This window comes from Mesoplodon densirostris, chromosome 7 (assembly GCF_025265405.1).
Source record: "Mesoplodon densirostris isolate mMesDen1 chromosome 7, mMesDen1 primary haplotype, whole genome shotgun sequence".
NCBI lineage: Eukaryota > Metazoa > Chordata > Mammalia > Artiodactyla > Ziphiidae > Mesoplodon > Mesoplodon densirostris.
Genome location: NC_082667.1, coordinates 31,621,003 through 31,693,091, shown reverse-complemented (window position 1 = coordinate 31,693,091; position 72,089 = coordinate 31,621,003). Strand labels below are relative to the sequence as shown.

Sequence of the window (72,089 nt, the reverse complement as noted above, 5' to 3'; positions counted from 1 at the left end):
TCTGTATTAATAGCACGTTGGAAAGCACATGTCCTCTGAATTTATATAAGGTTCTGCTATGTGCTCACTGAGAGATGTTTGGCAAATCACCCAGCCTCTCTTAGCCTCCGTTCCTTGAGAAATGGGCATAATTAGGTCTTCATCCTGCACTTCTCATCAGGATTACACACTGTCATACAATTGCTGAGCGGACAAGGCCATCTTGAATGACTTCTTGAGAACTTTTTTAAAGGTGCCAATACTGAGTGTACCAACTGATACCCTTGTTACCCTAAAACATTCCACTCAGTCTGTCTGTTTCATCCTTTTGCAAAAGCACTGGACTTTATCCCTGTGTCCTTACCAGTGAGTAAGGACAGCATCCCTGTCTCCTGCCAAGTCAGTTGATGGGCGGTGCCATTTGTATACTGTGTTACAATGCATTTTCACATGATTTCTATCGAATCTTCAGGGAGATCCTTCTGCTATCATGAGAGGATAGACTGTGGTGGGGGTAACAGATTGGAGGTAGAGAACCCACCAGAAGACTATCATGAGAGTCCAGGCAAGAAGTAACGAAGACCTGAACTAGAGTAGTGGAAAGAGTGAGCTGAAAATGGAAGGAATGGATGAGAAAAAATGCCACACAAATAAAAACAAAGGGATGTTCTGACACAGGTATTTGCTCTCTAACATTGCTTCCATTTCCTCTAGGGACATGTCCCGGATAAGGGTGAAACCGGATATTCTTTGGCAGTTTCAGATGACACCACCCCTAACTTTCCACTGGATGAGAGAAGGCTCAAAATAGCTTCTGGTCCCACAGGCTAGTGATTCCAGGGACTCAGATTCCTGTTCTGAAAAACACGGGGAAGAAGCCAGGCAGTTGCCCACTTTTACCCTCTCATCAGCTGACCCTGCTGCCTGCTGACACACAGCATTCGCCAGTTCCAATGAGCCCCGTGGCCTGGGTAAGCTGGGCATCACCTGCACTGCTGCTCAAAGAAGCCCTCCAGGAAGGGGTCAAGAGACATAGAGATGTTTTTCCTACTAAGTGTCAATCCAACTGACTGCTTGGCAGTTTGAGGTAGGGGTGGGGGGAGACAGAAAAATTAGAAGGGGCAAAAGACAAAGCCAAATGTTAACCTAATGGTCACTCTGAAAACAGAGAAGACATTCCAAACAATCAAATCTTCTTTTTGCTTGAACTTTATAAAGTCCTTTGGAGTCCAGCAGAATAAGACAAGCTTTACTGAAATGACGTGTGCAGGTTTGTCTCTGGCTCAGAGCAGCCTGCTCAGAGGTGGGACAGATGATGACCTGCCTGCCTTCTGGCCGGTGGAGCTTTTTTCTCTGCACTGCTGCCACTTGACCCTCACCTACAGGCTCAGCCCTCCTGTAGAGTTTGTGCCTCTCCTGTTCTTGATCACAGTGAATCTGAAGGAGTTTGAGGACCCTAGTTCAGGATTCAGTGTTTAACTGAGCTATCGGGTCATCCCATCCTGACTCTGAATGTTGATTTTCATACCTAGAATTGTTTTTTTTCCATGGTAAGTCTTCTACTCTATTTGATTTCCCCTAGGTCCAGGGTCTAGTTGGTTAATCCCCAGACATTAAACTACAATGCCCAAGTCCTAGCCACTGGGTTAGGACCAGAATTCTCTGATATTTCTGACTCATGCTTACCCAGAGGAAGAGGAGTCTAGGGTAGTGGTTCTACCCTGGATGGTCAACAGAACCACTGGGGAATTTTAATACAGATGCCTGGGTCCCGCTCCCAGAGATTCTGATTTAACTCATCTGGGGTGGGGCCTGGGCATATGTATTTTTAAAACATTCCCTAAGTGATTCAGATATATAGATCATGATCAAGAGCCACTGGTCTGGTGATTAAGATTGGGGGCCTTGGCATTTGCAACAATGTGGATGGACCATGAGGGTATTATGCTAAGTGAAATAAGTCAGAGAAAGACAAATGCTGTATGATCTCATTTATATGTAGAATCTAAAAAAGCTGAACCTTAAGTTATACCAATGTTTTCTTACATCAGTCTCCCAAGGCAATAGAAACAAAAACAAAAATAAACAAATGGGACCTAATCAAACTTACAAGCTTTTGCACAGCAAAAGAAACCATAAACCAAACAAAAAGACAACCTATAGAATGGGAGAAAATATTTGCAAATGATGCAACCCACAAGGGCTTAATTTCCAAAATATACAAACAGCTTGTACAACTCAACAACAAAAAAACAAACAACAATGGAAAAATGGGCAGAAAACCTAAAGAGACATTTCTCCAAAGAAGACATACAGATGGCCAACAGGCACAAGAAAAGTTGCTCAACAGCTCTAATTATTAGAGAAATGAAAACCAAAACTACAATGAGGTACCACCTCACACCAGTCAGAATGTCCTTCATTAAACAGTCTACAAATAACAAATGCTGGAGAGGGTGTGGAGAAAAGAGAACCCTCCTACACTGTTGGTGGGAATGTAAGTTGATGCAGCCACTATGGAAACAGTATGGAGGTTCCTCAGAAAACTAAAAATAGAATTACCATATGATCCAGCAATCCCACTCCTGGGCATAAATCCAGACGAAATTATAATTCAAAAAGATACATGCATCCCTATGTTCACAGCAGCACCATTTACAATAGCCAAGACATGGAAGCAACCTAAATGTCCATCGACAGATGAATGGATAAAGAAGGTGTGGTACATATACACAATGGAATACTACTTAGCCATAAAAAAGAATGAAATAATGCCATTTGCAGCAACATGGATGCAAGTAGAGATTATCATACTAAGTGATGTAAGTCAGAAAGAGAAAGACAAATACCATATGATATCTCTTATATGTGGAGTCCAAAATATGACAGAAATGAACCTATCTAGGAAACAGAAACAGACTCTGTTTCGGACATAGAGAACAGACTTGTGGTTGCCAAGGGGGAGGGGGTTGGGGGAGGGATGGAGTGGGAGGTTGGGATTAGCAGATGTAAGCCTTTATATATAGAATGGATAAAAAACAAGGTCCTACTGTATAGCACGGGGAACTATATTCAATATCCTATGATAAACCATAATAGAAAAGAATATTAAAGAATATATATATATATATATCTTTCTATATATATATAACTGAATCACTTTTCTGTACAGCAGAAATTAGCACAACACTGTAAATCAACTATACTTCAATAAAAAAATAAAAATAAAAAAAGTGAACTTATAGAAATAGAGACTAGAATGATGGCTATCAGGGGCTGGGGGTGGGGCAAATGGGGAGATTTTGGTCAAAGGATACAAACTTCAGCTATAACACGAATACGTTCTGGGAACTCTAATGTACAGCATGGTGCTTATAGTTAACAATACTGTATTGTACACTTGAAAGTTACTAAGAGAATAGATCTTTAATGGTCTCACCACAAAAAAGAACAGTAATTATGTGATGTGATGCAGGTGTTAGTTAGCATTATGGTGGTAATCATTTTGCAATATATAAGTATATCAAATCAACACATTGTACTTAAACTTACACAACGATATATGTCAATTATATCTTAATAAAGCTGCGGGGGTGGGGGGGAGAAAAATGCCAGGGTTATAGTGAGCATGCCAAGAGAATATTAACAGAGGCAACAGCAAACTTATGAAGAATTGTAGGTAACATATGAACAATGAAAGGAAATGAAACAATGCTGATTTGAAAACAGTTGGGGATCTTGTGATTTTATAGATGTGGCTTCAAATCTGACTTTTTCATTTATTAACTGTGTGACCTTGGGGCAAGATATTTAGGCTGTCTGTTGTCAGTTTCCTTGTCTCTAAAGTTATATGTATCACAGAGTTGACATGTATTTTAAGTAGCATGCAAAGGATCTAGCATGGCATATGGTACGTGGCATCTGGTACAAAATAGGTACAATAGCATGGCATCTGGTACTAATATTATTGCCTATGTCAAACTCTTCCCATGTTCAATCAGGTCCTAGGGTAATCATTCCTTACTGGGCTTCTCACAGTGGATCATCTGTCTGAAGCCCATGGAATTCACTCTCATGTTCACATGTCTGTAGAACATACTTTGCCCTTTCACACCCAAATTCTGCTCCAACCTGATGGGCATATCCAGTCCTCAGCACCTTGACTTTGCTGCCAGATCGATCCCATCACCTATAGGATCTGTTCTTGAGAAACTGGGGGAATCAGGACAGCAAACTGAGTTCGTCTCCTGGGTCAGTCCTATTCCACTGGCAGTTACTACACAGAGCACAGCCTTAAAGACGGTTCTGAGACTGCAACTAAGCTCAGCTAGGACTTGTTAGCAATGTCTGCCCTACATGGAAGAGTAGGGGAGAGATGGCACATGTGCTGCTGTGCTCCTGATGCCAACCCAGCAGGGCCAGGATCACTGCACTTTCTCTCTTCCACCAAGCCCAAACACAAAACAACTGTACGATTTTGACCTAGGGAGGATTGGGCATTCCTGAGTTTAGCAAGTGGTTCCAGAACACTCTGCCTGTCTAGCCAATCCTGGCTGCTCACAGGAAGCCCTTCCAAGCTGCTATGAGGTAGACTGGGTGACAGCTGCCTCCTTTCCAGGTATTGGAGACAAAGCTCTAGAAACCCTGCCCTCAGATTGCCCAGCACAGAGCAGAGTTGTGTCCACTTTGGGAAGGGCCCGCACACAAGATGAGCCTCTTGGCACGTTAACCCTTAAAAGAGCAAGCCAGCGTTCTCTCGAAAGCTAAAAACTATAAGCACCCCTAGTGCTCTACCTTCTTGATGGAGGCCCAACTCTTCTTAGATACGTAGCTCCCTTCATTTTTTTTGTTTCCATATTTTCCCAATGCTCTTACACTGTTTCTATTTTGCAGGGGTTAACAGAGTGGCCCCAGATCCAGGCTGCCTGGACTACAGGTCGTGCTCTGCTACTCACTAGTGATCTTTGGCAACTTAATTGAACTCTCTGTGCCCTAGTGTCCTCATCTCTAAAATGGGAGTCCTAATCCTACCACCTAGTCTATGGACTCTTGTGAGAATTAAGTGAGCATGTCTGCACGATGTGCCTCGAACACTGCCTGCTCACAGTAAGCACTAGTCTTCTTACTGTGTGAAGGGCTGGATGGCATGCAGCTCGGTGGTGAGGTGGGATCTTCCTGACGGGCCACAGCTATTTTTAGAAGTATGGCTGTGGCGCCTTGTTTTTCTTTCTGACTCTGTGAGTTCATCCACTTCACCCTGGCTTCAGTCTTTTCCATTCAGCTGGGATGGACACTTAAAGGATAATGGGCTTCATTTGGATTGTACAATCTAGAAAGATGCCTTTGATTGTAGTGTATCTCCTTCTCCATTTGCCTAAGTGTGTGTATTGGCCAGAGTTTAACTGTCAAGGAGTATATTGCTAGGGGATACACAAGAGTTGACTCCCTGAGTCTTCCAGAAAAGACAAGTGGCCTTGGATGCTTAATGAAACCCAGATGAAATAGGATCCTCTCTAGGAGTCAAGAGAATATTAGAGAACAGTCTCTGATATCTGCTCTAGGTGAGCCCAGCTCATCCACAGTCAACAGAGTAAGAGTTTGACACTTCCATGGGACCATCGTTTTGCTAAGTGCTTTATGTGTATTGACCCATTTGCTTTTCACAAAATCCTATGAGGTAAGTGGTAGTATTTTTACCTGTCCTTTACAAGCGAGGAAATTGGAGCACAGAGAAGTTAAGTAACTTGCCCACAGACACATAGCTCTAGTGTCAGAGCTGAAATTCAGACCCCCAACCCTCAGGCTCCAAAATCTACGGTCCTGTACTCTGAGGGGTGAGAAGTTGGATCGCAGAATAAATAGAGTCTTGAGGTCGCCAGGAAGGGAAGATCAGCATGAACGAGAAGCAGACATAGATGGCACTAGAAAGAAAATATAGGTTTTCAGAGATTCAGGCCCAAAGGATTCTGGCCCAGGAATAAGCCAAAGTTGGGTAGCTGGAACAAGGAACTGCAGACTCTGCCTAACCAGTGAGGTTTGTCTCCTAAGCGAGCCAAAGTTCTACTCAGAATGACCTTCCCTGAAGGTTTGCTGTGAAGAAGTCTATTGGGTGTGATGTTGCCATGATTCATCATGTGACACCATTGTCTTCAAGGCCACTGTCTCCAGAAAGAGGCTACACCTAGAGTGCTGGGGGTAGCAGAGAAGCAGGTTGAGAGCTGCATGACCCTGGTGAAGCTATAAACCCAAAGGAACTGAGAGGCAAGTCCCTTCTGTTTTGGAGGGTTCTATAAACAGTGACTTTACAGGATGCAAATCCTGCAGTTTGATCCAGGGTTTCCTGACCTCACCTCAGCAAAACATACCAGATCTCTCTTTGTTGGGCACCATTTCTGTCACGGAGTGACATAAAACATAGGCAAATATCATTGTCTGGCTTTGAAAGCAAGTGTAGAGCCAGGCAGAAAATGTTTGCACCTTGAAGAATATTTGGGCTCCTCTTCCAAGGCATTTTCTGCCTGATTGTCAAAGAGTTGGTAACATTTTCATTTTATATATGAAGTGAAAAGCTTCCTTGGGGCATTTCCCCCCTTCCTCAACTCCCATTTTGACACAAGTACCTCCTGATTTCAATCTTGTGATAAGTGCCAAGCAGTAAGCGTGCAGGGACCCAGGAGATGGACAGTGAACTCTCATAATGTTCCCCAACCTTTAAGAGCTTCAGAAACCTCTTTAACCTTCGCGGGCCTCTCACTGCCGTGGCCTCTCCCGTTGCAGAGCACAGGCTCCGGACGCGCAGGCTCAGTGGCCATGGCTCACGGGCCCAGCCGCTCCGTGGCATGTGGGATCTTCCCGGACCGGGGCACGAACCCGTGTCCCCTGCATCGGCAGGTGGACTCTCAACCACTGCGCCACTAGGGAAGCCCCTCTTTAACCTCTTTTACCACAAATGATGCAGTAGGAAAACTGGAATGATAGACTCTTAGGGCTGGAATTTACCTCCAAGACCATCCAGTTCAGTCTTTTCCTACAATAGATGAGGGCTTGGAGGTCCAGAGACCAGAAATGGCTTTGGCCATCCTAGTTAAAGACTGAACTACCAGGACTCCTGGTTCCTAAGGTAGGCTTGTCAGAATTCAGGTTTCCATGTGGTCCAATAGATGGGTAACATATTTGGACACCCTCCACCCCAGCTCCTAAACAGAGAATCTTCAAATGCAGTTTGCAGTGTCTAACATGTGCAGGAATATGCACACACAGATACACACACACTCACACAGATGTGGTGGAGGTGCAAATAGATTATTCTCCGGTCCTCCCTTCCAGAAATAGTTCCTATGATCAGGAAGAGGTTTGCCACCGACGCTGGAGAAGCCCTTTGCATTTGCAATCTGGTCTTTCTGGAGGGGTGAACCTAGGACTCCTCAGCTGGACGTTAATAGCTGATTAATTCAGGAAGCTTATTTAATTTGTGACTAATATAGCTGTTTCACAAAGAGGGGGCCATGTTGGCAGATGCAGAGACCAGCTCCCCAGATGGAATAATCTTTTTCTCATTAATTTGCTGCATGTTGCTTCTCATTTCTTGCAGTCATTCCAAATGTGTTACAAACAACTACATGCTCTGGGTCCTGAATCCACTACTGCTATAGCTTTGAAAAAAAAAAAAAAAAGAAAAAAAATATTGGCTATCAACTGCAGTGAGCTTTCCCAGCACACATTTTCATGGTTGCTTTTTAAATCATTGCAGTCTCCCGTCACTGAGCATTGCTCCACCTGGGAGTACCCATTGCTCTTGTGTTTTTTAGGAAATGAAAATCTGGATGGTTTGAATGATGTTTTCAGGGTCCTGGAAAGAGGTGGTGGCATGGCTGGGATTGGAACTCACAGATCCAATTTCTTGGGCTGTGCTGTCTTCCTAAAGTCTAGAAGAATACGTGGCAGACTGTCTACTCCCCCTAGTCCAGGGATTCATGAGCATCATCTGGAGGGCTTGTTAAAAACACTGATTGAGGGCCCCTCCCCCAGAGCATCTGATTCAGTAGGTCTAGGGTGGGGCCTGAGGATGTACATTTCTAACAAGTTCCTGGAGACGCTGTTGCCGCTGACTGGAGAGCACACCTTGAGGACCACTGCTTAGTCCAATCAGAGGCGTGTACGGATAGTACAATCTCCAAGTAAACGCTATTGGTACCTTTTGGAGAAGGTCTCTGATGTTTGGAGCGTTTCTATTTTGTTTTGTGTCTTTTTCCTCTTCCCCCTTGATATGCACCAAATTCGAGTTTGGAAACTATTATGATTATTTTTTAATGTTAAGGCTCAATGGAGAATGTAGACTAAATTAATTTGAATGTGTACCTCAGTACTTGATATGGATTTTTCCAAAATGTGAGCACTTAAGCTAGACGAAAATATTTCCCCTGGGTTCAGCCATTCTACGCAGACCAGCTCCTGGTTTCTAAGGAACCATTTGAACAGCATACAGTACCAAAGTGCAGTGCTGCAGAAGCATCCTTGTGATGATTTCTAAATGCAGAACATACACCCCAAGCTCAGTCTTTCAACCAACACTTTTTCTTGTCACTTACAGGCTTATGATTATTAATACCCTGTCATTAACTACAGTGTTCTATGTGGGGTATTTTAGGGCAGAAGGGCTTATTTTTGCAAAGGAAAAGTACTTTTGTTTTGCCACATATAAAAAATTAGCAGCTCGCACTTAAATATACAATGAATGCACAGGTCCTATTTGTTTATTTTGCATGTGTGTTAGGGGTGGGATAAGATTTCATGAATTGGAAGACTAGCTTTTACGAGTCCACGCTACTGACATCACCAAGCATACAGGGTTGTTGTTTTTCAGAAAAGCGAATGTCAGGTCGGGGAGCTCCTGATCTAGTATTTTGTGCCCAGCAACTAATTCAAGGGATTGAGGTAAAGGCCTATGGAAATCCTGTAGAGAGTGCGACATAAATGGCTCTTTTTCTTAATGAGGAATATCATGGGTAAGGCCACAGTATTTTTCTACTATTTAAATATATTCTTCAGGCAACTTACTGCATCTACTCATATATCAAAACGCAGGGAGGTTGCCTTTTTTTTCCCTACAAAGAATTAAAGGGTGGCTAGAATTAAAGGAATAGGGGATAGAGGTGTGGGCCGGGTATTTATTAGCTGGAATGTACATAAAGCCTGGCTGGTTTGGAGTGGCTGCACCTACTCTAGCCACTGAATTTGGCTCTTAGGTGGGGAGTTCACAGCACCAACCACCAGTTAGCTTATTGTAACCAACAACAGTCAGATTCCCAATTAATTTCTCCCCCCAAACCAACCACCCAACCTTTAAAACAAGTTAAAACAACCCGCAGCTAAAAAAAGAAAAAAAAAGCCCAGATTCCATCACTAATTTTGTTGTTCAACATTTTAAGGTTGGATCAAATCTGTGGGTCACTCTTTCCAAGCTTATAGAACAGGCTTAATGTGAGAACATGGAAGAGACATGTATGTTTTAATTAGGCCTAAGCCCTAATGCTGCTAGGGTGCTGGCTGAGCTGAGGCCAGGCATGAAGGTTTCTGTTGCAGTTCATAAGGTGTCTGACATTTTATCCAGAGTCTAGTAACCTCTTAAATGAATCAGGGAAAATTTAACACTGCTCCATTCTATGAATTAGTTTAGATTCTCACTCAGAACTGTGACCCTATTCACAGAATTAGTATAGCTAATAAAAAGACTTCATAGCCACTGCTAATGACCACAGAGGCTTATGAATAAGGTGAAAAACAATAGCAATGATCTGGCTTATTTCCAGGCATCTTCATAATGAAAGAGCTTTAACTGCTTACCCAATGACTAGAGTACAAATTGACTACTCCTGTTAAGTTCAAGTTGGTTAATTTAGGAGATGTCTCCACCTTTTGTTTGCTTGTTTCTCTGACCTCATCTTCTGATGAAAACTTCCTGTCATGTTTACCAAACTCCTTTAACTTTAAGGAGATTGAATGTCACATTGAATTCTCACTTCTTTTTACTCAAGATTCAAAAACCTTTTAGTCTTCCTCGACTGTGAAAATTGGTTAAGCCCGAAGTTTCCTGAAGTTCTAATTCATTGCCGGGCTCATTGTCTTCACTGGCCGTCGGGACTTCTCCTAGGATTTAGAGCACTTTGCAAACTCACTGGACAGATTAGGATGGAGGAATTCCTCTCATTCGATCTGCCTTTCCTTCCATACCCACACATCTATGTTTGTTATGACTTTCTTGATCCTTATTTATAAGACAATACAAGAGGAAACCATGTGTGTGTATGTTTGAAATAGAAATGATACATTGCACAGATATAGTTCACCACGCTCTGGGATGGGTTGTCAGTGTTCAAATGGGGAGTCTAAAGAGTAGGAACAGATGCTTTTTTTCCTTAATGGCCCTTTCTCTCATTTAAAATCCTTCCATTTATTTCCCTAAGATTTAGCGATAACTTCAAACACTTTAACTAAATTACCCAGCAGCTTGGCAGCCATGAAAGAGGCAAATCTTTTTAGAAATCCTAGCAATCTGTTAGCTCGTGGGTACTGTGATATAAAATCTGCGTGTTCCACGTACAAAAATTAGATCTGTGCAACGGATACGAGCACATAATGCAAATGGCACCATTTCCAAACGGAGGGTACATGACCTGCCTCTAAATATCGAATTTCTATGTTTTTTTTCAGTCATTGACTTTCTAAATTTGGGCCAATTTATCCTCATTATCCCTAAGTAAACCTACTTTGATTTTTTTTAACAGTTATTTTATAATCAAATAGAGCCAGCCAGCCCTAATTCATGGATCCTGATGTTGCTAGGATACATGGCTTGGTATTTGATGAAAGTATATCACTTCAAAGGGGAAAACTCTCAAGTGTCCTAGAAAATGACACTCCCGTTTTCCACTGTGGAAGACAGGCCCAATCCTAGAGCTTCTTGAAAGCTCACAGACTGCAGGATTGGTCTCCCATGCTCTGAAATAAGCATCCTCTCTGGAGGGCTGTGCAATTGCTAAAACTAATCAGGTTGGTCTTAAAGCAAGGAACACACGTATTTATAACAAAACACGTTGTCATGTTTGTTTTACAGTGAAGAGAAAAAAACCCAGAACCCCCAGATTTTATGTACTTTGAAAATATATTTAAAAACATTAAAAATTCTATATTTAAAACATATATTATATGTTAATTAGTACACTTAAATAGAACTTGTATTTACAATAGGCTTCTGATGCGATTAAGTTTTAATGCCAATTTTTTCAAGAACATAATTATATAAATATACTAAAATACAATAAATATTTTTTGTTTGTTTGTTTTACATGGTGAATAATATCTTTACCATAGAGAGAACAAGGCCACGGACATTTACATTGTCAATGGGAATCACCATAAAAAAGCAACAGACCTGCTGCCATGCATGAAACACTTCTGCCACAAAGAGACCACAGCAAGACTTTAAAAAAACAAAACCAAACAAAACGGAACAAAAATGAACAGCAACAGAGAAAGATTTTAACAAAATCAACCTTAAGTCAACGTAAACCACCAAGCATGTGACTGTGATGTAGCTTATTGAATAAGAGACTGCCACTGACCACATGATTGCTGAATGCCTCCTACTTGGCCACTTAAGAGATCCGGCCTTTGCAGTACACTTTGAGACTGTGATGGGGACTTTTTTGTTTTGTTTTAGAACTTTGTCCCTCGAAAGGAGGCTGTGAAAATTGATCAGACAGCAGATATTCTGAGTATTCATTACATGTTAAAGATAATTACAAAGATAGTCGTTTCAAACAGCACAAAACAAACCTATACTACATAAGTTATTCCTTCTTTTAAAGACAGGTATTCAGGATGGTACCGTAAAAGATAGCCTCGTTCTAAATGAAAGACTGAACAAGTAGACATTATTTGCTGATGGTATCTTCATTCCCTGGGTCATGGTGGACAGCCTCTTTTGCTTATCCCTCACCCTACTAAGATGCAGCAAATTTCTTGAGGCTTTCTGATACTCAAGGACCCGGTCCAGGACATTTTCAGGTTTACACAATGGGCTAAATGGGCACTAATTTCCACTGGGATCCATTTTACCTAGGACCACTATTTCAGGCTCCCAACTTGACTTCTCCTAACCCAAGATGGCAGAGGTAAGGCAGGGACCCTCTCCATGAACAGACAGGATGGTCAGGAGGTGGCTGCCGCCTTTACCGGGGAGCAAAACTTTGTCAGCTCTGTCCTGGCCTCTTCCAACGAGCAAGGCGCCTTCAAGCCTTTGGTGTCCTGGATGGGCAGACACCATCCCAAAGTCTTGTCTCTGGACAAGATTTTCTATTGGTAGCCATGGTCATCCAACCTGAGTTTTGGGGCCTCTTCCTGTTCCCTTCCCCTTTACCAAAAGTTCTCAAAAGACAAAACCCTGGTTTCCTCAAGTCTAATTTCAAAGCAATAAGTGCTCATGTAGCAAACATCTCCCATCTCATCGAAGCCATTTAATGATCACAATGTCACCGTGTAGTTCCAAGCTAATCCAGCTTTATGCGAAATTACTCAGAGGTGGAGGGTGTAAATCAGCTTGAGCGTGGTCCTCCAGCGAGAACCTCTTAGCACGGTTAGATAATGTAGGCACTTAAAGCGTGAGGTCCAAGCAACTTGACACGTGTCATTCCAGAGCCACCCTTAAAGGGCCCTTCAGAGGCCTCCCTTCTGGAATGTCTCAAGTACCCTTCCCCACCCCACCTAGACCTCAGCGTGGCCACTCAGAAATTCCTTCTGCACCACCTGGAAATGATAGGTCAGCTCCACACAGCCTCCAGATGGCTGTTCAGTCTCATTTCACTGGCAGTGTGGACTTCTGCTGTGATCTAGGTGTTTCTGGGTCTGTACAGAACTCTACCTTTTGCTTTCAGGACAGTTATATGCCTTACCATGGTTTTTTTTTAAGCCTTACAATGATTGACCCAAATGTTTACCCCTCATCTAAAAGAATTTTTATTTTTGAATTATATTTTGTTTTTCTCTCATCTAAGAAAAAAAGAAAGAAAGAAAGAAAGAAATCACTGTTCTCCATGCTTATATGAGTGCCACGATGTGACAAAACATGTCTACTCATTTGCAGCAGTTGTAAAATATTTCAGAGCGCGCAACTGATTTTTCTCCCTTAGAGAAAACAAAACAAGGAGGGGACCAGAGGGGGTGGGGGGGAAAGAATGTGCTCAGAGTAAATGGAGATCTTTCCAACCAAAGAATCTTCCCCCGACCAAGGCCCAGAGGGTGAGCAGGTGCCTAAGAGGTGCGTCATGGGAAGTGGAGTGAGCACATCATTCATTTGCCTTAATTTTTTTCACTTTCCAGTCATCTGATTGATACTGCCGACATCTCTGCAACATACAAATGAATCTTTTATCAACCAGACTCTAGATGGAAGGAATTCTTTCCCCATTCCTACACCCTGTGGAAACTAAAAAAACAAAACAAAACAAAACAAACAAAAAAAAACACAAAACAAACAAAAATATACCCCTCCCATCCCCCATCCCCTAAGCCAGTAAAGCGATGACAACAGCACCTTGACATTGTTTTAATTCCAACGCTATCAGAAGTTAAAAGCAGTAAAACAGATAGAGTACTAACAAGAACGAAGATACTTACTGTCTAAAATGTAAACGGAATGTTTTGGTTCAAATTTTTGTTAGGCTTTTTTTTTTCTTTCTTTCTTTTTTTGTTTGTTTTCTGAAAGAGGACAGTTTGTTATCAATTCACAATTAAAGCAGCATGCAATTTATTAGTAGTATTTTTTAAACTTTTTTTTTTTTAAACGTTTTTCAATTCTTGGCAACGGCAACAAACCACAACATTATCGAGGAATGTAATGCAGACTTTTTTAAAGTTGTGCGCAAAAAATGACTGTTTCCCTTCTGGTCATGGAAATGTCCAATAAATAGATCATAGAACCACTGTACTGTATAAACTTCATTTATACATGCAGTTCATAAAATTATTTTTTTCTTAACTGAATAATTTACCCTGTTATGTATATATACAAATAGATCATTTTTGTCTCAATATAATCTATACAGCATAAAGCCACTATCTTCCCCTCTTAATGGTCAATGTACATACACAGGAAGTGTCTATCCGTATGAACCGCCAGCCAATGCGCTTTTTGCTATCCATGGTGAGGGCCCGAACGTACGACTGGGTAGTTCGGCACTGGGAGTTCCAATGCCTCTTGTCTATGCCCCTGCAGCCCTCCTTTGTGTAACCCATGGGATTGCACTTGGTCTCGTAGAAGTACTGCTTCAGTTGGCCTTTCGAGACGGGGACTTTTTCGAGGACCGTGACTGTCCCGCCTGACATGTCCACTGCAGTCTTTTTATCTGCCGCCGTCACCCACTCGCTGATGCTGTCGCACACGCTCAGCTCCCCGCGGCGGGCAGGGTCCGAGTGGCGCCGGACCCTCATGGACATGTTCGCAGCATCCAGGTAATTTTTGTATTCCTCGAGCAGGAAGAGGAGAGGAGGCTCCAAAGGCACTTGACTGCTGAGCATCACCCGGGACGTGTACATGTCCGCGTCCTTATTGTTTTCCTCACTGGGCCGAACTTTCTGGTCCTCGTCCAAGAGCTCTTCGATCACGTGTTCAACAGTGTCAGCCAACGACGACGTCAGGCCTCTTGAACCCGCCTTGGGCCCATTCACGCTCTCCAGAGTCCCATGGGTCCGCATACCTGGGTAGGCCAAGCTGCCTTGTCCTCGGATGTTGGCTTCTTTCATGGGTGCAGCCTTCATGCAACTGAAGTATGAAATAACCATAGTAAGGAAAAGGATGGTCATCACTCTTCTCACCTGGTGGAACTGTAGGGAGAAAGCAGAAACAGGACACAAGAGTGTTTAGGGCTCTCTTCTGCTGGGATACAAAGCAGCCATCTGATTGTAATTCCAGGCCATTCTGCAGGGTCAAGGTTTCTGCTGTATTGGTGATAAACTCCAGCTGCACCAGACACAGGTTAATGTCAGTAGTGTGCTCGATGGGCTTTAATATAAACCAGAGCTGTGCAGCCTTGGCCCCAAGGTTTAGCATGTAAACCCGAGATTAGATGGCTCCTGAGCAAGTGAAAAAAAACTGTGGCTTCGAGTTTGCCTCTTTCCTCCCACTTGAGCAGCTTTGTAAGTTTAATTTTTAATGATCTCTGCTCAGGCTGTCACAGGAAACACAACAGCAGAAATGTTACCAAGCAACAACTGTGAGGGTAATAGTAATCTTTTTATCCCTCAAGTCAGCAACGTGGCCCTACGGCAGGAACGTGTGACAGGACCAGTAGTGGCTTGTGGGGTCTGAGGGGGCCTTTCTAGCTATGGGCTATCCAGGCATGAACAACAAAACAAGTCAGGGAGCTACAAGGAGGCTCCCCATTGACTCTCTTTCCTCCCATGTAGATAATCCATTAGAAGAAAGGAGGGAGTTCCTTGGTGGTCTAGCGGTTAGGATTCAGCACTTTCACCGCTCTGGCCTGTGTGTGATCCCTGGTCAGGGAACTGAGATCCGGCAAGCCATGCGGTGCAGCCAAAAACAAACAAAGAAAAACAAAGGAGAAAGATCATTTCATCAGATCATCCAGTTCTACCGATAAGAAAACCAAAGGCCATAGAGGACTTTCCTCCCGTCACGAAGAAAGTTTCTATTAGAACTCGGGGCTCCCAAGTCCAGCTTCAATGTTTTTCTACTACACCTTTGGTGATCGTAACGAAAGTAAGTTTTGCTCGTTCCCAAACAGAAATCATTTTCTGCACGTTGATTTTAATGACGTGTCCCTGCCTGGGGCTGATATCATGAAAGCAACATGTCTGCTTAAGAGAGAACTGAAGAAGGTGGCATCAAAATGCTCGAAGGCAATTTCAAGTGCCTGCCACATGCGCATCCACGTGTATCTCCACTAACTCCCTAAGCCCCTCACCCCTCGGCTTTTCTGGCACTTGTGCAGACCCATCTAAGAGAGCTCAGCCTCTCTTTTTATTGGAATGTGACCTGTGTGCACATGTGTGCGCGAGCTCTGAGTCGATTGTACCTTTAACAAGCCAGGTGGCATTGTGCACATTTTGGTACAGGCAGCTGAGCTGGCGCTTCTTTCTGGGCTTTTGAAGTTTTCTGGGAAGTCCCTTAACAGCACACTACAAAATTAATCTTTTCCTGTTTGCCAGAGAGTAGCTATACTCTAAGTTTGGCTCTCCATCTAGAAGCATGCTCTGGGAAGCCAATTAGAATGAGTGAAGAGCGAGGTGAAAACATACCTACAGACACAAGGTTCCCGTCGGACGGTGAAGGACTTCAGTATCACTTACCTGAGGCATCGCGTCCCTGAGTAGCAATGAGAAGCATTCCCCAGCCCGAGCCCAACACTCTAACTTTATTCCTACTTCTGAGTTCTGGAGCAAAGACTTACAAAAAGACACGCACGTGCCACAGCTGTTACGCTGTGCCAGTCGGTAGGAAAGGGGACTGCTTTTCTGTCCATGAAGTGTCACTTGCCAGGAAGGTGACCTACCTCCTCCAGTCAGTAGGTCATACTGCAGAAAGAGCTGAAACTCTGGGAGCGAGAACCCAATGTTTCCGTCCTCGACTTTTATCAGAGATCACATTTTCTAGTACTACAAGATGTCACTACCGTCCCCAAACACCAACCAACTTCCTTGCAGATTCACTCTTGCTTCTGCATGAGTAGCAAGCATGCTCAGAACTGCTTAGAGAACACAGCCTCAGATTAGGAGGACACACTGGTTTGAATAAAACACAGATATCCAGTCTGCTAATACCTGAACTTTTGTGAAGGTTCTGGATTCCACACCATCAAAGAAATGGATCCTCCAAGGAGATTTCTATTCCTGGCAGCTGTATTTACACCACTGAATGAAGATCCTTTCTCCTAGTGTTTCCGGTTCAAATTAAAACAACCCAAGGGGCACCTCAAATGCAGGCTGATGAAAAAAGGCAAATTTAGAATATTTTACTCCTCCCCTCTATCACACTGGTAGACATTTGCTGTGATTAGCTATCTTTTAATACCATACTTCATGAAATCTAAGATACTATCCTTCTAAAGTACACCATTTTAGGTACCACTAGGATATAAAAAACGCAGCCAGTTAAACTATTGCTTTCTTTATCACTTAGAACGGAAAAGAGCTCTTTTAGACTTATCTGGACATATTTTATCGTAGATAACTTCTGTGCATATGTAAAAAAGAAAATTAAGCAAAATAAATTGGTTAAGGCAATGACAACTATGGTGCAACTGCTACACAGCCAACGACAATAAAATGACATCAACTGTAAGACACAACCCAATTTCAGAGATGTTAAAAAAATGAATAAGGGGCTTCCCTGGTGGCGCAGTGGTTGAGAGTCCGCCTGCCGATGCAGGGGACACAGGTTCGTGCCCTGGTCCGGGAAGATCCCACATGCCGCGGAGCGGCTGGGCCCGTGAGCCATGGCCGCTGAGCCTGCGCGTCCGGAGCCTGTGCTCCGCAACGGGAGAGGCCACAGCAGTGAGAGGCCCGCGTACCACAAAAAAAAAGCATAAGAAAATGTGCATCTTAGAATGAAAAAGTTTAGTAAGTATTTACTAAGTGCCCACACTCACTGTTTAAAATGGCCCAAGGTACTGAGGCATCTTAAACTACAGAGTTGGAAAATTATTTTATTATCACTATCATAGTAATGAGTCTTTTAATGATCCTTTTTTCTATACTTGGCTTAAAGAAGCTGGCCCTGTAAAGTTACTGCTTTTCACTTGTCGCATTTATCTTTTTATTAATAACTTTTCGGTTATAAAAGTAGTTAGCACTTTAAGTATCATTTTCTCATCAGTTCCACAAGCAAATTTTTCAAAGGAACAAATGGCATCTGAGTAAATATTACTTGGCTTTCATCCTGAAGCCCAAACATGGGCATCCCTCAAAGCAGGACATCTGCAGACATTCAGTAATTAAACTACCTGGTGATAAAGCCCAACCCCAAGCCACGGCCCCGCCCAGCTGAGTGACTTTCTACAGTGCTAACTGCCTACTGGCTTATAAGGCCAATACTTTTTGTTGGAACAATGTCACTTCCTAACTTTTCTGTTTCTGACAATGGTTTCTTTTTTTTTTTTTTTTTTTTTGCGGTATGCGGGCCTCTCACTGTTGTGGCCTCCCCCGTTGCGGAGCACAGGCTCCGGACGCGCAGGCTCCGGACGCGCAGGCTCAGCGGCCATGGCTCACGGGCCCAGCCGCTCCGCGGCATATGGGATCCTCCCAGACCGGGGCACGAACCCGTATCCCCTGCATCGGCAGGCGGACTCTCAACCACTTGCGCCACCAGGGAGGCCCGACAATGGTTTCTTGATACTTCGGACCACCCAGGCTGCAGGATAGAAATCTTGGAATCAATTCTGCCAATGTATTTCTTGTAGAGCTTTTAAATCCAGTCAGTGAAGAAGTCCTGCTCATTTTTCCTTTAAAATATTTCTCCTGTCCATCCTGTTTCTCCATTCCACTGCCACTGTCTCAGCTCAGCCCTTGACATCTCATTTTGACTATAATGCCCCCAGCGATGCCCACCTCCCCGCGCCCCCCCCCCCAATGTACATGACATCCTTTCTGCTCCATTTAACTCTGATGACCTGACTAACCTCTCATCTTAGGCTCCTATAAAAAGACTTGCAATGACTTTTTTATTCCACCAGATCAAATCTAACCTCTTTTACCCACTATTCAACACCCTCCAAAATCTGGCATCACCTTACTTAGCTAACTTCCTCATGTTAACTCAGTCCTTCATCACCTCTCCTCTGATCAGGCCAGAGTCCTTGGAGCCCCATATATATCAGTGCCTGTAAGTGACATGTTCCTTTCTTCTGGAAAATTCTTTTTTCTCTATCTGACTAAATCTTGCTTATCCTTCATGACCCAGTTCAACCATCAAATCACACATGCCACCTTCTCTAAACTACTCCAGCACACACTGCCCTCCTTCACCTCTAAAATTCCACATGACATCTCATTTAGTACTTCATTCCCTACTCACTGGTTAATTGGTAACAGTGTTTACTAATTATGGTCAGTCTTCAACTGGATGATAAGCTCTCTGGATCATGGGTGATTCCCCCATAATGTTTAACACAGAATAATGTAGTAGTAGATAGACTCAGTCAAAACTTACTGATGGGTTTATTAAACCATGAGAAAACAGTGCTGATATCATTTTCACAGGAAGCCTTTCCATATGGCAAGCACCAGTGAACTCACTGAAATTATTAGGTCAACTACAGGCTGTACTAAACCCAAATTATAAGCTCTAAAGTATTTGATAGATGGTAATTATCAGCCATGAGGAATCTCTTGAGTTTCTCTAATAGGGTATAACTTACCTTGAGTAATAATTTTTTTAAAGCAAATAACACTACAACACACTAACTGCCCCTACTACTTCCTTTGTTGCTCTGTTTCTAATAGAAGACTTGGAAAGGGGGCAGTAATAATAATTATAGCAAAATTTGGAACTTTTAGTCTTTTAATGTTCTTTGTCCTATTTACCTCTTCAATGAGTAATTTTATATACTGTATTAGGAAATCATAAAAGGTTAAGAACCTCCATGACAATTTTCTTATATGACAGTTTCTTCAGGTGAGTATTACAGAAGAGATAAAGAGGCTATGCAAAATTGCTAAGTAGCTTGTTAGTCTATATATCTATTTAGACATTACAAAATTCACTGCTGTTAATTCTGTTCCAAGCCTTACAACAATCAACTCAACCACATGTATAAAATGCTAGGAAGGTTGTTTTTAGCCCCATTCTCAAAAAATTAAATATAGTGCACAGAGCTAAAAAGAAAATCAACGAAATAGAAATAAGGTTTACTTTTAAGCATGACTCACAAGTCTTAAACATTCAACCAAATGAATATCCATGACAGCAGGCTGTAGTAATAACTTATATTTGTCTAAAAGACTACAGAACATTCACAAGCATCATCTAATTTGATTGCCACAAGGAGATAGGACAGGTATTATTATCCACATTATACAGATGAGACAATTACTGCTCAGATATCATAAAGCTAAAAGGTTCCCCGTCTCACTGTCCACATTTTTAGCATCAGGACATGTTCTAAATATATATTTTTTTAATTTAAAATATTTAACCACAGGAAGGAGAGAAGTGATGCTATGAACAGTGGTCAAAGAAGAAGCTTATAAAGTATGGACACAGTTTTCTGCAGTTGTGTGTATCTTAGAGCCCAACTTTCTAAAGGCAGCACCATTAAGATGATATTCTGACCTTCAAGACCCTTCAACTTTATGGCTTGATTGCTTCAGCAGATGGAATTTCAGACAATTCAGTCCTCCTCTAAAAGGAAGCTTTGCAAAAATTTAGGCATGTTAGAGCCAAGTTTCCATGTCCAGAGCTAAGAAGGGGAACCAAACAATAATATGGATAATTTGGGCATATAGGGGAAAAATACAAAGCTTTGTTTGTTCCCAGTCACTTTGGGTTTTGTCTATGAGCATGTAGTCAAAGGAAACACAGTTTAAAGACATAGTTGCTCATGTTAGACAGCCCTATAAGCAACAAGGATAATGGTAATGTTGGCAAAATTATCAATTAATACTTAATTCCTAACATACATGATGCAAAAATCTATTAAGAGCCCAATTTAATGAAATCCTGCGAGTCTAGGCTTATTTTTGTTTGTTCATTCATCAGACATGGATCTGTTTTCAAGCCTTACAGTCTAGGAGGGAGGTAGGACATATATGTAAAGTAACTAAAATATAAAGGTAGAAATGACCCAGAAAAGTATAGGTATAATTCTATAAAGAGAAAGAGGTTACTTCCACTTAGAGAAAGAAGAACGCTTTGTGAAGAAGATAGCAAGGATAGAAAGGATTTTAATGTATCCAGAAAGGACCCCAGTGGATGGATGGCAGCTTGGTTAAAGGCACGGAGTACATTTCTGGACAGAAGAGTTCTCGAGTAGTGAGGAATAAAAGTGAATGGTTGTTAGGTTTTGAAAGGCTCTGAGCGTGATGGTAAAGGGTCTGGACCCTGCTGTACAGGCACAGAAGAATCAACTGAGAGTTTCTGAGTGGGAGGAATGCTTCAAGAAGCCCAGTTTATCACAATGTGTAGGAGAACCTGAAAGAATGATACATTGGAAGAGACAAGTCAATTAATTGATTTTATTCTTAGCGGCTGTTGAGGTTTGAAAGTAAATACTAAGGAGTTAACGTAAGTGTGGAGTTGGGGTTAAGGGGGCTGGACATGATTTTTAACTTATTCTATGTATGTATATATGTATGTGCGTATATATGTATTTTTAGGCTTAATTAAGTTGCCAAAAGCAAAGGGTTTAGAGAGAAGTGTGCAGAGCTGGATGGTAACCATGAGCCATGTCTGTCTGGGCCAAAGGAAGAGAATGGAGGGAGGTGGAGGGAAGGCGGGCATATAAACTCTCATTTCAATTATGATTACACTGAACTTGGATTATACTGCTCAGCACTTTTAATTCAAAGATCTCCAAACGTTTTGCAAATATTAAGTAATTAAGACTCATAGGACCCTAGAGGTTCAGGTAACTATAATTATCCCCATTTCATACAGGAGGAAAGAGGACCAAAGTTTTTAATCAACTCATCCACTTCCCCTGGTTCCCCTGAAAGAACAAGGTCAGAACCACAGATTCCAAAGGAAAACTATGCCTTCACCTACAGGGACTAGTTTCTTCCATCCCTCTGCATCATTTCTGTATTGTTTTCCCATTAGGTATATATTGTTTAGCCAAGAAGACTTAAAAGAGAAACACCTCACATCCCTCAAGGAAAATAATGGGTAGTTGGAATCCACAAATACAACGGAGGGAAAAAAAGCTCATGATCATTACAGATGCTCACCTACTTACTTGAATGACCAATCAACTGAAACTAATAAATATTTTAGCAAATGATATCTGATAATGCATACGTTCCAAAGCTTTGAAGGAAGTTCCTTTAAAAATGTTGTTTTTAACGAAGAACCTAGGGTTAAGACGGGAATAAAGACACAGACCTACTAGAGAATGGACTTGAGGATACGGGGAGAGGGAAGGGTAAGCTGGGACAAAGTGAGAGAGTGGCATGGACTTATATACACTACCAAATGTAAAATAGATAGCTAGTGGGAAGCAGCTGCATAGCACAGGGAGATCAGCTCGGTGCTTTGTGACCACCTGGAGGGGTGGGATAGGGAGGTTGGGAGGGAGGGAGATGCAAGAGGGAATAGATATGGGAACATATGTATATGTATAGCTGATTCACTTTGTTATAAAGCAGAAACTAACACACCATTGTAAAGCAATTATACTCCAATAAAGATGTAAAAAAAAATGTAGTTTTAAACCATAACATAGTTTATGTCCAAGAGTACCTGATTACACTTCTTATAAAACACAGTCCTTCACACTACTCTCTGACCCGAGTACGTTCATGGTGTCGAATGAGATCTGGAGACATTACTTAGCCTCACTAAGAACGCCAGAGGAATTGCTGGTTCTTAGTTCAAACCTGGAGTGACACATACGTGTGAGTACCATGAGAAAAAGGTGTATTTCCCTGAATCATAAATTTGATATACAAAATTACATACATCTTTGATAGAAAGCCCTATAGCTCTGGCCTTCTATTCACTCCTTCTATTCCCCACCGCATTTCTGAAAAAGGATTTTTTCTACTGGTTGGAGACTTACCTTATCCAGGAGTAAAACCAGACCGTAATCTCCATTAGGAGAGGGATTGGGCATTCTCTGAATTACCACAATTTGTACGGTACCTTGCACAAACTAAGTTCCCACACACATTAAATGACTCAGTTCCCCTCTGTACTGGTAATATTTGCCTAGTATTTAGGGAGGTGCAATTAAAGTAAGAGCAGTAAGTCTTAAAGTGAGCTATAATGATGGAATGAATTTCGGAATAAGAGATAGGAAATGCCTGGCACAAGGACGAGGCCTGGGCAAAGAATACACTCCACCTGGATTCCAACCCCAGGCACAGCTGCCACCATGCAAAGGTCTACAAGTGCTTCCATCATTACTGCTCTGGGAAACCTGCTGTGCTACTGGAACCAAGGCAGCATCCCAGAAAGCCAGAGGCACCCAGAGCTGGCAGTCTTATCCATTTATCCATGCTCTGCCCCCTTCCTCCACCTCCTCTACCCAGAGAAATGCTGCCCCAACAGTGTACATCTCTAGTCCCTCTTAAAGAAGTCTCAAGCATACACAGGTCACTTGCCCATCAAAGAAGGAGACTGTCTAAAAATGCTTTTTACAGTATTGTTTTAAACTGCCAGTTGTTAGATTACAAGAACGAAATGGCAGTTAACATTCAATTAAAAAGCCTAACCTCTTGGGCTTCCCTGGTGGCGAAGAGGTTGAGAGTCCGCCCCCCCCCCATGCGGGGGACACGGGTTCGTGCCCCGGTCTGGGAAGATCCCACGTGCCGCGGAGCGGCTGGGCCCGTGAGCCATGGCCGCTGAGCCTGCGTGTCCGGAGCCTGTGCTCCGCAACAGGAGAGGCCTCAACAGTGAGAGGCCCACGTACCGCACACACACACACACACAAAAAAGCCTAACCTCTTTAATTAGGATTCTGTTTTCTTTAGAATTTCAGGTGGAATTTGTCATACTGAGCTAAAGTTCATATTTAACAATATACTGACTATTAAAATGCCAAAAAGCAACGTATTATTTATTAAATTTCCACACAGGGTAGACAGTAACATTAATTAAGAAGACACTGTCTACCTGGTTCTGTGAAGTTTCAGTGACCCACTGTGTAAGGAAGGGCCTGAAAAAAGTATCAAGGATCCATCACATTTAATGCTAGGTGTTGATCTCTACAAGTCCTGTGAAATCATGGGGAAAATTTTCCTGTAAAGGGAAAATGACTCTGGAAATAGTAAATAAGGAGATATAAACATCATTGTAACACAGGCATTTAAGTTTCATTTAAACATATGGACTTTGAACTTATAGAAAAAATTTAAGTACAAAATTCATTTCATGCAACCTAAATCTCCAACTTCAGATAATTTTTTGAGTGTTACATCTATAAATTAAGTGTATTAATGCAATTCCAATTTGTTACTAAGAATACTACAACAGAAGGAGAAACTTGTGGAGACTGAGATAAGTTTTAGGAAATGTAGGTATGGTATAAATGTCCATGGGTGGAAATTAAATGAAGCCTTGCTTCTCAAAGTGGGATCCATGGGCCAGTAGCATTAGCAAAACCTGGGCTAATAAGAAAAGCAGAATCTCAGCTTCCCCTCCTCCAAACCATCACAGCATCCACTCAGTCAGAATCTGCATTTCAACAAGACTCATAAACTTCAAGGTGATTCGTATACTTATTAAAGTTGAGAAGCACTGGACTAAGTGATAAAACCAAATGGCGGTTAACATTCAATTAAAAAGCGGTGTCTACTTAAGACACGGAAACGGCAGGGTTAACATCAACTTAAGTAACCTCCTTGGTTCAACTTGTTTTATTGGGACATTTATTATGTGGCAAAATAGTTCTGCTTTTGTAATGTTAAGTAAAATCTGGGTTCCCTTTATGTCAGCTGGCTTTTCCACTGTTGTGTTCATACCATAAAGTGCAGGATACCTATAAACGTGACAGGCTGAATGAGAATTTATAGAGTACTACTGATCTAAATCTGGACTTCCACTCAATCACTAAATTTTATCTCAATGCTACAAGGCAAGTACAAGCATAACTGGCCTCCCTGATCATTAGAACCCTAACATCACTCACTTGATCAGAATGACACTGGAAATGATGTGATCAGTTAGAGCAGCTAGTAGATTTCCAGGCACATTAATATTACTTTCAGCCGGATGTCTCTGATCCTCCCGAGTCCTTTCTGTTGTGAAATGGTGAAACAGAGGCAGAAAGAACTGACTCACCCGCTCAATGGAGATTTCTTATTTCTACACTTGTCCTAAAACTAACAGATCCAGCTACCTCCTACCAAGTACTATGAAATTAAAACAGAAAACAAAAAACTCACAAAATAAAACAACAATGGGGAATTCCCTGGTGGTCCAGCGGTTAGGAATCCACACTTTCACTGCCGAGGACCCGGATTCAGTCCCTGGTCGGGGAACTAAGATCCTGTAAGCCCCACGGCACGGCCAAAAGAAACAAGAACAAAAACAAGACAAAACAAACAAAAAACAACAGCAGCAAACAACCAAACCCTAAAGTATATTAGCGTACGTATCGAGCATAAAAATCCCCTCTCCAACCCAAATCTGTCTCTATTTCAATAAGGTACCCAGCAGCAACTCGATTTCTCAGTTGAGTTCCAACATGTGGGATCATTTGCTTCAAGACTGAAGCACCCAAAATGGTTTTTTAAAAATGTTAGATTTCCAAAGAAAAGTAAAAAGTTTGAGTTGAACAGCATTATCAGGGAGTCGATAGGGGTAGGGTAATTTCATAAACAGAACTGCTAGAGACTGGTCCACTCTTTAGGCTTTTTACAAAGGACTAAAAAAGATGGTTAGTTTCCAAACCCCAAGAAGTCACCAAGTTCACCAGTACAAATGCAAGTGACTCACACTGGGAACCCTGATATCGTGGCTGTTACATCATTGGCAGATGGGTGGGTGAGATGAGGCTGAGATGCCACAAAACCCTATTTTCCCAGGCAGTATCCACCTTGAGCCCCACACAGTACAGATGTGAACAAAGCTAAGGGACTGCCTCTCCAAATCACAAACAAGGTGCACCTACTAACAGAGGCTGTTGTGAAAACACAGGAGAATGTGGTCTTCCAAGTTCCTGGATCCAGGAAGGAGCGTGCTCTGTCTAAAAAAAATGCAAGGGTGACACAACTGCAGTCTTTGTCCCTAAGGGGAGAACATGCACTAATTCAAACCAGAGGATAAAGAAAATCCACCTTTAAAAAGTCTGCCACAATGTGAAGCCTGGGAATATGCCAGAACAATTACAATCGGAAAAAAAAAAAAAAAAAAAAAGGCAAAGGAAGAAAGTTAAGACCCGTCTGTCCTATTTCAGTCTCTTTTTTCAGAACCGGCAATGTCAAATCGACAGGTTGCTTTCAGAGTGTTGCTGGACACTCTTGAGTTCCTGCCAGGAGGTGCCGTGGGGATTCTGACAGCTGTGAGCCGACACCCACCAGACACCGTCCCCATACAAACACACTCTTAATGGACCCCAGAGCTGTGGTAGATGTATGCCTTTCTCAGTGTTTCCACAGATGGTGCTCCTGAAAATTTCCATAGCCAATGTATGCCTGTGGTTAATTAGTTATCTGAGCAATTTCCATAAAGAAAGAATATCTGTACATAAGTAGACCCATCTTAGGTCCAAACTGAAAGACTTCAATGTCATTAAGTCAGAAGGGGTAAAGAGAGAATGGGATGGATAATTCTCAACTGGTGAAGAGACCTCTCTCTAGATTAGACCCTATCCTCGGAAGGAACACAGAACTTTATAATTTTTGAAAAAGCATGAGAGGTGAAAACAGGTGGGGGAAGAACCTGAACGGAGGATAACTTGCCTCTAGAATCAAAAGAGTAACATTCCTTTAAAAGCTACTACCAAGAAATCCTAGGGGAAAGATAAAATTAGCAAGATAAGGCTAGCAGCTCTGTTGCTCACCTTTATGAGACCATTTTCAGGAATCGGTTTGTTAAATTCCACTGAAGCACAAATGCACACACCACAGCCCTTCTTCTGGGATGCACAGTCATACCATACAGAAGCGTGTGGGTAGAGGCCAAACATGTGTGGACACGCAACCCTTTCTGTAGCAACGCAGTGTTCTGTGCGTTCTCTAGGATTAACCTTCTCCACACATGGAGAAAACTGGTGGTTCCACACATCGAGTTGTCTTTCAGGTTATTTTTGCATCCAACTCTATAATTTCTTTTAATTGCTTATTGTAAAACACAGGAAAGTGCTCATTATTTGTAGCTTAATGCAGGAGCAAAACTAATTGCATTCCCCCGCCCACTGCCCTACCCCAGCCCCCAACTCGTGTGTGTCACCGTTCATCTGAACAGCACAAGGAAGCCGGTTCCTGGGCCCTGTACATAATGAGCCAGGCGGACCCTATTCCAGAAACTGGCTGTGCTCCAGAGCTACTATAAAATACAAGGAAAATATTAACATCTCAGATGACAAAAGATCCATATGGCTGGTCAGAAAATATCCACATCATAGAATGTAACTATATGGAAACATTCAATTCTGTGGTTTCATGAGTATAAGGACTGTGAGAACGTCTGTTTGTCTCCAACCCTTTTCACTCAACATTGATTCCTACAGAAGTCATGCAAACTCTAACATCAATACATGTAATCGAAACAAAGGGATGAGGGCTGTGTTTCTACATAGTATCATAAATAAATACAGTATTGGTAGTGGTGTATATGGGGGGGGGTTGGAAGATGCTCTAGGGAGCTGGTTAAATAAGTAATATCAAACTTCTCTTCATATTAAAAAGTGATTTAAAATAACAGCTAACATTTACTAGCTATGAGGTAAATAATCTAATTATTGACTGTTTACAGCTGAGAAAACTGAGGCTCAGAGAGATTTTGTAAATTGCCTGAGACCATATGACTGGCATGTGGTGGAAATGGAATTTGAACCTGGGCTAGCTTGCATGCTTCTTTCCATATGGGGTCAGATGTGAATGTGGTGTCATATTTTGAGGGAGGTCTATTCCACCAACTTCTTATTTATTTAAGCAAAGCCCCATGTGATCATTCCTGATAAGTAGTTTGTTTACACGCTAATTCCACAGAGGTTGAACATAATCTTAATGTTTCTTCTTCACTACCCTCTTCCCAATATTGAATTATTCCCTCAAGGTACCAACCATACATGCATACTTAATAGGGCAGAGTGTCAAAACTTTGCAGGGAGGTAATTTGTTTGAAATGGCAGGACATTTTCCCCTGAGAAGATTTCTTTGGGCACTGGAACAAAGCCACATGCTTTTCAGACCAGGAACTACAACTGCCAAATATATGTGTCAACTCCACTTGAGTAAGAATACAGTAAGTCCCCTACATATGAACCTTCAAGTTGCGCACTTTCAAAGATGCAAACGTGCATTCACATGTCCAATCACATAAGTTAGTTGATGTGTCTGGTGTACATTGTCACGTGCATGCACCCTCTACAAGTGGTTGTGCTTTTGTGTACTTTACAGGACTGTTGCTGTGCAACACGAGGCACTTACTAATGAAGACCTGATGGAATTGGAGGCCCAGAGAAAGGACGAAGAGAGACTAGAGGAAGAAGTAACTGAAGAACCGAAGAGATTCATGCCTTGGGAAATGGCAAGGGGGTTTTCTTTATCTGAGGAGGCACTGTTAGTTTTTGAGGCACAGGATCTGAACGCAGAACGGTACATGGAGATTGCAGCAACCATTCAGAATGCAATCCAGTGCTACCGTGTAGTCTATGATGAGAAAAAAAGGGCTACTACCCAGACATCACTGGATCGTTTTTTCAAGAGGGTCGATAGAATTGAATCCAGCGAGGAACCAGAACCTGTGCCATCAACGTCAGGCATGAGTGAAATTGCAGCTTGCCCTCCATCTCCTATTGCTGACGACCCCTCAGCTCTACCATCTCCCACCTCCTCTCCCTCCCCCAGTCAGTAACTCTCTTCTTGCCTGTTCACTCGATGCCAGCCCCTGTATGCCAGCTGTTGTACTGGACTACTGTACTTTTCAAGGTACTGTGCTGTAAGATTAAAAATGTTTTCTATGTCTTTTGTGTTTGTTTTCTATGTATTATTTGTGTAAAAATTATTAAAACCTATTACAGTACAGTACTAGATAGCCGATTGTGTTAGTTGGGTACCTAGGCTAAATTTGTTAGACTTACGAACAAATTGGACTTATGAATGTGCTCTCAGAACAGAACTCTTCAGTACGTAGGGGACTTACTGTAATTTCAATCAAGACCCAAGTGCCCATGTGTCTTAAAAAAAAAAAAAAAAAACTTCTGACATAAAAACCTTTCTTTTCAGTTATCTCAACCTAATCCCCTCCAAGTCTGGTAGCCTAGGTTACCCCACTTCTGACCCATGAGGTTTGTCCTGTTACTCAAGAAAAGAGCTGAGGGGGTGAGATGGGAGTGAAAGCATGGCAAGACAGTGTCAAATATATTCCTGGGGAGTGGTTCAGACACCTAGTTAGGACCACAAAGACAGGAGGACAGCTGGCCCAGCACAGACAGAGCAGCGGACTCAGACTGTGCAAATAGAAGCTACTGAGTCAAAAAAGCCAAAGGAACAAGGGTGATGGAGCGCACGTTCTCTGCCACCAAACTGATACCCAGAGGCCCTCCGCGTGAACGACTAAGGCAAAACGGACCCCACAGCTACATGGAGTGGATGCAGAACATATCCCTGGGATGACATCCTGAATGTGTGTGGTGGGTTAGATGATAGCGTAAAAGAACACCACGCTTCTGGCCTTGGTCAGCCCTCGGCAGAGAGCAGCCTTCAAGAAGCAGCTGCGAGGAGCCTGAGAACAAAACTGGAAATGCCTGTTGTGAAGCCTTGACAGGTGTTAACAAAAGAAAATGTGTATCTGCATTTGTCAGTGGTGTGTCAGCTAGCTTCTGGCAGTCCACCCTTATGCCCAGGAATTGTTTTGTGTTTCTTGTGTAGGGCAGACACAGTCATCAGTTAACTCCCCAAGTGCAACTAGTCCACATAGGAGAGAGGAGTGGCTTTCCCCTTTTAAGTGGCCCCTTCAAAAATTCTGTGAAAGAGAAGAATGTTCGTTTGGATTGAATGACCATTCTGCCAGGCTCATTTAGCACACTTCTCTGTGCAGTGGAATTAAAGTGATTTTTTTCTGAACGGAGCACACTGTCCTCAGAGAAGAATAAGATGGAGAATTAATCTTACCAGTGGGAATGGCAGAGTCGTGCAAGGAGGATGTGTAATATATGGTCTTCAACATGTGGAGATGTTATCTAGGCTATAAATCTTATGTTCTCACAGGATGCCCTATTTGTAACATGCAGGAAACTACCGGACAACTTTAATGGGGAAGTCTAGCAATATTGCAACATTGTATCCCATAGTTTTACTTTACCTTATAAAGCACTAATTATTTAATTACAAATCTTAGGGTAAGTGCAAAATTATTTCTCAAAAGAGCACCCCCTTGGGTATGAAAGCTCCAAATGTAGCAAGACTTCCTCTGTGATTTGGGATCTCTCTCTGGAATTCAATCCCTAGAAATAAGGTTAGCAGCTGGGAAACAAGCATTGAAAGCCTGGTACGCAGGGCATTGCAGTGGAACAATTTCCTTTTCTATTCCAGTAAACACTGTTGTGCTCTTTAGACCCAGTATTGCTAGCTGGGTGAATAATGAATGCATGCTCAACTTTCCACTGCAGGAAATTCTGCAAGTGGCAATGTGGGTCCATTCCATGTGTGTCACTAGAGCTGGCGTAAGCCCACGCCATGGTGAGGCATTATTTCCATTGGAACTGATGCCTGCACCAGCTCTCGGAACTGGGCAGTATTCCCACTGCAAACCAGGGGACACGGAAGAGACTGAGACCTCACTTAGAAGGTCGCCTCCCGTTTCTCATCTTTCAGACTGACATGCACTCTGTTGGTGAGGCTGTAGTGAAACAGGCATTCTCATTTACTGATGGTGGGTGTACAAACAGTTCAAGACCTTTTTGCAGGACAATAAGGCAATACCTATCAAAATTTTAAATGAATTTTCCTGCTAATCCAGCAATTCCGCTTCTGAGAATAAATGTACAGTAATAGGTAGGTGCATACGTACAAAATGATGCATACACAAGGTTATTAATTGCAACAAGGCATAGAATAGCAAAAATACTAGAAGGAGTCCCATTTCTAGCTAAAGGAAAGTATATAAACTATAGTGCATATTTACAATGAATTCGTGCAACTGTAAACAAGTTAGCTCCCATATACTGAAATGGAAAGCTCTCTGAAATATATTGGTAAGTGATAAAAGCAAGATACAAATCAGCAGATGTATACATATACATACTATCTTTTGTTTTAAAACTGGGGGAATATAATAATATTCATATTTACCTGTATTTCCATAAAACACACTGTATTCACATGAGACAAATACAAACGACCACCCACAGATGGTATGTGTCAGGTGGGGATACAGGTGGGCATGGCACAGGTGGGGCAGGAATTCTCAATGTAGCCTTTTTTTTTTTAATATATATCTTTGTTGGAGTATAATTGCTTTACAATGGTGTGTTAGTTTCTGCTGTACAACAAAGTGAGTCAGCTATATGTATACATGTATCCCCATATCTCCTCCCTCTTGCATCTCCCTCCCTCCCACCCTCCCTATCCCACCCCTCTAGGTGGTCACAAAGCATAAAGCTGATCTCCCTGTGCTATGAGGTTGCTTCCCACTAGCTATCTATTTTACATTTGCTAGTGTATATACGTCAATGCTACTCTCTCACTTCGTCCCAGCTTTCCCTTCCCCCTGTGTCCTCAAGTCTGTTCTCTATGCCTGCATCTTTATTCCTGCCCTGCCACTAGGTTCATCAGTACCATTTTGTTTTTTAGATTCCATATATGTGCATTAGCATATGGTATTAGTTTTTCTCTTTCTGACTTACTTCACTCTGTATGACAGACCCTAGGTCTATCCACCTCATTACAAATAACTCAATTTTGTTCCTTTTTATGGCTGAGTAATATTCCATTGTATATATGTGCCACATCTTCTTTACCTATTCATCTGTCGATGGACATTTAGGTTGCTTCCATGTCCTGGCTATTGTAAATAGAGCTGCAATGAACACTGTGGTACATGTCTCTTTTTGAATTATGGTTTTCTCAGGGTATATGCCCTGTAGTGGGATTTCTGGGTCATATGGCAGTTCTATTTTTAATTTTTTAAGGAACCTCCATACTGTTCTCCATAGTGGCTATATCAATTTACATTCCCACCAACAGTGCAGGAGGGTCCCAGTTTCTCCACACCCTCTCCAGCATTTATTGTTTGTAGATTTTTTGATGATGGCCATTCTGACTGGTGTGAGGTGATACCTAATTGTGGTTTTGATTTGCATTTCTCTAATGATTAGTGGTGTTGAGCTCAACGTAGACTTTCTAATACTATTTTGATTTTTGAATCATGTAAATAAATTATCAAAAACTTAAATTAAAAATAACCAATTAAAAAATGTTTAACCTAGTGGCTTTGCTTTTGGCACCAAAGAATCTCCCACAGTGCTCTGATGCAACAGACACTCAAGAAATTTAACCAGTTCTAGGTCCTGGTGGTGACTAAAACCAAAAGTCTTTGGGGGAACCATCTCAATTTCTGGGACATCTCTGGAAACCAATCTAATGTGGGATACTTGGATATAAAGGACTGTCTCTGGGGCTAGGGACTGAAGACCCGAGCTCTGGTCCGCCTTTCCCACCTGCTATGTAGTTGACCCTATAAAATGGCTGAGAACTGGCCATTTTTTACCAACAAATTGGGCAAATTCATGGGTGAACATTCATGGGTGAGCCAATTCAAGGACTCTGCTGCCTCAGCTCTGTGACAAAAGGAGGATTAGAGTTCTCACCCTGCCTGTCACAGCATCATGCCAAGCGTCATCAACACATAGAAAAGGGCTCTATAAACTCTAAAGGGCAACCCTACAAACAACCTTTGTAAAGCACAACACCAAGCTGAAGAGTGACCATGGCCAAACACAGAAGGAGAATGAGACCCATTCCCAAAAGTCTCTGAGACACTTAGATGGTGGGGAGGAAAGAAAACTTCCAAAAGATGGAATCTAAATGTAAACAGAAGAAAAGAGCAGGCTGACAAAGAAAGACTTTGAAGATTAAGACATATGGTTAAATGACTCCATATGTGGTCATCTGCAATTGAATATACTGCAAATTCTAGAAGCCTTAACAGGGAAATTAGGGAAACATATATGGAGCAAACTTAAAGGGCACAGACCTGAATACAGATGCAAGATCAATGTCAAATGAATGATTCAAAAGGATGGCCCTTATCCTTGCGATCAGTGTAGATGTTGGAGCCATGTGCCTGTCATATATAGGTAGGCCTCCAACCTTCCTCCAAAATAAAATGCAAACTTCAAACACTTTGGAAAATGCTCCCTAGGGGACCACCTTTTACCCCAAATTTTGAAATGGTACGAAAAGCACTCTCTAAAAAGGCAAAAAAGAAAAAAACCTTCTCAAAAAACAAAAAAAAGAAAGAAAGAAGAAAACCTTCTCTTCTCCATATTTATGGTCATCTGGAAAGCAGATCTCCCTTTAAACGGATGGTCAAGCTGGACCGCAATGTTAAACTCATCATGAAAACCCAAAGGTTGCTTCTCTCACCTTCTTGAAGTGAAACATTCCATTCCAAGAGGTAGGAAATAACCACAGGAGGAAGTTCACTGCTGGTGCCCTAACTTGGTACTGCTATCTAGACACCTGGTCTGGAAACCAGAAGTCTCTTTGGAACTCAGAAAAAAAGCGAAGAACTCCTTTCTACTTTGGTTAAGGAAGGTCCTTGTGCAAGATGCCTGGTTCCAATTGGGTCTAAGTGGTCTAAACCGTACAATGCATTGAGACCACCACTTAATAACTTTGATGGACCTTGCTAAGAATTTCCCAGGCCACTTTGGGTCAAATGCAATGTCGTCTCACTTTCAGCTTCATGTTTCAGTTGACCATGCTTCCTTACAGAAATTTCCCTAGGAGGCTTACTATCCTATATTATTTCCAGTCAGAGTCTCCTCTTGCACAAGAGGCTTAAACTAACTCTGATTAAGAATCAGAATGTGCTCTGTTTCAGTTAAGGATTCATTTATTCATTCAGCACAGGTTATTAAGAACTGACCAAGTTTAGATGTGCTTTGCTTTAAGAAAATCATTTTCAAGGAAGCTTCATGTAAAGGAGGAATAATTAACCTGGTAACTGTTTTTGTTTAAAAAATGTGTAGCTTTGAGGCACTTTATTATAAAAAAGCTGGTACTCATATACATAAATGAATAGGAACTTAAAAATCATCATACATTTACTTCATTTTTTAGCTTGACCTTCTAGTAAATCTTTAGCTTCATTGATTTTGGCTGCTATATAAGGAGATCCTCCCTTGTCTGGGTGATTTAAAAGCATAATTCGTCGATGAGCATCTCTTATTTTTCCCTTATTGGCAGTAGGCTTAGACCTAGTATTAATGCTGCTTCCCATTTTGTCATTTTGGGTTCAAACCCACCTCTGTAATAGCCACCATTGAAGGCAGATTTTGGTAGACTTTGAAAAACTTGTTTTACTCGAGGCTCCATGTGCTTCATGGCTTGCAAAGCGTAACGGCCTGCAAATCCTGCAGCAGCAATGGTCAGTCCAACTGCTACCACTGTACTGGCCATGGTTCCCGCTCGGCTCCTCTGCCTCCACCGGGAGCGTGGTACATCCCACCCCACCAACTCTACAAAGTGGTAACTCTTAATAGATTCTTCAAGTGGCTGAATCCTGAGTTTAAATCCTCACTGACTTTCAAATACAACAAGAAAATCAATTATGGAGGTGGGCACACTCCCAGCTAACTGTCAACAGCTTTCAAGGGAGGTGTTTCAATGTCGCTCCAAATGGTCAATATCACACGGTTAATCATTTAGTTAGAGATTCACAAGATCAGAAACAATTCTTAAAAAAATGTTTACAGGAACACAGGGACAATGAGTTAACACCTCCAAGGTGTATGTCAGTGTCAGGGATACAAGCTCATGTTTCATAAGCAGAGCTCTGGTCACTTGATTGAAGTTGAAGGTCATAACCGGCTATGTTTCTGTCATTTCCTCATGTGAAGAAAAGTAAGTTGTAGCCCATGTTTATTCCACAAGGAAAAAAAAAATCCACAAATGTTTTTAAAGCTACATTTTGGCCTCTTCTCTCACCAGAGCTACAAAGGTTGCCCATCTTTCCATGGCTGGGTTATCTGTGAAGGCCTTGTTTGGATATCAACTTGTCAAACTTATTGCTTAGAATGACTATGACTTAGTGTTCTCCTAAAATTGACTTTTTAACTTTTTGTTCACTTAATAGACATACTATGAGCACAGATACTGGGGACACCAAAATGAATGAGAGAATCCCTGCCTTTGGAACTTCACTGTTAAAGGGGGTGGGGGATGCAGAACAGTTTAGACATGTGAGCAAACAATTACAGTTCAATGTAGAACATGCTGTAAGCATCCTAAGCAGGATACTCTAGAATGTTTTTCTCAACTAAGACATCACATCCACAGCTCCTAGCAGAGAACCTGATACAGAGAAGACACCCAATAATGTTTTAATAGTTGTGCAATTATTGCTTATATAGTTAACTATTGAATTGTAAGATAGAGACCATGGATGACCCAGGAATTCAGATAGAACAGGTTTCTCTTGGGCAGGAGTCTTTCTAGAGGAAGTCAAATTTGAGCTGGGTCTTAAAGGATGAGTAGGACTCAGATGGATGAAAGGAAGAGAAAGTCAACGAGTAAACAAATTAGCCTCCAAAGATTACAACAAAAGAGTTCTGGTCTTGTCACCGTTGGTACAAAGTGAAGCAGATTTAGGCATGGAGCATGCTGATACAGTTTTTAATTGTCTTGACAATAAGCCATAAAAGGTACTCTTTTAGGGCTGGAAAGTGCCAGTAATAACAACAGTGGCTGAAATTCATTAAGCATTTACTATGCCAAGCACTATTCTGAGGACTTTACATGTATTAACACACTTAATCCCTACCACGACCCTGTTAGGAGGTTGAGGCACAGAGATTGGAAGTAGTTTGTACAAGGGCCTAGACCTTGTAAGTAAGCGGTGGCCTTGGAATCCAATTCGACACTTGGGCCCAGGAATGTTGTCCCAGGCCTTCTGCTCTCACATGGAAGTCTGCAGTTATGCAGTATCTTTCAAGTCAGAAGAATATCTTCAACAGGCCTCCCACGTCAAAGCTTCTGAATTTCTGATTATTTACAAGACTGCAAACCACTTCTAACCATGCTCAAATCCAAGTATTTGGACGATGAAGTAAATGATGTCTTTTTAAATTTATTTGGTTTCTAGTTCAGCAATTCTTAAACCTCCTGCACGTCTGAACCACCTGTGGAAGTTTCTAAACATAACATATGGCCAGGCTCTGGACCAAACACACGAATCTCAGGGCTTAGGACCTGATAGCTGTATTTTTTTTTAAGTTTCGAAGGTAATTCTGATGATCACCATCTTTAAGAACCACTGCTCCATGGTATGCTTTCCAACAGTTCACTTACAGGACCCTCAGCTTTAAGCAAAATTATAACTAAGAAGCTCAAGGAACAAGACATATCCTTTTTCTCTTTTTTCAAGAGTTTTTTGTTTTCTTTAAAAAAAAGGAAACTAAATTTAACAACTCCTTAGAGTAAACATTTTTTATCTTCCCATCATCATCTTCTTCCTTGGCACACAGAAGGGTGCCAATCTCTTCTCTAGAGTGGACACTAGGCCAGGGTGACAACACTGGTCTCCATTTGTGCCGGGCACCCACATTAACGCATCAAGGGTGAAATACGGTTTCTAACCTGAATTCTGCAGTTCACGGTTGTAGACAGCCAGCATGATGGTCAGAGGGCTGGATTAGGAGAAGTCATGGAGCTGTAATCCTTGCTCTGGTTCCATAGCTGTACATTTTGGATCAAGTTATTTAACTACTCTAAGCTTCAGTTTCCTCAACTGTTATATAGGAATAATGTCTGCCCAAATTTTTTCAAAGTTATTTATAGGATCAAGTGGAATGAGACATGTGAATGCATTTTCTTAATGTATGGAGCACTATACCTTTGGACAAGGTTATTACCGAGGTGTACAATCTTACCTATATATGACAATAAAATCATGTAGGAGTGTTAGTGATGACAAACCAACTGATTTTTGGTCCCAGTACCAATTTCTACTGGGGCACTGCACTAGGGCAAGTCTTCAAAACCTCTGATACTGGGGCTTCCCTGGTGGCGCAGTGGTTAAGAATACACCTGCCAATGCAGGGGACACGGGTTCAAGCCCTGGCCCGGGAAGATCCCACATGCCGCGGAGCAACTAAGCCTGTGCGCCACAACTACTGAGCCTGCACTCAAGAGCCCGCAAGCCACAACTACTGAAGCCTGCGTGCCTAGAGCCCATGCTCCACAACAAGAGAAGCCACCGCAATGAGAAGCCCACGCAACGCAATGAAGGGTAGCTCCCGATCTCCACAACTAGAGAAAGCCCGTGCACAGCAATGACGACCCAACACAGCCAAAAATAAAAACAAACAAACAAACAAACAAACAAACAAACAAATATATATATATATATATATATATATATATATATATATATATATATATAAAATCTCTGATACTGCTTGGAATAGTGATGGCGAGGGTTCCCCTAAATTCTTAGATGAGACTAACTCTGAAGAACAATCAGATGCTCTGGAATAATAGACACTTCAAAGTTTTAAGAAAATCATTGCCAGGGATGTGAAAACTAGAAAAATATACTGGTATTTTAGGAAGAACATTTTAAAATAAATTTTATTAATGGTGATAAATTTCAATGATTAATAAAATATTTAAGGTAAGGTCACCTTATGTTGCTTCTCAGCCATTACACGTCTATGATTATTTCTAATAATTATGCAGTGGGGAAAATTTCACATACCTGTATCTATGTTACCAAGTTACCATCCATGAATAATTTAAACAAGCGGATGAACACAACTCTCAATGCAAGAGAATGGCCACAGGAATGGGCAGGAGGACAGTCATTTTCATGAAGAAGGAAGGAAGATTTAAGACTTTGGGATTTCTACTTATTGGTTTTTCTCTAGAACAACAGTTTTCCAACTGGGTTTTGCAGACAAGAGTGTCAAGAGCCTTCTTGCAAGGGGCTAAATCGAGGTCAAGGAGACAGGACACTGATGTTCCCACCTGCAGTTCAACTAACTCAGCCCTGCTTATTTTTGTTTTACACATTGGGATTTTAAGTAAGATTGTATTACAGGAAAAAAAAAATCCTACAATGTACTTATTTACATTTATACCACTAATTTGGAGGTTAGAGGACCTGTGTCTAACCCTCTGATTTTGTCTCAAAGAACAAAGAATGAATGGAATAGTCCTGGCACTATTTATTTATGGCTTATTCTTTTTTTATTTATGGATTTATGGTTTATTCTGATTGCCCTGCTCAGGAGTGAAGGAGAAGGTTAGAAACGTGGCTATAGGTTTGGTATTAGAAGGAAAATGGGATCTATTACTACTTCCTGATCCTGTGATTTTATTTTTTTTGAGATTCACAAGAGAATATGTGAAAATTTGCTTCTTTGTTCAGTATATCAAGAAGCTAAACATTTCTGAGTTGATGGTACCAAACTGTGCTCTAGTTCCATTGACATATTTACATGATCCACAAACACTACATACGGATCTTTATTTATTCCATGTATTTGAGCAAAAACACCTCCTGACTTCACAGTGAAAGGAGACCACCCAATGGATTGAAAAGTGGTTTTAGGAAACTCTTTAAAAAATTACAATTTAAGCATGCTATTGACTAACGTTTAAAGGCAATATAGTATTTACTACACTGATTTTTCCTTCTTTTTCTTACTCAGCATAATCATGAAACCAGCTTCTAGTAAATGGAAGCATTTTCACATTTTTAGTTTCTTTAGGGAGGAAACACACAGGGCTTATAAACACTGCAAAATAAAAGACACATTCCTGAATACTAAAAGGCCCAAACATGTCCTTGTAAGTACGGAAAAAATCCATCATAACATCAGTGGAAATGAACAGCATCTTTAGTCCAGAAGTTCTCCTTCTACTATGGCTTCTACCAGCATCATTACAAGAGTTCCTCTTGAGGGCTTCCCTGGTGGCGCAGTGGTTAAGAATCTACCTGCCAATGCAGGGCACATGGGTTCAAGCCCTGGTCGGGGAAGATCCCACATGCCACGGAGCAACTAAGCCCATGTGCCACAACTACTGAGCCTGCACTCTAGAGCCCACAAGCCACAATAACTGAAGCCCGCGTGCCTAGAGCCCGTGCTCTGCAACAAGAGAAGCCGCCGCAATGGGAAGCCTGCACACTGCAACAAAGAGTAGGCCCCGCTTGCCACAACTAGAGAAAGCCCGCGTGCAGCAACGAAGACACAACACAGCCAACAAACAAACAAACAAACAAACAAATAAATAAAAGAATTCCTCTTGAAATATCCTCAAATAATAGCAAAATGTTTAAGACACTAACAAGCATTTTTGTTGCCTTAATTTGAACATGAAATGATACCTGATTGTTATATATAAAAAAAGATTAATCTCTTAAAAGTGACATAAATTCTTCCAAAATATTACAATCCATAACTGAAAATACAGGATGGGCAGGAAGTTCTGAAATGACTCAGAGAATTCGTTCAATAGATTTTTAAAATACTCTTTTGAAGTGAGTATATGAAGAGGTAATGGAAGACTTAACTGGCAGAATCACTGGAGTTCCTTATCAAGGGGCACCTGAAGATGGATGGATCCATCTAGCCCAGTGCCTGGCACCCACTGGGCACTCAATTAACACTTGATGAATTAATAACTAAAAGAATCATTCCCTGCATGTAATACTTTTACTTTTTCTTTAAAGAAAAGCTTTGAAACAGGAGAAAACATACATGTAGCAACATGAACTATATATAAAATATGTGATGCTCTAAAGGGGATGTAAACAGTAAACTGCTTGCTTTGATGACTGACAATATGAATATTTGAAAGCAGTATTAGAGACCATGAGGAATAAATATTCATGAGTACTAGGAGTGGGCCATGCAACCTAGGGTCTGAACTTGCATTTTAATGACATCTCCATGTTGGTTAATCTCCAACTGATCTACAGAAGAGCAAAATAAGTTATAAAAAAAAAAAGGTTAACTCCATCCATGTTGAAGCCTGAAGGGGTTGGGGGGAGGGGTCCACTGATTTGACAGTTTACATTTAAAAAAAGAAACTCTGGGCCTCCCTGGTGGCGCAAGTGGTTGAGAGTCCGCCTGCCGATGCAGGGGATACGGGTTCGTGCCCCGGTCTGGGAGGATCCCATATGCCGCGGAGCGGCTGGGCCCGTGGGCCGTGGCCGCTGAGCCTGCGCGTCCGGAGCCTGTGCTCCGCAACGGGAGAGGCCACAACAGTGAGAGGCCCGCATACCGCAAAAAAAAAAAAAAAAAAAGAAACTCTTTGGAAAGCTGAGGATTCTGCAGTTCCCAGAAGGGGAAGGTGAATGTTGAGGGGGTTTTTCAGTTCAGTTGCTGAACTCTCTAAAAAATCTAATGTCAAAGGCTAATTTCTTAAGCAATTTGGGCATCTGAATCTGATCAGGATTCTCTTTTTAAACATTCCATTCTGTCTGATCCAAAGGAAAAATAATTACTTTTGTAAGCATGAAAAAAGTAAAAGCCCAGCACTTTGCAAAGAAATGGGAAGGATTTCTGATGCTCAATTTATGATACGGCCCCTATCTCAGGTAGAGGATCCAAAGACAGAAATATATGATCGTCATTAGGATTGTATATGAACTCAAAATAAGGAGCATACTTATGATATGATCAATATATTTGAAAAACTTAGGAGTACAAAGGTACTTCAGAATGTACCTAACTCTGACCTCTCATGTTAATAGCTGTCCTTTCTGAATGGGTTTCAGCCTCTGCTTAAATATCTATAACAGGAAACTGATCATATTCCAAAGAAGCTTCTTTTTTTCTTTGTTAGATCATAATTCCCTCAACACAGTGTTTTGTATGCAGTGAGCCTGCAATATTTGCTTAATTAAATGGAACTGAAAGTTCTTCTAGATACTACGTACAGTGCCTAAATTCTATCACTGGTCCTAGACCTGCTCTCTGGGGCAACATAAAAAAAAACTCTCTCCCTCCTCCATGTGCCAGTTCTTTACACTCGCGAAGACTGTCCTCTAAATTAGGACGTCAAAAACATGTCACACATGTTGCCACTCTAATCCCCCAGCCGTGACAGGCAGAAACAGTCAGAACATTCTTTCTCATTGAGGCTGGACAGCTCCAGAATTCTTCTTAACCCAGCCTTCCAGGTACCTACCATCATGTGATTTAGATTACCTAAGGTAGAAAGAATACATTCACCATTCCAGACTAAGTTTTCTTGTCCCCAAGCCACCCATTCCAAGTTCTCTCAGCCATTCCTCACTTGCCAATGGTTTCCAACTTCCTATGCATCATGATCACAGTGATCACAATATACACCAATTTGTCAATGCTGTACCGAAAGCAACCTATTTCAGTTCCTTAAACGGAAGATATTCCATACATAGTCTACTTTAGAAATGGGGGGAAATTATTAGTTTCTCCATTTGCGTGTTAGGCTTCTACTAGTACAGACCAAAACACAATGACTTCGTCCAAAGCCCCCCACCGCACACCAACACACACACACACCACTGGCTCCCACTGAACCTGCAGTTTCCTTTGTACAGTCCAAGTCAGCCCCCAAAACCTTGTCTCAACTCCATATTCTCTCTATTTATACAGTTGACTTTTAACCTAACCACAGTATTTTACATTTAAGTAAATGTAAATGATCCAGGTTCTATCATCCAACAGAATGTCTGCTGGCTTTATGTCTCAAAATGATAAGCCCATCATCTGTGACTTCAGATACATTATCAGCCAGTGTGTGAATGTTGGATGTGCTTTCCCCATGTTTTGTAAGAGAGAACACCTTCACCAGGTCTGGTCTAGGAATGTGGCCTGGGACTCCACCAAGCATCTCTGCCCGCAGCATGAAGCAAATTTCTTGGCCTTCAGATTCTGCATGATGTAAAAGAAATTTATCTGTGTTTAAAAACACTCCCCATGATTCAAGAAACAGATGAATATGTGAAAAGACAGAAAAACTTGTTTCGATTTGAGCACAGGTTCCGTATTCAAAAGCAGAAAGCAAGTATCAGAAAAGGCAGCAAATGCTGATGGTAACAGCTCCAAACCAAGAGCGATTAGACTAAATCCCATGTGGCAAAAATTTTATTCAAGGAGTTTCCTTCTATCTCTCTCTCCCTCTCCCACCGCACCCCCATCTCTCTCTATATATACATAAGCTATAGATATATAGCTATTTTTTTAGTAATGTTTTTCCTGAAAAGTAAAGTTTTCTGCACCTGATTGCTTCTATGCATGACGCAGACAATATAATGACTTTCTTTGGTTAACTGCTTACCAGAAATTGGAACAAACTTAACATATACCATCTTCCATTCCCTGAAGCACAATGACTGGCATCGCCCACCAGTACCCCAAAACTGAAAACATTTAAACGAAAATCCACCAGTAGCTTTATAGTTGCTACTGTCTAAATCAGCTTTAACATTTCATATGTTCCAAACATGACAACTTTACGAGTGAGCCAAATTGTACATAAGAAATTTTAGAATTAAGCCAACTAAAGGGCAGTTATAATACATACTAGAAAAACAAAAATATTATTACATTTATTTCTTCCAATTTCTGCCTCTCTGCCAGCAAAACAAATACACATTTTTCTATAATTATAAAGTTTCTTCATTGCCCACATTGCTAGTCAGAAGCTGAGGCAACTATTAGTCAATCTATTTGTTCATTCAACAATATTTGCCTAAGTGCCTCTTCTGCTACCAGAATCATTTTGGATACTATTGTGGAAGCATGCAAAAATGAATGAAATGCAGACTTTGTCATCAAAGAATTTTAAGCTAATTTGTAATTATTGGCTCCTGGCTCCATTACCGGTTTTGGTGCTGGCTCAGATGTACATCTTTATTTATTCTAAGGTTGAGGCAACTCTTAAAATTGCCTTCTCCTTGTCCTTTCCCCGCCCCTTACTTTTTTGGTCTTTAAAGTCTTGCCACATACATGACCTTTTATTTTACTCTTAATTCTTCTCAAATCATTAAAGTTAAAATAAGATCACAGATCAAAGACATTCTTAAGGTCTCTCTACTCTACTTATTTGGTGTTATCATATCTCAGAAAGGGCTATGGATTGCCTGTAGCAAGTAAATAAAATCAGAGCCTTTGTATTCAATGCTTCAACATATATCCTTGAAAATAATAAATGTTAAAAAGGAGGCCAGCCCTTATTCTCGGCAGGTTATTCTACATTTGGCTAATATTAAAATGTTAAAAGGACTTAGTGTAGGTATTGAGGTATGGGTATGGATCTGCCTGTTTTAAAATCTCATCTACAATCCCAAGTGCACCCTAAGCCATACCCTCCCTGCCCTCCCCCGCACATACACTCACCAAATCCGAATAGGGTGGCAAGGCAATCCTAGTAACTGTAGCCTTAGAAAATGGCTCATATGGCAAATAAGCTGTTTGGCTGGTAAAGCTGGTGATTTTGTTCTCTAGGTGGCGCTATTACTTCAACTTTTGATGAGTTGCTTAAATTCCTTCCAACTGTCCGTTTATCTTCTTTCCATTTCCATCACATAAATCTTAATTTTATACATACTAGTTGTAATTAAATGAAAGATTGCCTTCTAGTTTGGTTTTAATAAGCCACTTGAGGTTAAGTGATTTTTCTACCATATGATTTTACACATTTCCTGGTTATGCTGTCTTAGATTTAAAGAATCTTCCTTTGCCCTGCCTTATCCCTTTAAAATGCAGGGGCATGTCAAAAACACAGAGGGTCGTCATAAAGCTTCAGTCAGACCAAAGGAACCAAGATGAAAGCACATTTAAGAGCTACTAGGTTCTGTGAACTTTCAAAATCAAGACATTACTACCGTGACAACCAATGAAAAGTTCTTTCAAGTGAACCTCTGGGGAAAACTGCATAACATTCGTTATTCTCTGGGCTCTTCGGAAATAAACTTTTATTTTATTATGGCTGTCACTGAAGCTTGTGAATTGACTTTGCTTCCCCTCCAGTCACTCTCCTGTTCTACACCCAGCCCCCAATTCATCTAATGGAACCATGCTCAAACTTTAGGCAACGTATAGATGAGATATCAAGGCAATGAGTCACTTCTTAGCATCCAGTATTATTGGGTCAGATTTGTTTCACCAAGAGTATAAGTGTCCCAGAGTTTGTACTTGAATTTAAGTACTTTCATTTAAATACTTCTTATTCATGTTTTTCTTACAGAAATAAGAATACCTTCCAGTTCACTTAGAAAACATGCGCATTTACCACTCCCTCACCCCAGAAAAGGTTGTCCAAAGTCCATATATCAGTGAGCTCCATTGTTTCGTGTCTATCATCAATAATGATTCCATATATTTAATAAATGGGTCCATGACTTTTCTAAGGCTTTAGTATAAGTATTCTGGAAAGTCAGAGATGCGTTTAAAGTATAAAATGATTTAGGATTAAGTAATTCTATGCCTTAAGTGGAAGTTTAAGGAGACTTTGAGGACACTTGTCTAAGCTTAAAAATACCAATGCCTTCCTCTGTTTCCTAGGGTTAAACCCCACATACAAATGACATACGGATTTCATTTGCCAACATCAATTACTGTTTGACATTACTCCATCCTAAACAGAGTAAATGGATGGAGAGTGTAACCAAGAAGTTCACTCATTCACTTTTTGAATGCCCATCTGGGCATGTTATTCATCCTAACAAAGAAAATTTATCACAATGCAACTTAACGTTCAAATGACTTCTTCCTCCATTGAACAACAGCCAGCTGTTTTAAACCTAGAATTCCCCGGAATTCTCTCCTCCTTTCCTCTATTAAAATGCAATTCACAGCTTGAGATTACAGAGCCTGCCAGTGGCTGAAAGGCTGCACTAGATGGTTGAGAGTACTTCAATTAAGCAGCAATTTTGCAATTAGTGGAAACCGAGTGCTCCATAACAATTGTTTGACAACAAGTTGAGACAAGTTAGCAATTACCCTATTGAAGGGATATAGTCACATGCTTTGGGCTAGGCTAGGCTAGCCCCCTCACACAAACAAATCTTCTACACAGGGAAATGAAAGTTGAAAATTATGTTTCAACCATTAAAATAAATTCAGTATTATGGACATCTGAAATAGCAGTGCTTCTCATTTTAAAAGGTATTCAGAGTTGAGCTTTCATATATTTAATACTTCTCCATGCTGTTTTCATTCAAGCAGGCTAAAATAGTTCTTCTGTCTACTCTGGGACTAACCTACAAAACCTAAAATGTTAATCAACTACTAGTATATGACCTTTCCATTGTGTACATCTTCAATATTCTTGAAGCTCAGTAGAAGATAAAGTCTATGGTTGAGACCCAAAGCTGCTGGCTGTTACATTCCACAAATTCACTACCTGCATGTAGGGGCTGTGGATGGATGTGTGTGACCCAGGTTGGGTGGTGGCGGAGGTGTTGGATACTTACAGAAGATTCTGAAGACAAATGTACAAAAACATAAACAAGCTCTTTGCTCTACTATCAGGTGGGTGTGCTCAGCTTGCTGTGTGTGTTTAAGTTACAAACCAGAGCTATTTATGTTAAAAAGAAATGAGATTATCAATCATATTCCTTTTGACTATTGAAAAGCTGGGACTCTTAACCATTCCAGGAAGAAGAGAATAACTTACATTCTAATGGTGCCCTTATTAAACAGGAAACTCAAGGACTTTGAGCCAGGATTTTAGAAATTTACATTATTTACAGGACTTTCCTCTCTCCTAGTTAATCAAAATGAACCAGCAATATTCCAGCACCTTCTCACCCCTCTGTGGCCATTTTGAGATTTAGGCAATTAACTCACATAGTATAAATGAATCATTTGAGGAGATCATTGCATTTTAGGCAAATGATCACTTTCTTAGTTCCTTCTGTTTGCAAGTAAAAGTTACACTTATTGAAAAGACATCCTAAAACAGAGTTCCTAAATGCTTTATTTTCTGGATATTCAAATGTTGACCTGCTATAAATCTCAAAAGACCTTAAATATCATCTTAAAATAAACAAGATTTCCAGTTACTAATTCAGCTCTGAATAGGCAATGAAAGGCTCCAAAGGTATGTGAAAAATTACTCTGTTATTTTCCTTTTTAAAAAAAATGTGATGTCTAAGTGTGTCTGCAATGTTCTAATGCTTCAAAACATGTACGTAAGTCTTGTTTATCTGGAAATCATTTCTTTCTGCTTATATCATTCATAAATAGAAAACGTTCTGTAATGACTTAAAATAGCTCTACATACACAGTGCTTCTCCTGTCATAATACTTAGTACCGGTCTATATTTACCAACATTTATCACATTTTGCAAAATAAAGTGGAAGAAAAAAAAAGACAACGACTTTATGGCCCTGGAATTCCAGTAAGGGTAACCAATGTGTTTTAAATTCCAGTAAAGGTATGGTTACATTTCAACAAGTGTCTCTTTCCTTTCTCTTACCTCCGCTGCAAGTCCAGCAGTAAACTTACAAAAGAAGAATCTTAAGCAAGGTATTTGCAAAATCAAGGAACAGGAGTTAGAGACTGTTTTAAAGGGGTGTGGTTCCCAGGGTCAAAACTTTGTGATCTATTACTTATAATAACAATAATTTGAAGTGCTACATGCCATAATCTCAGAAACCTTCAACCTAAAAATAATGTAAACATCGAGGGGTCCCATGTTTAGATGAATTAAATCTGTAACTATACCTCAATAAATTAAAATGCAAAAAATGTAAGTATATACAAATATACTTTTAAATATACTTTTAAGCCTCTGACTTTATAACGAACATATAAAAAATAGATTTTTTTTGATAAAATTAAAGGAGAAGGGGTATTTTCCCAAAAGTCAAGCCAATTTGAAGGTCTCATTTAATAACATTATATCCTATTAAAAATCAATATGCAGTCTTATATGCAGTGAAAAATCAACGTTCCCAATTACATATGGCTTTGCTTTAAAAGATAACTGTACTAGAATTAATAAACACTCAGAAATATGCTTTCCTTTGCTTCTGGCCAAGAACATTCCTGCATTCTTGTCAGAAAACGTTCGCTGTTTACTGCTGACGTAGAGAAGTAAGCGTTGAGATCCCTGAAGGACACTAAAATGAGATCCAGGAATCCCTAACACACCACTAACCGTAGCCTGTCAAAGCTCCCCCAGCTCAAGGAAAACTTTTTGCATTGGAGCCAAAGAGGCGCAACAAGTCGAAATTCATCCGAGTCGGGAGTCAGAAGCGTCATTCAACAAGTCCCTCCTACCAGCTACTGAAGGGATTCCGCAAAGCCGTCTCTTACCACTTCCCCACCCCCAGCAGCTGCTCGGGGCAGCTTGGCCGGCAGAGGGCACCCTCTACCTTCCCTAGCGCCTTTCTCCCCACCCCCCACCCCCCACCTCCTTCAGGCCCCTCCAACCGAGTCCCTCCACCCCGCTCCACCCGCAACACACAAACACAGCATCCTCCGACAGTCACTCTAGCTCACCCCAGCAGCCCCAAGGCTTTTCTTCCCTAGAGGTGCCACCGGTCTGCAATTCCCCTTCTCTGCCCGTCAAGCAAAAAGCCTCCAACCCTCAGCTATTTCTTTCCAGGCACGGCTCACTCACCCATTTCCTCTTCCCGGCTCTGCATCCCCAGAGACCTACCCCAGTCACAATCTGTCCCCCCAATACACACACACATCCCTCCCAGCCCCCGAAAGTCAAAACCTTTTACTTTCCTGGAAGGTGCCTCAAGGGAGGGGCACGGGATGGAGAGAGGTGTGGGCACAACTAGCCCCGGAGTCCCGCAGCCCCTTTCACGTCCGAGCTGCAGCGGTGTCTCAAGTTTCCCGAGATAAACTGGTACTGGACCAGGATAAGTCCGCTTTGATCTCAACTCTTGGGGAGCAGGTGACAGTGTGCAGCTTGGCTGGAGCCCCGGACGGGGATGAGGGCTGAGGGAGCAAGGGGCCCCCCGAAATCTGCGCGGGGACATCCCAGCCCATGGGAAAGATTCCTATCTCAGCCCCAAGCCCGTCACCTCAGTCGGGGCCCCCGACAGCTGGCTCCCTGGCCGCTCTCACAGCCTCTCCTCTGCTGGAGAAGGGTTTCGGGGGACCGCGGGGCGCCTTCTTCCCCCATCGCGCAGCTCTGCGTCTCCTCTTGGCTTTCTCTCCCCCACTTCGGGGCTTCCAGGCGTTCCTCTCCCTCGGGGGTCCTGGCTGCCCCTCTGGATCGTGGGGTGGGAGGAGAAAGCTCCAAAGGAGCAACTCAAAGTCCCCCCTTCTCGGGACTCGTGCAAGGGAGGAAAGGAGGAGTTCTGGCCTCTTCCCATAACTTCGGGACCCCCCCCCCCAGCCAACTTTCGCCGGCGGATCGGCGGCTCCCGCGCCAAGACCCACGCCCGATGCTCGCCTACCTCGGGGTTCACACAAAGCTCACGGGTCCCGGGCGGCGGAGTCACATCGTTGGCCCTCTCCTGGCCCCTGCGCCCAGCCCCGGTCCCCGTCGCGGAGCCGCTCGCCGCCGGCCCCACAGAAGCGGGTGGCAGCTGCAGTTGAAGCGTCTCATCAAAGCTTCTCTAGGAGGAGGTGGGGGGCGCGCCGGGCCGGTTCCTCGGCCCCGCCCCGGAGCCCGTGGCGCGACGGGGTGCGCGGGACGAAGAGCGGGCGGGTGCGCCCCGGAGCGGCGGCGACGAGGACCCAGAGCTCCAGCCTGCGCCTCGAGCTCGGGTCAGACATTATTTAGCTCTTCGGTTGAGCTTCGATTGGTCAAACGGCGCCGCCCCCCGCCCCCCACCCCCGAGCTCGCCCGCGCCACCGAGACCCGTGCGGGGCGGCAGCTTAAAGGGGACGCCGCGCCTTTCCCTTGCCCCCGCTCGGCCTCAGGGACTCCCCGGGCTTCCGGAGCTCCCCGGGCCCGCGCGCCCCGTTCCGCCAGTCTCTGGGGGCCCGCGACGTGGCCCCGCAAGCCCCGCGCCCGTCCCTGGGGCGACCCAACTGGACGCGCGCGCCACGCCCGCGGCTCTGAGAGGCGACCTAGCCCCCGCCCCGGGGAACCCCTCGTCCCGCGCCCTCCGCGTAAACCCAGGCTGTGCGCGCCGGGGCGGGAGCTAGCGAGCGCGAATCCAGAGCCCCCAGGGTCTTGCTCCCCTCCTCGGCAACTCCCTCCGCCCCATCCCGGCACCCAAGTTCTGTGAGAGAGGGCGTGCGTTTCCCGGGCCATGGACACACCTTCCCGCACCTTCCCGCACGACGGAGCTTGAAAACGCGAGCACACAATGAAATCGCATGGAGCATGGGGGCTACTGGTTTACTCCGCTACCTTAAACACGCCGCGGCTTAAACAGAGTTCGTGCACTGACCTCTCCGGAGTTTGCCTAATAGGAATTCAATCAAGATAATAACGGCATTTTTTATTAATGAACGCCCCCAGATAACGTTACACCAAGTTACTTGCTTCCAGCCAGGAAGCCGAGGCAACGACAGACCTCACTCAAGCAATACGCTTTCTAGCCGACCAGAGAAAAACGGCAAGAGAAAGAAAGAAAAGAAACCCACCTTATTAGTCACTACTTGTCAAAGTAAACATCAAGGCAGCTGCTCTGGGGAAGACTTCGGCACCGAAACTCCCAGACTCTATTCTTTTTTTCACGTTCCCTTTGGTTAAAAAGAAGTGGTAGGGGGGAGTCTTTGGTGCCCGGTATGTACTCCTTCTGTTCTGCAGCAAAGAAGTTAAATTATTGATAGTGGAAATTGCATGGCGGAGGTAATACTCGCACCCCCTGAGCGAAGAGCTCCATTTGATCTCGGCAGCAGGGAGATTTCATGCTAGCTCGCCTGGGGGAGCGGCTGCGCGAGCAGCACTCTCCGGGTGAATGGGAAAGTGGGTGGGAGTCCACGAGAGGGCTCCACGGTGCCTTGACGTGCGCTGTCATATGATACCTCCGCTGCCTCGAAATAGACACTCTAGTGCACGAATTACCAGAATCAAAATTCAGCGCATTTAAAATGATACATCTTTTATTAGAAGAGTTCCGTTAAAGGGCATTGCATGGTTCTGCAGATGTTTTCAGTTCCCTCCCTAGCAAACTTACACACATAAAACAACCCTTTTAATAAAGAACCTGGGCAGCAAAGATAAATAAAAAGCCTCTGTTTAAACGTGTGTGTGTGTGTGTGTGTGTGTGTGTGTGTGTGTGTAGGGGGTGGGCAGCTGGCTCAATTAATCCTCACCTCGCGCCCCTCCCCCCGCAGCAGAAGAGCAGTCTTTCGGATTCTTAGTTGCAGGTAGCCGAGACCCTTGGAGAGAATTTAAGTGGCTAGAGTCCAGAGGACCATTTTCATTTTGCCATTGGACGAACGTTTTCAAACGTCTACCTAGGTTCCTGCTTTAAAGCTGAATTTTCTTCCCATTAGTTCGACCGATCCGTAAGCACTAGGACAGACCTTAAAATTTAGAATAAGGAACGGAACAAGACCCCAGCATTTAACTTGGAGTCCTTGGACGTCCTCCGAGCATAAAAAACCACCTGGGTTGCCTATTAAAATGCAGAGTTCTCCTCCTGAAATTGTGATTTAGTAAGGGTGGGGCAGCGTCCATAAATTAGCATTTTAACAAGCACCTCTAGTGATTGGGAAGCAGAAAATCTGAGGTTACACTTTGAGAAACATTCTTTCTTAAGAGATGCATAAATGAGTGTCATAGCAATCTCCCCCCAAATTTGGTAGGCAGTTTTATGTGTATGTGCATTTTTGTCTGTAATCTCAAAGGGGTTTGACCTAATAATTGCTAAGACTCACTGCTTTAAAAATTTCTCTAAACAGTCCAACATTAATTTGGGGAAAGGGAAAGATTTATAAACAGTTTCCTTTCCTGGACCCTCCTGTGGTTATCAAAAATGTGCTGTTGAACTGAGTATATAATATCATTATATACTCAGTTCAGTTTACCTAAGGGTTTACAGTTTAAAAAATGAGTGCACTTATATTAGCTGTTTTAGAGCTCCTAAAGACCAGTCACAGAAATTATTATTCCTATTTTATAAATGAAAGCCTGAGGCTCGGTGCCACAAAATAATTTGCCCAAGTTCACACAGTTAAATGCCAGAGATAAGACTTTAATAAATCAGGAACTCTAGCTAGAAATATCCCTGCCTCTCTCCACCCCTAATAAAGGGAAGCTGTCTGTTTCTTGGAAGTGTTATCAGGATGTGTGATCTTTCAGAGCCTCTTTGCAAACTGTTGGACTGAATAGTCAAATTATTCAAATACATGCATATTCTTAGAGTGTCACACATTTAGCTTTGCACCTCTATCAACTTGAGGGTATACATCACCAATACAAACTACCGTACAGCACAGATGGTGAAGTATATTGTGGAATATTTAATGTAAGTGAAATAGACTGGCTAGTGGGAAGCAATGAAGGACAGAGGCCAAGAAGCCCAGCCTGGCCACCTCAAAGAACCTCTGAATTGATTGCCAGGGGTGTAGGCTGAATGCAAACACAATTTCTTTTAATATGGCAAAACAATTTGAGAAGCTAGATTATAAATTTAAAAAAACAAAACTTGTACTGATTTATAAAGTACTGGAGGAGCCCTACCCTAAGATTTTGTTTTAATAATTTTATGCTAACTTCAAACCAATGCTTACTTTCCAACTTTAAATTTGCTTGAAAATGAATTATTTCCACAGTTTTTTAAGCTCATTTGTAATTTAGTTCCTTCCTGAAAAATACCTAGCCAGTGCATATCAAGAATCTTAGCATTCTCAGTGCTGCTGAGTGAAAAGTTATGGCAAATCTATATGCTAAATTCATGTCACCACGTCAGCATTTCTGAAGGAAGGAGTGTCCTTAATTCTGAGACTCTGATTGTATCTATGGCCAGTCTTCTTACTCCTACTCTCCCTTGATGTTATACAGATGGATATATCTTTACTTTCCAGTGTGTGGTGCAGTTTTACTGAGGAAAAGACAGATGAATCAGAAATGTCAGGAATATTTAGAAATAAAAGAAGATCAAATGCCAATTCAGATAAACCCTCTAATGAATCAGACCTCTGGACACTTCTGAGCATTTCCAGACTTTCTGATTTGTGATTATGGTGTTACCAAAACAATAAAAGACAATACTTAAACACTTGCCTATTTGCCTTAAAAATACATCTTACATTTAAAAAAGACACCAAGGTAAACTAAAGTTGTACCAGTGTCTTGAATGGAATTCTGAATAATTTTTTTTATTTGTTTAATTCTGGTAGCATATAGAGATAGTGTTAGAGGTCTAAGATCAAATTTTTACAAAATAATTTTCCTATTGTGATCACGGGTGATGCTGAAAGTATAGAGCACGTATTTCTGACTCTTCTTAAAGATTGGTCTCTGACATGATTGCTGTGTTAGGAGCAAAGATTCCAAGTTTGTGATCTGAATATTTCCTCGATCACCAAAAGGAGGAAAAACTTCACTGCTTGAAAAGAAAATGCTTCCTATTTCACTTACAAAATTAATTTTGAATTAGTCAAAATCCCTATTTATTTTTGGTTATGGTCTAATACTATCCTAACACAATGTTCTAGAAGGACAAAGGCCAGGGAGAAATTACCATCTATTCTTGTCAGGAAATGTGAACTAATCCTCATTACCCAAGTGGGAACAGAGGCAGTAAACTCAGATTTGACATTGACATATTTTTTCTATTAATAATTTTAATTGGCTGAGGTCAATTCTACTATCACTATAAGCATTTTATGTTTAATTATGTTTACTTAAGTTTCCTAGTTACTCCTGCCTTCAGTCTTCCTTGCAAAAAAAAAAAAAAAGCGTTCAGAATCAAATGAATTGACCTCAAAAACTGCTGAAAATTGGAGTAATTAGCATAGGGAAAATAATAAGTAAACAGAAAACTCTCCTGCTGAGCAGAGTGACAAAGATGTCAAAGTCATGATTTCAAAGCCCCAATCTAATGCCAAACTGTCACTCACAATCCTCCAAATTATTGAGTAAGGCCCGTCCTGAGAAAAATCTTAAAGGAGGAATAATATCCCTATTAATTAGATGGTACCTTTATATGAGGTGTACTTCTTGTATGTAAGCTTTTCATAAACCATAAGAATAGCTGTGTGCCATATTCAAATGTGTCCAAATTGATTAACACCTGTTACAGGAATTATGTAACCAGGCATGGCCATTAGTGACAAACAAAAGAAAGGAACCATAGTAAGAAAATGTTAGAAGGTCCAAGATTAAGAGAGTAGCACAGGGCTTCCCTGGTGGCGCAGTGGTTGAGAGTCCGCCTGCCGATGCAGGGGACACGGGTTCGTGCCCCGGTCCGGGAGGATCCCACGTGCCGCGGAGCGGCTGGGCCCGTGAGCCATGGCCGCTGAGCCTGCACGTCCGGAGCCTGTGCTCCGCAACGGGAGAGGTCACGACAGTGAGGCCCCCATACTGCAAAAAAAAAAAAAAAAAAAAAGAGAGAGTAGCACAAGAAGGTCAAAAACTGATCCCATCTGGGAATAATATTTAGTTGGATCAAAAAAAATGCATAAAAACCATTATGAAACAACTAACTCACAGACATATAAGAGTCATCAACTTGTAGCCCTCCAAGTTACCAGATTTTCCCTGAGAACATTTAAAAAATAATAGTGAGGAATAAATTGGTTTACTTGTTATAATGTTTCTGTAAGCATAGTCAGAAGGGATGTGATTGAGGGCTTAGGACAAAAGTTAGAACTGACAATGGTAGCTGACTCTTTGCTGGTTTTGCTGGGAGAAGAGCCAGGAGATTTAGCAAGTTTAAACCAAAGGGTTTCAGGACATTGAATCAGATTGTAAGGAGCGGATTATATTTTTGAGACCCAACTATTTAGGCTGTGTGATGATTGGGGTGAGAGCTTTCCTACTGCTAAATTTTATATTCTTCATGGAGAAAGTTAGCAACATATGCAAAAAAATTTAGAAAAAAATAATTACTGAACTTCCTAAAGTCATGTTTTAAAAATCACACTAAGAATTTGTCCTATTTTTCCATGATTCTGAATCTACACAGTGCCTATGGTGAATTTTTTTTGGAGGAAGGACCCAAGCAGCTTGTGATGCCTTGTCCAAGTCCTCTGGATAGCCCAGGGCTGGTGGGAATAAAGTCCTCAATGGCACACATGTGGCAGCAAGGATTAGGCTTTAGATTTGTCTCAGATGTGGAATCATTTGGAAACCTCTAATGCTCTTGACCTTTCTCAACTTCAGTTAACTACCTTCACTTCTTAGTTTCGTTCATTCAATTGATAAAAACTTACTGAGCACCTACTGCCAGCCAATGCTCTATGGACTAGAATCCAGGCAGATGAGTAAAACACATTTCAGCCCTTTAGCTGCTCAAATTCTAGACATAATGTTTGTCTTTTAATCCATTGGGCCACTTGTGAGTTAGTTAAAATTAGGAAATTATGCTTTGTTTGGTTTTGTTTTCCCTTGTCATGGGTTTAATGTATAGAAGAATGACCATCAGCATGACCCTAGTGGCCAAGGGGTAGCAGTGATGGACAAGAAACTTGTTCCCAAAGCTGGAGGGACAGGGACTTCCCTGCTGGTCCAGTGGTAAAGAATCTGCCTTCCAATGCAGGGGACATGGGTTCGATCCCTGGTCAGGGAACTAAGATCCCACATGCCGTGGGACAACTAAGCCCCTGTGCCACAACTACTGAGCTCGCGCACCTCAGCTAGAGAGCCCATGTGCCGCAAACTAGAGAGACCATGAGCTCTGGAACCTGCACGTCACAACTACAGAGCCCATGCACCCTGAAGCTCACATGTCACGACTAGAGAGAGAAAACCTGCAAGAGAAGCCAGCACACCACAATGAAAGATCCCGCGTGCCTCAACGTAGATCCCGTGTGCCTCAATTAAGACCCAACGCAGACAAAAATAAAATAAATAAATAAATAACTGATTAAAAAAAAAAAGCTGGAGGGGCAGCTAGCAGCTGGGGAGGGCCCCCCATGGTTGATCAGTGCCCTAGCCATCTTTTGTTAGCAGTGTTTTACAGAAGGTGGACAAAGGATAAGGGATCAGGGGTGGAGGTAGTGGTAGGGAGAAAATGAGACATAGTTCAGGAAAATAATTTTTCTAAATATGATTAAGTAGACTTATAAAAAGATAGATCCAGAGGGATCTTATGAGATTATCTCATCCACCTCACTACTCATAGGCCTATCACCGCAGACCAAGGAAATAGACTACACATCCTTCTTCTGAGGACCTAAGAATCCAGCCATTCTAGGGCTTGGAAGTTCTCACTTGTAACACATTTTTGTTCTTGTTGCAATTTATATTTTATTTCATTTCATCCAACCTTAGTGAAGATGGAGAACAGCTGCTTCCTAACCTTCTTGTGCTATTAAGTCACCCCTCAGCCTTTTCTCGTAGCGAGAAATCAGATCTCACAAACTCTCTTCATAAACTCCAACTTCCAATCCATTAATCATGGCCCTTGGTCTACCCTGGATCTCCTCCAAGATCTCCATATTCTTCTGAAAATATGGAGGCCTGTATTAGACATGTCTGTGAAATTATCCAGGGCTCAGGAAACATTGGAGTCATGAATTATCTGAACACAGCTGTTGGGAAAAACTAGAGGGAAGATTCAATCAGAATGACAAATCCTTTCCTTGCAACTTGGAGACAGAAGTGATTGTTTCATAAATGATGAGCCCTTATGTCAAAGCTATATATTCTATCCTTAGTTTTCAGATGAAGCATTTTTCAAAAGAAACAGATCTTTAATAAGACATTTTATTTTTACTTCTCAACAAAATTGTTTAAGAACAAGTAATTTTTCTGTTCTCCACTTAATGTCCCAAGTTGTGCACCTTTACCTGATAAATTAGGATAGTGCTTTCATCTTCTCAAGTAATTTCTCTCAGAAGGTAAGGTCTACACTACATGAATTTTGAAGTTTGAACTTTCTCCTAAATTGGACCATTTCTTTTCATTTTGTCTGCATTAAAAACCTAATTAGAGGGCTTCCCTGGTGGTGCAGTGGTTGAGAGTCCGCCTGCCAATGCAGGGAACACAGGTTCGTGCCCCGGTCCGGGAAGATCCCACATGCCGTGGAGCAGCTAGGCCTGTGAGTCATGGCCGCTGAGCCTGCGCGTCCGGAGCCTGTGCTCCACAATGGAAGAGGCCACAACAGTGAGAGGCCCGTGAACCCCCCCTCCCCCCAAAAAACTAATTAGAATACAGTATAACTAAGTTGAAGTCCATAAAAGAGAATCATGTTAACCTACGTGATTCCAAGAATCAAGTTTAACTGATGATTTCACTTGTCAGGTATATCTCAATTATGATTTCACCATCCAATGTGACCAAATATTTGGGGTCTTCTAATTCTTGATAGCCCGGCTGAAAAGCATGGGATCAGCTGAAATATCATTCCTACTACTCACAGTTGTCTGTTTAGGGCAAGTTGAAGGAATTCAATGGTAACTGTAAAATCAATCCAGCAATCCCAAGAAGAAATTAAGCCAGACATGGAATGAAATCAACACTCTAAAAAGAAACTGAGTAGAAAAAGGGAACATTTACTTCCCCTTCATAATATCATTTTGAGAAACTGTCAAGGGACTCTGTGATCAAAAGATTACTAAGAGTGTTTGCTGTTAAGTAGGAACTTCTAAAACCTTAGTCTACCAAGAAGGGTAACAAGAAGTGCAGAATCTAGTTGAACCTAAGGAAGGGTGATGTTGATACAGATGGATAGGACAAATATAATAGTTCGTAAAACGTGAGGGCAGAGAGATGTGGTAGAATGGGAAATGAATGGGGGAAAGCAGAGCCACACATTTAAATCCCAAGACCCATTAATTAATTAATTATCATTTTAGTTATTGTTACATATGTACTCAGGAAAATTCATTTTTCTCTGCTTGGACAGTAGTCATGACCTGGGAGAGAGGCTGATGTGTGTGAGGTGGGGGAAAATAAGGCTAGATATCCAATTTTGGAAGTCAGATTTTGAGTCCGTGATACAAATTAAATATATTTCTGGGATGCGAATTCAGCCTACGGTCAGCTTTCCTTAAGACAGGCTCCACACTAATTTAGAAAAATGAAGACCCCACACTTCCTTTCTTACCAAATTTTATGCTTCTCCCAAATGCAGTAAAATATTTAGCATTGAGGAACTTATATTTCATAGACATGTTTTCCAGGAGGCTTTGGGAAGAATGAGCCAATGCTATCATATATTTTGGCCTTTTTAGCAAAAAAAAAAAAATTCCCAGGATAAATAACTGAAGTTAACTTGCATTGCTCATTGCTTTATGTCTATACTGAATGCTAACTTGAATTACCATTCTCACATAATAAACATATTTTTATGATATTACAACCAGATTGTGGATGTAGATCATCTTAGAACTACTTTGCAAGCCAAATTTCCATTGCCTTCCATTTTATCTGCACACAAAAACTAATTAAAGTGAGTAAAAATAAGTTGAATTCCATAAAAAAGGATCATGCTAACCTACATGATGCCAATTTATCTCAAAAAAATATGTCAAAGTTTGACATATTCTTGACTATTTGCTTGACTAATTAACATTTTTTCTAATTTTACTTTTTGTTACTGTGTTTTTGATAAGTCAGATTGTTATTTATTGATATGATTTTGCCCTCCATTCCTAGGAAGAATTTATAAAATTCTAATTTACCCTTCAATGAATTGATAAGAGCACAACTTCAGAATAGTATTTAATAATAGAAATTAATTTCAAAAGCAGAATTATATGTATAGATGTCATATGAAGAACAAAGGAACAGTCTTAAAGCGTATTCCTTTGGAAAATGTCATGAGTTAAGAAATCTAAAGTTTAAATTAGTAAACGTTTCTTAACATTTTTAAGACAAGGGATTTTAAGAAATTTTAGAATTTCTTCCTTATTTCTTGATTGTTTTAAGAAAAATAAATCAATTTTTTGTTTTCCTAGGGTGAGAGGGGAGGAAGCTACAAGAATAATAAATAAAGCTGTTGTCAAATCTCAGATAAAAATCTAGAACCAACTGAAAACACTGGGAATAATATAGGAATGAATGAAAACTTGAGGTTTCAATTCATCTTGTCTTAGCGTCTCAATAATCGTAAATTAACTGTGGAGGTTTGAAGAAATTTAAAATACTATAATTAGTTTTGTGCTACCAATTTGAAATTAATAATGTCATATTGGAATGGTATTAACATTTTGTTAAGTATGTTTATATTTAAGAAATTAATCTAAGCTATATACAAAAAAGCTTTACTTTGAAAATCAAGATAATTAAAATCTTGCACAGACTATTCATTGTTTTCTTTTTTTTAAATTTTCATTTATTATTTTTTTGGCTGTGTTGGGTCTTTGTTGCTGCGTGCGGGCTTTCTCTAGTTGCTGCGAGCGGGGGTTACTCTTCCTTGCAGTGCGCGGGCTTCTCATTGTGGTGGCTTCTCTTGTTGCGGAGCATGGGCTCTAGAGTGCATGGGCTTCAGTAGATGCAGCACATGGGCTCAGTATTGTGGGTCCTGGGCTCTAGAGTGCAGGCTCAGTAGTTGTGGCGCACGGGCTTAGTTGCTCCGCGGTATGTGGGATCTTCCTGGACCAGGGCTCGAACCCACGTCCCCTGGACTGGCAGGCGGATTCTTAACCACTGCACCACCAGGGAAGCCCCGTTGTTTTCTTATGTTTTGATTATTGGGAAATAGAAGAAATGTCATTGTCACATGATATGATTGTAAGGCCCTCAGTAGTCAAGAGAATTGGGGTTCTAGTTTAAACTATCACTCTGGCTGTGTGACCTGTACAAATCACTTCACTAGCCCAAGATTGTTCACATCAATACTATCAGTTTCACAGAAATATTTGTTGAATAAGTGGAGCAATCTTAACTACTGTACACCTCAGTTGCCTGATCAATGAAACCAGGGCAGTGCGCTATAAGCTGTGGTTGTCAAGCCTGGCAGCACATTCAGACCTTAGCTCAAAGGAACGAATGATTCAGGTGATTTCAGTGTACTGGGGAAACCTGTGAACTAGATCGTCTTTAAGGCTTTTTTCTATCTAAATTTGGACTGCTTGCAGGAACTGTGTATCATTTGGTAAACTAAACTTGGAACTCATGAAAATATTTCCCCTAAAGTTAAGAGCCTTGAGCCAAGGTAGGATTCATACTCTTCTATATAATACATAGTTATCTCTGATGAGGTTTTAGGTAGACTTTTTCATACACCAAAATGTCCTTTAAGATCATCCTTTCACCCCTGGGCTGGTTTCTGAGCTCTGGGACATATCAAATGCATTATGAGTTCAGGTCATCCTTCCTTGCATAGACCAGAATGGCGGCCGGATGGATTCTTCCCATTGACCTCCACATCCTTGATTCCTTATATGACTTTAGCACCTCTGCAGAGACCACTGACTTGTACTATCTTCAACTACCAGTATGCAGCCAATCTCTCATTTAAAACCACATCTTTCTAAGAGTTGTTTTCCAGGAGGAAGATGGAAGAAATTTATTAGGAAGATGTGCAAATAGATATATTACTCCCTTACCCAGGCTATCCCCCGCCTTAGTTTCTAGAGCTGCTATTCTGAGTTCTGAGTTGGTGCAAAGACGCAAAGGACCCAGACACAAATACCTGGCATTCTCCCAAATGAGATGCTATTTTCAGAGAAGTTCCAAGTTTGGAGTAGGGCTTTGGGAGGAAGAACATTAAATTGCAGAAGGAAAGCCAATAAACATTTTAGTCCCCAGCAGGGACTGTAAGCCTTGCAATTACGTTTAGGATTGTGCTTGGCCATCCTCTTCTTTTCCATCTCTGTAAACAACATGTTAGCTTTGGAGGTTTGTCATCCACTGTGTTTTTGGAGAGGGAGTTCCTCATCACAGCATCGGCAGTGCTATAGCCAGTAACAGTTTGAAAAAGCAAATTTATGAAAAGGCTTCTAAACACACTAACTCCTAATCTAAACAATTTATAACGTTTCTTACTCAGAAACTCTCAGAAGTCAACTAACTTGGAACTGCCCTAAACAAGTTAAGAAAGGAGTCACACATCATCCATGGGGTTAATAAACTAAAGTAAGTGGAAGGAAGAACGTGCAGGTGAAGAGTTCCAGATAGTAATCTTTTTTTTTTTTTTTTTTTTTTTTTTGCGATACGCGGGCCTCTCACCGTTGCTGCCTCTCCCGTTGCGGAGCACAGGCTCCGGACGCACAGGCTCAGCGGCCATGGCTCACGGGCCCAGCCGCTCCATGGCATGTGGGATCTTCCCGGACCGGGGCACGAACCCGTGTCCCCTGCATCGGCAGGCGGACTCTCAACCACTGCGCCACCAGGGAAGGGAAGCCCTCAGATAGTAATCTTTGTCTTCAGTGACTATGTACTTATTTCTGGACAATTTTCTCTCTTGCTGGTGTTTTAAACATGACAACAATTATAATAAGAACGGCTAAGATTGTATAGGGACTTACAGATTAGTTTACTGATTAAAAGAAAGGGCCCGGACCTGGGTTTAGTCAAGCTTTGCCACTTATTGGCTCTGCTAATTTAGGATAGTTAATTAATTAACTGATGCCTCAGTTTCCTTATCTTTCAAATAGGAATACTAATAATCTCTGCCTAGAAAGATCGTTGTGGGGATTCGATTAACTATGGAAATGTAGAATGCTCACCACAGTGAACTCAGTAAAGTTTGATTTGATTATTAATTTATCTGATCCTCCCCAAACACTTTAAGTAACATCACTCTCTCCATATTATGATTGTGAAAATGGCACTTCAAAACTGATAGGTGACACTTAGTGGTCTGAAAGTTTTTCATTAGTTAGAAAAGATTCAATATAATTCTAAATCAGCATTTGTGGCCGCTGATTTTGAAATTCTCAGCCATCTCAAAGGGTTGTGTTGAAGATCTCTTAACAAAATGTATGTGCAAACCTGATAATGGGGAACCCAAATCAAATCTGGGTGGTAGCTATTAGATAGGGAAGTGTGGTTTTATAATGGACTTTGGAACCAGAGAAAATTAGGTTTGAATTTTAGCTTTTCCATTTAAGATTCGCTGTATAATTTGGGGTAAATAAACTCTCTGAGCTCCAGTTTCCTTATTTATACAATTAGAATATAATCTATCTCAGAGAATTGCTTTGAGGGTGAAATAATAAATGTCAATACAAAGCAAACAACTTAGCCCTGGATAAATGCAAAATGAATGTTATCCCATCCCATCATAATTTGCATATACTTTCCCATAGTATAGTAATGACAGAAATGAAGTCTTTATAACTTGTTGAGGTTAGTGAAGTCACACCAGGAATCTGAGGCCATGCTCACTGAGTTAGTGAACAGAGTCTGGACTTTTTCTCTTTTTCAATGGAACAATGGATTCTAGGGTAGTGGGGTAGCCCGTGTGGTGCTGAGGATAAACTTCGGAGTAACAGCAAGCTCAGCCAATAGAAACATGTCTACTACACCTTAGCCATCTCATCAGTTGGTTCTTTATCCACTTGGCAACTTGTCAAATGGCAGAAGTGAATTTTAAAATTTTTTCCAAATGCCAGGATGGAAAACTCAATGGCTCACACTGAAAGGCAGAGAGAGACTAAACTAACATTTCTGAATCTATGCCATGTTAATCAGCACCCCCTTCTCCAAGCGTTCTATGGTCAGATATGTTTGGGAAAGGCTACACAGTAGTATTTGCAGACTTTGTCACTGATAGAAATCACAGTCACCTTCATATCACATGTCAGTTGTTACAGATATCTTGAAATACATTGATGCTTATCACTACTGCAAAATTATAGTATTCACCTTGCTGCTAGATCTTATTTAGTGCCTTAAGAAAGCACATGTTATTATATCACACAATCTACTTTTTAAATATTTTTAAAACTATATTTCAAGGTAATTGGCTTCCTTTGTAATCATATGTTTTTAAGTCTTATTCATTTGGAAACATTATTCTGAGAAGGGTTTATAGGCTTGACCAGACTGCCAAAAGAGTGGAGTCCACAGCACAGAAGTGGTTACCAAGCCCATGTTTATCCAACATATGCCAAGGAGAGACAATAACAAGGCCATTCTTAAACATTGGTTGTGGAAGTTGCTGGGGGAGACAGAAGCCCTTACTGGAGGAGGAAGGTAAAAGCAGAAGAAATCATTGTTTCCTACCAACGTAACCGGAACAATAATGAGCATGGGTGGTAGAGATCAGGCTCAGTAGACAAATGGCCTTGAAGAATACTCTCGGAGTGGACACGTCTATTCAAGAGCCCCCATATGATACTAACCCTATTTTGGTTTCCCTTTTTATTTCTCTGCTCAATTTTTTTCACGTTCCCTCTCTTTTTTCTATTCACTTGCCCTGTAATGTCCTATCCCAAAGGCTTTATATATTTATGGAGCCTTTTTACAATCGCCCAACTTAGCTATTTTTTCCCCACAGTCACCTTTTTACCTAGGGATAGTAGGTCATTGCTATTTTCCTTGAAGATGGAGGTAAGACAAATCAGTTCCAACTCCTTCGGGTGCTGATGGGTATGGGAATTAGCATATTCTGAAGGAATCCTGGATTCCATTACATCATAGCATGCACTCTGGGCACAAAGATCTCAGAGCATTTTCTTCTGCTGTTTCGGGCTATTGATTGGGTTTCCCTCTCCCAGTGTGAGAAGGTTTTTGAGTGCATTTAACATTCACTCAGAGGTTGAAAACATTGGCAAAGTACTTTGTACCTCCTGGGGTGATCCAGAAAATGTTCATAAATGGTCAAAATGCCTCACACAGGCCAGAGATTTCTCCTAGCTTCAGACTGAACTGTTAAATTCGGAGGTCACACACTGCTAAACTGCTGATTTTTAGAAACTCGACTTTAAATTTTTTATTTTTAAATTAATACTTTGAAATATATTTTGCCATTTGTCTAAAATAGAATTCAAGAATGATGTATGTCATCCCGAGTGCATCCGAAGTTATCTTAAATATGGCATCTTTATAAAAGTCAATAGTGGGCTTCCCGGGTGCAGAGTGGTTGCGAGTCCGCCTGCCGATGCAGGGGACATGGGTTCGTGCCCCGGTCCGGTAAGATCCCACATGCCGCGGAGCGGCTGGGCCCGTGAGCCATGGCCGCTGAGCCTGCGCGTCCGGAGCCTGTGCTCCGCAAGGGGAGAGGCCACAACAGTGAGAGGCCCGTGTACCGCCAAAAAAAAAAAAAAAGTCAATAACTGCCTTCTCAAAGGGCAATCATGTCCAGTGTGGGCAGCTGTGCCAATTGTTTTTGAAATACTACAGCAATCTAGCCAATCCCAAGGAGTGTAGCCTTTCTACACCCACATTTTTCTTAATTATCTCCACCAGTCTGAGTTAGCTAAGGACAAATCTGTAGCATTTCCTGGATGTCAAAATGCCCACACACCTTCTGCAATCCTTGAGCTACCAGCTCCCTTTCATGTTCCTCCTGGTTGGTCCATCTAATTATCTATTATCATGTGTATATCATGCATTATTCATGAGGCCCAGACAATTTCAGGGTGTAATATCTTTGATTTTAAAAAGAAATGACCTGAAAAATGAGAACTTCTGCTTGTACAAAGAAAATAAGCATTTAATTTGATGGTGAGTCTCTCATCATCCCATCCCTTTAAAAAGTAATCTGTAGAAGTTTGAGATCATTGTTCAAATTAAAACTTTCCAAGTCATCTGTTCTCAGAAAATGATTGCTTCAATATGTGGATCCTTTCTGTGCTGGGTTCAAATAAGTTGCCTTGACTTTTCATAATGTACTTCTTAACAAACAAGTTAAAAATTGGTGGCACCCCAAATTGTAAATCATCAAAGGTTAGGGTGACTTAAGCCCAAGAAATAAGTTATGTATCATATCACTCAAACTTGGAGCTAAAATGGAATTTAGAGTTGATCCTAAGACTATCCTCCTTGTTTTATGTGGGAGGAAATATGGATCAAAGGGGACTAATTGATTTTTCCAGCTACTGACAATTAGTTGGCAGCAAAGCTTGAACTCAGACATTTAATGTTTCACTGAGTTCTCTTGAAAAAGGTAAGAATCCAGAAGTCTGTCTTCTTCTAGGGAACAGTGCAAATTAAAGGACAAGTCAGGTCTCTAAGCTGTAAGTTCCACCAAGATAAGTACCTTCTAGTCTTACACATTGCTGAATCTCCAGACTTCAGCACAGTTCCTGACACATAGTAGATTGTCAATTAATGCTTACAGAATAAAATTATGAATATTAGAGTCTCTATAGAAAGTATACCTCTTGGGCAAATGGAAAATGGCATGTCAAGCTCATGATCCCCATAAGTATCAGAATATCTACCAAGATAAGCAAGATCCCAGGCATCAAAGACTGGGATGAATACAGCTGATGCACTTTGTTGTATAGCAGAGACTAATACAGCAGTGTAAAGCAATTACACTCCAATAAAGATATTGGAAAAAAAAAAAAAAGACTGGGATGAAATTCCAGAGGGTTAGAAGAAAACAAACCAACATGAATTCATGCATCAGATAGGGGCTGGGCTAAGTGACCCCTGAGAAATTTCCCAGGCCCCAGATTCTACAGCTCATAAGTAAAAATTCTTCTTGCCTTTGGTTCTTCCTCTTCTGTGTTGTTTTTGGGGGGAATTAGTGACTATACCTTAGATGGTATGTCAACCCTAGGAAGATCCCTGCCTTCTTTGAGCCTCCGATTATGGGAGAGTGAAAGAATGGCTTAGGAAGAGAGGGTCATAGACTGGTAAAAACTTTTCATTAGGAATACAGACTTGTGGGAAATATTTGTAGATAACTTTTTTTTTCCTTTTAACTTAAAGGAGTTAATAATGGAGGAAATAATGCCTACAGTCCCATCAGATGCCTGAGTAGGGTTTGAGGCAGCATGATCTGGAGAGCTGAAAATATTGTCCTTGAAATTTGAAGAAAGATTCTGAGTCAGTCTTCACCTCTTACTGGCAATGTGGTCTTGGGAAACTCTGAACCTGAGTTTCCTCATCTGTGAAAGGTGATTGATAATTCCTACCCTACCCTCCTGGCTGAGGAGATCAGATAAGGAAATCTGTGAAGAACTTTCAAAGCACTATGTGTATATAAAGTATTATTACTAGGAAATACAAATAAAGTCTGCATTATACAGAATTCTTCATAGGACTCCTTTAGAATGTTAGGAAAAAGGGGAAAAGCCCATCTGAACTTTAAAAAAACTCAGAACGAACACTCCAAAGATTGCCAAATGACAATGGAGGCAGGGATAAAAATTTGACATTTTGATCTTTGCACCCTGGTGTTTCGGCGTATTAGTCTTTAGGGACCATGTGTATCTTTCTCAAGACACACTGGTTAAAGCAGTAGCTTTAACTTCCAAAGTAAAAGAAGATTTTAATATTTTTGAAATTATGGTCACTCATTGGCCAAAGAGGAGAGAAGTTTTTCGCTTTATTGTTTAAGAATTTAATCTTTCTCCCCTTAAAGGCAACACCCTCCCTCCCCATTTCCATAGGATTCAATAATGGTAAGCTCTCACTAAATGTTAATGTTTATTTTATTTATTAAATGCCACACACTGTTCTTTACATGGATTATGGCATGTAAATTAGAGACTCACCGCTTGTTAAATGCACTAGAAACAGAGACAAACATGCCTATACACACACACACACACACAGAGCAGGAGCAGATCAGCAGAGAAAGACACCAGCCAAAGAAAGATAATTTGAGATACTTCTGAGGTAGCAGTTGTAAAATTAAAATAGGCAACTCATTAAATTATCCATAGAGTGAAAAGAAAGCTACAAAAATAGATATTTTTCTGGCAAGTCAGTGCTTTTCAGAACAAATTTAGTTTTAAGCAGAATCTTAAAATCAGATTCTATCAGTTCATATTCACTAGAGTCATTTAAATCGTTAGATTAGTTTTTCTTAATTAAAGGCAAGGATTAGCTTTACTGGCCTTTGATAGGAGTATATGTAATAAAAAGTATGTTCAGTTAGACATCATTTTAACTGACGTTTTGTAAGCAGTTTGATCAAATGAATGTTATTTGAGCAATTGGAGCCTCATCCCCAAATCACAGAATTAGAAATAAAATCCTTTGTAAATCATGCCTCAATGCTGATTTTTTCCCCCCTCATTTCTCTTTGTTGGTTTTTGTGGCTGATTATCTATTTTGTGGTCATCCAGGCCTTGCCTCTCACATTGCCTGATAATGGAATGTTGTTTCTTACTAAGCTTCCCCTAGAGGACAGGCCAGGAAAAGGAAAGAAACTAAAATCACTAGCTTCTCCTCTTTAAGAATATAGATTACAGATTCGATAAGGAAAGAGTCTGGCAAGTGAACGAAGAATCATATGTATTTTGATTTTAGATCTTTTAAAGGTATTCTTTCCAATTTACATTGATTGGCAATTTTACAAATAATATTTTGTAAACCAACAAGAAGCTTGCTTTTAAAATCCCATTTACTGCCTTACCATATAAATTAGACGATATTTAAAAATAACTAGCATTCTGGTTCAATCAAATGAAAATGCTGTATGCAGAGAATGACATAGTGATACCTCCCTCTTACGGAGTGTCTTCTTCCCAGTTTGCAAGGCTCTTTCAAACATTCTCTTCTATCCACCAAAAATTGCTGTGTTGTAGGTCTTACTATCAGTGACACTGAAAAAGCTATAGGCAAAATGAATATATTTTCATCTGAATCAATACTGATATAGTCCATTGGGGGAGCTAGACCAAGCTAAAATCTCACACACAGAAATATTAATATATAAGACCAGGGGGTACAAAAGTAGGCTAGGTTACTGTTCATTTTTTTAAGGTTAAAAATATCCCCCTCCTCTTTCTTCCCTTCTCCTCTTTAACACCTTCTAATCTTCTGTCAGGTTTCAAACAGGACAGTTGAAATTTCTTGCCTTCGCGCTGAAGGGCTCTATGTAAATACACATAAACAGTGAATATCAGGTGCACTATTCTTAAAGTGATACTCATTCTCACGACACTTCAGGCGAAACCATTTCATCTACAAGTCAAGGATGTTTATAGGTGCGCGTGTGACAGAGGATGACGTGACACTTTTGAGGTTTGTTTAAGTTGTTAAAGATCTCGAGGTTACAAGAATTAGTTAAGCATTTTCCCTCCTTGTCTCCCGAAGACTCGAAATCTACAATTTTCTCCATTCGACTGTCAAGATAAATTGGCATGTCGACTAAAAGCATAATATTCCCTTAACGGTGCATTCATTTAAAGCCCTAGCAGCTGTATTAGGTGGCAGCGGGTATTCGCTAGCAAGGCATCTCGAGGAGAGAGGGAACTCTGCGATTTAGAGTGACAGATGATTTTTTTCTCATCCATCAAACCGCCTCAAAATGTCACAATATTTACACCTCTTCCTTGGTGAATCCAGAGACAGGCAGACAGGGAAAAAAAGCCGACCGGCTGCCGCTTGATTTGGGCAAAAGGAGGCGTTGCACCTTTAAATTCTGCCCCTCCATTCCCCGTTACCCCCCGCCCCCCTTCTCGGGATTTTGCAATAAATCTCCCAGTTCTGCGTTCAGCCCTGCAGATCCGTATTTAAAACAGCACCATCTGGGAAGGGTGGGTGGCGATGGTGATGCGGACTCCTTGGAGTTCCTTTGCAGCACGCTTGGAATTGCATCAGACTGATCAGAAATCCCCCCGCCCCCAAGCCCAGCCCCTCCCGCCTCGCTCCCCTCCCCTCCCCTCCCCTCCCTGCGCGTAGATCTGACTGAGAAAATGACTGGATCTCGGAACAATCTGTGCCCCATTCGCTGCAGCCTTGCTCCGTAAACCCTGCCCAACGCTCCCTTTGTGTGCTGAGCAGCCTATCACGGTCATCTGATCCTAGTGACTGGTTTTTATTTTTTTCCTTCTAAATCTCCACAATATCCTCTCATTGCCTATGAATCCATCCTTTTCACCTGAGCAGAGTTGGAATTCTTTCTTTTTTCGTTCGCTAGAACAGTCAAGTGAGTTTCGGAAATAGGTTTTCCCCCTACGCTCCCCCCTACCCCCATCCAAGCCTTGCCTCTTAATTAAGAAGGGCTGATCCAGGAAGGAGGAGTCCAGAACGCTCAAGCCCTGGGGCGAAGACTACCACGGGGCTTGGCCGGGAGGCCGGAACAAAGGGCCCGGGAAGGGGGGTGGGTTGAGGGTTGTAGGAGTGTGGAGAGGACGGTGGCCCCCGCGCAGGAGGGCGCAACTCCCTGGACTCCCAGTGGAGAGACAGGACAAGGCTGCCGCGCGCTCGCTGTCCCCCCGGGGCGGAGGCGGGGAGGTGGAACGGAAGGCTGGGAGGCTCTGAGCAGCTTCGATCACCCCCGCCCCCCGGCCCACCCGGGCGGCTGCGGCTGTGGCCCGGCGGCGAGCCGGCTGCCCTCCACCCGCGCCTCCGGGTGCAACCTCGCGGTGGCTGGGCGGTCTGTGCGCCCAGCTGATTGGTGGCTCGTTCCAGCCGCCGCGCGGAGCTACGAGTGTTCTCCTCCACCTCGAGCCGCCCAGGCCTCCTCCCCCGGCCCGCTCCCTGGCTCTTCGGCCCGTAAAGGACCTTCTCCTCCCAAGTAGAGGCCCCCTTTTCCTTAGTTACCCCGACTGACTCGGACCTGGGCTCAGCGAGGCATCCAGCCTGGCGGGGGAGCGGAGCTCGGTCTCGGCGGCTCCCCTTCCCTAGGAAAGCGGGAGCCCTCTAAGCCAGCACCCGAAACTCGTAGGGAGGGAGGAAAGACTGGGAGAGGAAAAAAGAAAGAAAGAAAGAAAGAAAGAAAGAAAGAAAGAAAGAAAGAAAGAAAGAAAGAAAACAACCAGAAAGAAACATCCAGCCAGGCGCGAGGGCGACGGAGGGGAAGAGAGAATAAGGAAGGGACGGAGGCAGGAGGAGGGGGCGGGGTGGAAGGAGATGGGGGCGGGAAGGAGGGAGGAGGAGAGAGAGGGAGGGAGGGATACAGAGAGAATGAATCCTTTGCCTAGAAGAGCTGAAATTACCTTGATTCATTTTGTGTTGGAGATTTGGCGTTACCTCCTACCCTCTCCCCAACCTCCACCTCCTGTTTCCTCACCGCACACCACCTCCACCGCCTAATTCTAAACGGTACAAAGTCAAAATTTAGGAAATCGAATATTGTGTAAAAGCTTCATAATTAGTAATGAACCTACTGTACACACACACACACACACACACATACACACACACACACACACCCTGGCAAAGAAAACGGAAAAGAAGCAGATGAAGGGGAGAAAGAGAGAAATCTTACATTTGAATCAGACATTTGCAGGTCCAAGTTAACTAAACTCAATATATCCGCAGGACAACTGAGCTTCCCCACCCCCCTTCTCGCTTTACCCCAAGGCTCTCACCTAGGGCAATTCAAACTGGGCAAATACCAGGAAACAACCCCCCTCTCACACTCTCCTTCTACTTCCTCCCCTCCACCGCGCGTCCTCTCGGGAAGATCGAGTATCAAAATAGCTCAAAATTGGGGGTTGCAGGGGGTCCCCGCCCCGGTGCTTACCTTCTTTGCGGCTTACACCACCCCGGTGGCTAGATCCTGGAGATAAACACTTGCATTTCCCAAAGTTAACCCAGTATACCAACCCGGAGCTTGCCAAGAGTCTATTCCAGCCTACACCGCTAGGAAGCCAACTTCAGCGAGCTCAACGAGGGGACCAAACTGGGGCTCGCTTTCCAAACGCTCCGCTCCAAAATCTGACTCTCTCTCCAGCCCCGATCTCAGTGTGAGCCGAACCTCCGAAAAGACGCTTCTTAAGGGCGACACAGGGCCGGCTTTCTGCGGGGCCGAGACGGCTACCTGGGGTACCACCACCTAGGACAAATCCGTTGGCTCTGTCCAAGGTGCTGAATGGGCTCGTATCTCCCGGATTACACACCCAGCGTAGCGGGAGGAAAAGGATAAAAAATCTCTAATTAAGTGATATTTGATATTGCTCTAGACGGTTTCTTGCACTTCCTTACGTTTTGTCACGTGCAGATGGCTTTGCCAAAGCCATCCTGTTAATAGTTGATCACATGTTGATGAGACCCCTTTCTTCTATGACAGGCTTACCCATTTCATTACCGGTGATATGCCCTTCTGACTTATTTCTCTCCCACCAACCCCACCCCCATCTGCACCCAAACTCCCAGTCTCTATCCCATCCTTACCCCTACTCCACCCCCTAACCCCAATCTCTAATAGCATGATTGTTTTTAGATGGAAGTTAACCTCCTTGCGAATGTCAATTACATGCCCACATATAAATCATAGAATATGCTCATACACCACACACATAGAGGCAGAGAATGGAATGCAAGAAGGCTGGGAGAGAAGCATCAGCCTTGAACAGCCAATATAACACACACACACACACACCCAACTCCAAGTTTGTTCCACGCAGTTCCACATTGCTGTGTTAAATCTCAAATGATTCCAATTAAAGTTGCACTGTGTAAAAACCCGATTCTCCTGGCCTGAGTAGCTGCTGTTCTTTGGCGTGTGAAGTGCTAGGAAGAGCTGTGATATGCCCGTTGTTAAGCAACATGTCAAGATTTTTCAGTTATAATGCAGGGTTTATTGCTACTCACCATCGTGCCTTTGCTGTCCTGGAGACTCAAGTGTCTTAAAATCCCGTCTCCCCAACAGATGCTGGAAGGTAATGTGTCTTGTTTGAAGTCATCATGTGAGAAGTTCGGCTTTGCTCAGTGGATCGCCCACCACTTGGTGTGACTTATGAATCTAATAACCCTTTGCAATATCCGCAAGCTTAAACTGTCAACCACCTTGGCGACTACAGAAGACAAAGCAACTGTCATCGATGTTGTAAAACCTATAGATTTACGCAAACGCCCTCACTCCCAGAGACACGTTTCCTTTTGAGTTCTTACGTGATTCTAATGAATGAGCGAGGTTACCAATGACTGCCCAAGTGCCCTGCTATATAGCGGTGGTTCCTGGGGCTACCTCCCAACCGCCGGTCACTGGGTCCTGGCACAGAAAGTTCCCGGGGAGTTTCAGGGTACCCTCATAAAAATAACCCAGCCTGCACACTTGCCCACTGCTCAGGTCACACCTGGGGCTCTGGCAAAGCTGAGCTCGACTCGGGAGATTTCCCTGTCGCCAGGTAAGAAAAACCTTCGCCCAGTCAGGCTAGGGCGGGAAGACAGCTGGGGAACTTGTTGCTTATCAGGCTACCGCTTTAATAATAATATCAGAAAAGCGCAGGGGGAGGGTGTGAGGGGGGGCGGCAACGACGATGATTATCCGTGCTGTTTACGTGACCAACTCACTGTGACTCCTTTGGTTAAAAGGAAACTTCTCAGAAAAGTTCGTGCCCCTCCCCCTTCCCCCATGACTAAGGGTCTCCAGCTGATGAGGTCTTGAGTGATGATCAAATGTGTGTGGGGGGCGACGGGGGGATAGACGGGGAGGGGGTGTGGGTGAGTGACTTGTCCTTGGGAACAACTACTGGCGTCGAAGCGCGCATCAGCCCGGCAACTTTCCCTTTCCCTCTTAGGGACTGATGACTAGGCGAGAGGCACTCGGGCGAGCCACTAGTTGCCCACAGGAACCTATGTAAACCGAGCTCTCGGGCGGCCGAGTTGAATGAAGTTATGACTGCGTTTGCTCTAATGGCTTCTCAAATGTGAGTTAACAGCCCCGGTGCGCAGCTAGGTCGGCATGGCGCGCCGCGGAGTGTGGAGCCGCGGGCAAAGGCAGGGAGGGGTGCCTCTGCAGCGGCTCGGCGCTCCGCGTCCGCTCCTTGCTTCTTCTCCTGAGTCGCTTCCGCATCATCCGGGGGCTCCCGGGCCACCAGGGCGCCCGGGTGAGCGCGACGGGGAAGCAGAGCCGCGCACCGGAGGAGCGGGGGCTGGGGTGAAGAGCCGCGGGAGGGGGCTCTCCCAGGAAGCCCCGCGCTGAGCACCCGCGCTTCCCCACCAGTGGCGGCGCAGGCTGGGAGGTGGAGAGGTCACGTGTCGGCGG

General features: G+C 42.2%; 1 protein-coding gene and 1 pseudogene across 4 annotated transcripts; both read right to left on the bottom strand.

The window, feature by feature from the left end:
* Window positions 1-13,372: 13,372 nt before the first annotated feature.
* Window positions 13,373-49,902, bottom strand: BDNF (brain derived neurotrophic factor). 4 transcript variants are annotated; one of them, XR_009532945.1, is made up of 3 exons: window positions 48,462-48,544; window positions 13,654-14,859; window positions 13,373-13,382 (listed from the first exon to the last, which is right to left on the bottom strand). XR_009532945.1 is itself a non-coding variant. In XM_060102949.1 (2 exons), the coding sequence occupies exon 2, from the start codon at window positions 14,836-14,838 to the stop codon at window positions 14,092-14,094; it is 747 nt and encodes a 248-aa protein (XP_059958932.1). In that variant the 5' UTR covers window positions 14,839-14,859; window positions 49,603-49,902; the 3' UTR covers window positions 13,546-14,091. The 4 variants fall into 4 exon arrangements, 3 of the variants coding, with proteins under 3 accessions (XP_059958932.1, XP_059958934.1, XP_059958933.1); XM_060102949.1 differs by lacking the exons at window positions 13,373-13,382; window positions 48,462-48,544 and adding an exon at window positions 49,603-49,902 and having other exon boundaries at window positions 13,546-14,859; XM_060102951.1 differs by lacking the exon at window positions 13,373-13,382 and having other exon boundaries at window positions 13,546-14,859; window positions 48,462-48,617.
* LOC132493994 (mitochondrial import inner membrane translocase subunit TIM14-like) lies at window positions 34,114-34,557 on the bottom strand (annotated as a pseudogene).
* Window positions 49,903-72,089: the final 22,187 nt, after the last annotated feature.

Bases quoted from the DNA above. Each gene is read 5' to 3' on its own strand.
- BDNF (XM_060102949.1), bottom strand. From the start codon at position 14,838: ATGACCATCCTTTTCCTTACTATGGTTATTTCATACTTCAGTTGCATG.